Genomic DNA, 72,089 nt, shown 5'->3' with positions numbered 1-72,089 from the left:
TGCACACTCACTAGCATATGCACATTTTTGCAGATTTTAGAAGACCTAATCAATTTCCACTTAGAGATGATTGAGTCTTAGTTTCCCTATGAAATCCCACAAATAAGCATATAGTTAGTCCCCTACCTAATCAACAAATCATGTGCACTCACACGATTTTGCATACGCACATAATAGATTGCATCAATAATAGTATCACACAATTTCATTCCATACTCTCAAATCATGCATAATAGATTGCATCAAATAATAATATCACACAAGCAGGACAAGAAGCTATGCCAAAACTCAAGATGAATTGGCAAAAGAGTTTGTAGCCTCAGCAACGAGACCCCCACCAAACATCACAGCCGTCTCCTAAATGCACAAATATCAGATTTGCATACAAACTAATCTACAAGCTCAATGATACGGGTGCAATCGTATTACTCCCTGCATTTTTTAAGCACTTCTTCAAGGCATTTCAAGTGATTCTTTTTTCTTGAGTGTACGCACAAGTCGTTCGAGGAAGGCTTGTAGGAATTTGTTGAGAAATTCCTTGAAGGCGGTGTACATAACCCTTTGAAAAGTAGATGGGGCATTGCATAAGCCGAATGGCATGACTCTATATAAAAAAATGCCCCATTCTATGGCAAACACTATCTTTGCCTGATGTTGAGGTGCAATTTGTACTTGGTTGTACCCACTGAACCCATCCAAGAAGCTATACACTTCAGATATCACTACCCTTTCTAAAACTATTTCAGTCAATGGTAGGGAATAGTGATCTTTGATTGTTGCTGCATTGATGTTCTTGAGATTCACACATATCTGAGCTTCTTGTTTTTCTTAGGAACAATCACAATTGGTGACACCCAATCGGTTTGCTCAATCTCATATATAAAAACAACATCTAATAATTTTTCTAGTTGTTCATAGACATGGATGCCATACTTGGGATTTGTCCTGTAAGGTCTACATACCTTTGGTTTGGATCCTTCCCTTATTGGTATGGTATGGACTACAACTTCAGGGGAAATTCCTTTCATTTCTTTGTAGGACCAAGCCATGCAATCTCTATATTCCATCAGCAATGCTTTTAATTCTTTTTCTTCTTCTAGAGTGAGTTGTTTGCTGATGTATACAGGCTTCTCCGTCCAAGGCAAGATTCAGTTTCCTTGTCTTGGTTGGTCCTTCATACACTGGGGTATCCTCAATATTTTCTATTTCTGTGAGCTCTGATTCCTTGACTGGCCTAGGTAGCATTGCTATTGTTGCTTCTCCCCTGGTGTAGTTTTTGAAGTAATTGGGAACTTCCCTTAGGCCTTCATAGCACTGTGAGGTGCTTGCTTAGCTACTAGCTCAACTAGAAGATATTTGATCCAATTCACTTGTGTTCCCTTGTTCTTCTTTTTTGTTACCATTCACCATTTCACTCTTCATTCTCACATTGTGTTTGAACTTGCTAAGCTTTTTGCTTTGTGAGTCTAGTGATGGATTTTCAATAGGAGTCGCACTCCTAAGAAGTGGTTCTTCGGTCATACAAACACCTTCAAGCCCTTTAGGATCCCATTCAAAATTTGGGGACTCGGGTGCTTTTGTGGGCTTAGTCAAGTACAATTCCACCAATCTGGTATGCATTATTTCAAATTGGTTGAAGTGCTTGACCTTGGCCTTTTGGTGTTGTACACCCTCCTTCTTTTTCCTGGACTGATTGCTATTGGCTAGCTAGTGCTGGAGGTTGATCTTGGGGTATTCTATGGCCATGAGTGCTTGTAGGATTGCCAAGTCATTGTCAAATACTTGGCCTTCCAAGGTGGCATTATCAACTTTTGTTTCTATATCCCAATCAATGTCTGCACCGTAGCCTTCTATTATGGCCTCTTTGGGGTCACTGTCCCATTTGATGCCTGTCATGAAGATTGGCATTTCCACCACTTCTGATTCATCATCCCAGATTGTTGGTGCATCTAGTTGTATCATTTGGGCATCCACATTGGGTAACATTGGATGTGTTGTTTTATAGTTATCTATTGTAGCCAATGCCAGTATCCAATTATTGATGTCCATTTGTGTATCCCCTTCTATGGGTTTTAGTACATTGGTAGGTACAGGGGATGCATGACTTATGCCTGTGGTGGAGGAAGTGTCTTCAACATTCTAGGAATAGTGGGTTTGATTTCCCCTGTTCCCAAATTTATCTTGATAGCGGTTTCTCTATTTTGGATCGTGATTCTACTAGTGCCCCAATCATGGAGTACTGATGCTTCCCGAATCCATGGTCTTCCCAACAATATTTGGTATACTGTGGCTCTCTTGGGAAGCTCCAAAATAGAAAACTGGAGAGTGAACCTCACTCCAGCAATTTTGGTTGACACATTCCCAATGGCTTCATTTTCATGTGGTCAGCTGGACAGATGTTGAATATGGCCTTCCCCATTCTTCATATAGCTCTCTTGCTAGAATGTTCCCACCATCCACTATTGCTGGGTATTGGCAAAGGCTTTATGCTCCAGTGGGATGGTTACATTTTTTATGTTATCCCTAGCACTGAATTTTATTGAAATTACCTTTTCCTCTTCTTCAGGTGGGGGGAAGTATTGTGAAGATTCGACCCATCCCTTGAAACTCTCCCACATTGTAGGGCGATTTCTTAGTAGGGTCCCAATTGGCATCATGATGGGAGATCTAATCAAGCTTGCTAGTATGGTGCCATCCAATTGGGGATGTTTTGCATGTTGCTCTATTACCCATTAAAAGTTATTGGGATGAATCATTGTGTCAATGCTGGGTGATGATGGTGCTTTGATCTCTGCTGCCGCCATCTTGTCTATCTCAAAATTTTCTCTCTCCTGTTGTACTCATTGCTTCAAGGTTTGGTAATGAGCCTTCTTAGTTTCAGCATTGGGGTATGCTTCCTTGGCTCCTTAGGTTGCACTTTCCGTGGATGTGCTAGGCATGGTCTCACTGAGTTGTGGGATTGGCATGGCTTGTTTTGCCAGAGGACTCTTTGCTTTTTGAGTGCATAGGAGTTTTTGCTGTGTCACTTTTTTCTGCTATTTTATTATGATCAAGCTGGCTTCCTCTATTCTTAGTGGGCAGTCCATGCAAGCATGCCCAAATCCACATTCCCTACACACAAGTTGGAATGTAACGGGGTTACCCTTGTGTGGGCATTCTCCTATGCGGTGGTTTTCTCCATAACCAAAACACTTGATAGGTGTTCGATATGTGGTGGGCCTTACTTGATTAGCATACACTAGAATGAGTCCTTTGGCACCATCCATGTAGTACATAGGGTATTATGTTTCATACTCATAGTGAGGTTTGAGCTCTTCAGGTTGGATTTGTTGCATTGGAACTACTGGAGCAAGATTGGGAGCTTGAGGATATTACGGAGGATTCGGATTCCTCATTAGTTGAGGCACTTGTATTCTCACTGGGAGTGGGTTGAGATGTGGCACGTGTGCATTAGGTGCCAATGCCAGTTGCTTGTACATTGGGATTGGTGGTAGTTGGTATTGTTGGGGCCGGTGTTGTGCTACCCTCATATTATAGAAACAAGTATTTACATCATGCCCTGCAACCTTGCAAATGGGACACCATAACCATGGGGGTTGAGCCACTTTTGGTGGGTTTATTCTATTCCTCAAGATTGGGCATTCATTGGCTATATGGTTGGCCATACAGTGTGGGCACTAAACATTTTTGCTCCATGGGTACTGTGGTGGCTGAGAGACACGCAGCTTTTGCTCAATGGCCTGCATCATTTCATCTTTTACTCTTAGGGCCATGGCTTCCACTATGTCCTTTGTGGTGCGATCTTTGTTGGAAGTTCTTTCCTTCTTTGAAGATTTATTTTTGCGATGACTTGATTTATAGACATCACTGTCGCTATCAAAATCGGTCATGCCATCCTCAATGTCAATTGCAACTTCATGAGCGTTGCTGAAATGGGCATAGCTACTGACTTTTTTCATGTCATTGCAAATGGATTTTTTCAGGCCAAAGATAAACCATGCTATGAGGTACTTGTCGTTCGGATGGGGATCACACTTTGCTATTAATCTTTTCATTTTTCCTAAGTATGTTCTGACCTTTTCTTTCTTGTGCATTGCTATATTGCCTAGTTGTAATGCAAGGTCATCTTGCAGTCTTTTTGTTTGGAATCTTCTTCTGAACTACTCAAATAGCAGTGCCCATGTGGCTCTTTCCTCTATGAGAAGGTTAAGGTACCATTTCGAAGCCTCATTGGTTAGGGCCATCGGGAACCAGGCGGCTTTGGTTTCATTTGACGAATCATCTCCAGCACAACATGCTACATCGAAGAGTTGAAGGAACCTAGCGGGATCCCCTCATCCATTGTACTTTGGCATTTCCAATTTACCAAAGTGTCATTTGCCATTGTTGTTGTGGTTGCGGTTGTGTTGTTCACCAAGGTAATCTATAGGATGCAGATTATCGTTACCTATTTCTTCTTCAACTTTTAGGTCCTCGATGCTGCTTGTCGATGGTGAAAGGTTGAATTCTTACAGAGCATCGAGGGTCAAAGAAAGCTCGCGAAAGTATGCAGGTGCTAGTCTTCATCCAGATCTAAGGTTCATACATAATGCTTAAGTGTATCCTTCAAGTGAGTGCATTTGACTTTGAAATGCGCAATTGATTTCGACCTTCATAGCCCAATAATGGCAAAAAATAATGCAATCGATGGGTCAAAATCAATGCCTACGTAATGGTGACTACCGAGATTGAAAATGATGGTAAAAAGACTTAACAATTATTGTTTAAGATGGGACTTTGTGTGCATGAATCTTGGCATAAGACTGGGTGCGATTTGGTCTTCAAACGGCCAAGATACGAGCCCTCGAAGAAGGGGTAAAAATGTTAGGGTGGTTAGAGATTAGTGTATTAGGGATCGTCGTGTTAAGAATGTGCTTAGGATTGTTCCATGTGAGTGGGGGAATGTGTCGGTGTAGATGGATTGTAAATCGGAGGTCACGGTGGAAACTTATGAGCGAAATAGTACAAAAATGGGGCCCACATGAGGGTGCAAATTGATGAGTTTTTTGGATGGCTAAATAGTGTGGAAGTGTCTAGAAAAGTCCTTGTAGCTCGGTGGTTTTGTGTGTGAATTTGTGGTTCAATCCAGGTCCAATTGGGGTCCCAAATAAGCAAGTTATTGGCCTTTAAAGTACCATGTTTAGTTTGTCTAACCAAAGTAAATCTAATCGCTCAATTAACCTAACTAAAATATTTGACCTAACCTAGTTTGCTTATACTAATTACCCAGTTAGCCTAACTTTCTCTAACCTACTAGTGATTAATAATACCTAGCTATAGTTTATTGACCCCACCATGTTGTCTTAGTTTAGGTTAACCTAACCCTAATCAAACCCAGGTTAAAAAAATCAAAACTAACCTAAACTACACTAACCCTAATCTAACCTAGGTTTTAAAAAAATCAAATCTAACCTAAACTACACTAACCCTAATCTAACCTAGGTTTAAAAAAGTCAAATCTAACCTAAACTACACTAGCCCTAATCTAACCCCTTGTTTAAAAAAATAAAAATAAAGGGGAGGGGCGATGGTAGGCATCGCTCCTGTGCGAGTGCCATTGTGCTGGTGGGCGTCGCTCTTGTGTGAGCACCGTCGCTGGGTGTTTTTTGCCACTCGTTGGTAGCCTTAGAGGCCCCTAGGGCCTTTAGTTAGGAGAGAGGGGAGCGAGGGGGGGTGGAGGGGGGGGGTCGAGGAGGGGGTGGGTTGGGGGGGGAGGGGGTGGAGGTGGAGGTGGAGGGGGTGAAGGTGGAGGTGGAGGTGGACGGGGGAGGGAGGGGAGGGGGGGGGGGGGAGGAGGTGGAGGTGGAGGGGGGGTGGAGGAGAGCAGGGGGGGTGGAGTTGGAGGGGGGGAAGGGATGTGGAGGGGCAGGGGGAAAAGGGGAGATAGGGGTGTAGAGAGAGGTAGAGAGATGGTCGAGTGGAGGGTGATGGGGGTGTAGAGAGAGGTAGAGAGATGGTGGAGGGGGAAAGGATGGTTACCTTGAGTGGGGGAGATGGGAGTGGGTAGAAAAAGTGGAGGTGGTGGGGAGGAAGATGATGGGAGGTGGAGATGGAGATGGAAGGGGGGGTGACCGAAAAAGTGGTGGAGGGGGGTTTGACGAAAAAAGTGGTGGTGGTAGTGGTGGAAATGGTGGACGGAAGTTGGAGAACAAAAAATAGAGATAGATGGAAAATATGGAGGCTTAATGGAATTTGGAGAAGGAAGTGGCTTGCAAAAGTGTGGGGAAAGAAGTGAGGGTGGTTGGTATTACTTTTACAGGGTGTGGGGGTTTAACGATTAATTTTGAGTGTTTAGTGTATTAATGTGATTATGTAAGTCAACATTATCCTTTTGCACAATTTGGAAGCATTTTTTCACTCCTTTGCATTGAGGGATGTATCTTGAATGCTTTTTTGAAGTGGGTTCTTTTTCACACATGCAAACATGTGCTCCGCTTTTGCTTCAGGTGCTAACCACCTCGGCAGCGGTGCCAAAATGTTGTCACTATTTTTCCCAAGTGCAGGTTCTAAGGGTGTTGGTCACCTACAGTCATGTCGTTGCTCATTGTAGCATAGGTGTTCACAAGTGTAGCATAGGTCCTCAAGTCATGTTCCAGTGAGAGGCATAGGCTAAAGCGTGGAAAGTAGATCTCATGCGCACGTGGGTGAGAAAGAGGGCTCGATCAATTCGATTGATGGAGGCTCTCATCTCCACTGGAGTTCAAGGGTTGAGAAGGGGATTTCAAGGTTTGGAAAGGGGACAGGGTTGAGAGAGCTCTCAAGGAGTTCCAGGGTTCAGAGGAGTCCAAGGTTGAGGAGTGGAGAGCTAGTCTCCTTCATGGTTTCGAGGGGTGGTAACGGTTGAGGAGGAGGGACAAGGAAGGAGGAGGAAGAGGGAGGAGAGAGGAAGAAGGAGGAGGAGGGAGGTGGGAGGAGGAGGGAGGAGGGGAGGAGGGAGGAGGAAGGAGAAGGGAGGAGGAGAGGGAGAAGGAGGAGAAGGAGGAGGGAGGAGGAGGGAGGAGGAGGAGGGTGGAGGAGGAGGGAGCAGGGTGCAGGAGGGTGGAGGAAGAGGGAGGAGGAGGGAGGAGGGAGGAGGAGGAGGGAGAAGGAGGGTGGAGGAGGAGGGAGGAGGATGGAGGAAGAGGGTGGAGCAAGAGGGAGGAGGAGGGAGGAGGAGACGGAGAAGGAAGGAGGAGGAGGGGGAGTACAAGGGTAGGGAGTGCAAGGGTAAGGGCATGCTAGAACATGATAGTGTAAGAGAGCATGGACGCAATGGAGATCAATCACATGAACACAATAGTGATCTTGAACATTGAACCCCAAAGAGTGGGAGCTTCATTCCATTGAGAGATATTGGTCTCTACACAATCTGTAGGTACCTCCGTGATCGGACCTGTTTTGTAGGAAACCTTTTGGATAGGAGTCCCTCCACTTTTGGGGGGGACCTTTTGGGCCTCTACACAAAGTGGCGGGACCTTTTGGCAAATACACCTCTCCATAATGCCCTCCCTAACCTACTCGATAACTATACCTTCGCAAGTTAACCCAACTAGTCTCTCTAACCTACCCCCCCTTGTCGCTTCTCCTCGACTGCTCATCTTCTCTCATGACTATCTTTTCATTCCCCTTACCAGACCTTTCATTTTCCTCCTGCACCGACATCACCAAAACTGACTGCTCTCCAATTTATTCTCCCCTTCTTTGCTTCCTACCTAGCTCCCCTCCTTTGCCTAGCGCTATGCCCCTATGCTACCATTGCTACTGCTTGATAGCTACTATCTACTACTACTCATCGCTCTCAGGTTCGCTATCGCTACCCACTACTATTTATCTCTAACCCATCCACTATCTACTATTATCAATGTGTTCCTAAACATTTCTCTGCCCTACCTACCAACTACTCATTTCTCTCCATCACGCTACCCACAGCTCTCTACATGATTCCGATCAAAGTTCACTCTACCTCTCCTACCGACTCCTAACATATACCTCTCCTCAATTTCCCACTAGTCTTGTCTACTCTTCCTCCCTTTGCCACCTTCATCAGCTCTCTCCACCGTTGCCACCTCACCTCATGGTTTCTTAGGTATATAATTCTTCCTCTTCCTCCACGTATTCATGTCCATGCAAATTCCCTTCCTTTCCTTCCTCCACGTGGCTTTTTAATATTTCTCCCATTTTCCCCATTCACACCTCCCTAACTCTTTAAATCCTGAACCTCCCCTTTATTCTTTTATAACTCTCTTAATAGCTTATTCTACTTGTCCTCCCCCCCCCATACATGTTTTCCCCTGCGCCTCCTCCCCGTGTGCCTCCCTCTTAAAACCTTTTTTAAAGCTATTTTTTATGCAATTTCTCTCCCCCGTGACCCTTATTTCTACCTATTCTTCTTTCACTACATACTATTTGTTTTTATTAGCCTCTCCATTGTGACTTGTCATCCTTCTTACCTCTTTTTTACTACGTTTTACCAACCCATAAGTTTTTTTTTCCAAAATATTTTAAAGAATCTTTTTCACCTAAAAAACTTGTTGACCTTCTTACTTCTTTTTGACTTGTCGCCCTTCTTACCTCTCTTTGACTACATTTTAAGAATCGATATTTTTTTTCCATAATATTTTAAAAAATCCTTTTGCCCTAAAAGCCTTTTTCAGCACCTTCACCTAACTTTTTCTTACATTTCGTCTTTATAGTGCTCTTTAAAAATTCTATTAATAAGATCTATTTTATCCTCTCTAATCCCTTTTTCTATAAATTCTATTTGTCTAAAATTTTCATACCCTCCCCTATGAGCTTACGATTAAAAATGGAATTTCTCTTTCATGAAACTTCTTTTAATCTATTACTCCTTTACCCCCCCTTACCCTCGTTACCTTATATATATCTCAAAACCTCCCTCCATCAAATTCCCCCTTTCCCTCACTCTTTCTACTCACACCCTCTTCTTGCAATGGTCCAAATTTTCACTCTTTATAATCCTAAAACTCACTCGTGTTCACTCCATTCTACTTAACACTCATATGGTTACGGTAAGCTTGATGGCTTTGTGGCTAAGTATTAATTTTTATTATGACCTCGATAACAAGGGAGGGGTGTTTATGACACATGTATTTCCAGTTGAAGTTTAAGCTAGTTGTCACCTATCTTTCTTGTTGGATGGTGATAGGTATGTAGACTCCCCTCTTCAATAAAGTGATTCTTGCTATGACCTATCAAAGCAAAACTTTTTTGCACAATTATGCATTCTACAAACTTTTTGCAATTTGCCCACCGCTTGATTTTTTAGTAGGGTTTCACCTACATGTTGGAAAGTTTTTCATTAAATAACTTCATGGTGTGTTGACTTCTTTTGGAACATCTTGAAGATGATGACTCAAACATTGAGTTTTGCCATAGTGTACCTCTTGCTAAAGATATATTAATTTCATTTGATTTGTAATTACATTTGATATTTTGATATCAATAAACAAGTGGAGCTCTGCGTTGTAGTCCCACAATAAAAGGTTCTTGTTCTAACCTATCTTTTTTGTGGATGGATTATGCAGGTGAGTGGAGCTCCTTCAGTATTTTATGCATAATAGTAAAATCTTTTTAAATATGTTGGTCCTTAGCTTCTTGTGTGAAATGCATTATGTAGATGAGTGGAGCTCATTCAGTACCTTATGCATTATAGTAAAATATTTTCAAATATGTTGATCCTTAACTTCTTGTGTGAAATGCATTTTGCCATCTAAAATGTCATGTCTTTGATACTTTACATTTTTCTCGTCTGTGCAAGTGAAAGAAAGTCTATCAAATTAGTCTTGCAAAACACACACACACACACACACACACACACACACACACACACATGCATGCATGCATGCATGCATGCATACATATATATATATATATATATATATATAGAGAGAGAGAGAGAGAGAGAGAGAGAGAGAGAGAGAGAGAGAGAGAGAGAGAGAGAGAGAGAGAAATCAAACTTTGTGATTTGGCACATAAATATTAATCTCTTTCCAACTTATTGATTGAAAGACTCTTGAAAGAGACCTTTCTTGCATTCAAAATATTTGAAATAATTAATGGATCAATTGATAAATATTGAATAATTTATTTCCCTTCTCTCCTAAGCCAACGTTAGGGTGGCCCATTCCATAGGCAGGACTTACAGGGTGGCCCATTCCATAGGCAGTAAGACGAAGATGGAGAGGACATAGAGATACTCCGAGTTGTTAATAGAGTAGTGAGAGTGGAGGAAATTCAGACGACGGAGGGCAAGCGAGCCTCGGTCTCCGTCGACATGGTGGAGCAACAATTCTTGGAGCAAGATATCCGTATCGTCGTAGCGTCTGGAGGCATTCTGTGCGAGCTGGCCAGTCTTTTGAAGGACGCGAGAGATCCGGGGGATGGCGTAGGTCCGGAAGAGGGCGAACTCGAGGGCTTTTCGTGAGAGGAAGGGGAACTCAACGAAGATGGTGTGGAGGACGAGGGTGTGGTGATCGTGGGAGGGGTGCAAGCGGGCTAAGAGCTTGGAGCGTCGGTATCGGAGGAGGTAGCAGAGGCATTTCCAAACGAAGGCGAGAGCAATGAGGAGCAGGAGGAAGGGGCTCTGGCTCATCGCCATCGCCATCGCCATCGCCAAGGCCAAAAGTCTTGCAAGCTTGAAAAGAGACAGCAGGCGAGGCTTTAGGGACGGAAAGAGCAAGGATAGGGCCTGCTGTACTGGATCTTTTCCGTGTTTATTATAGACATCTTTTCTTTAACCTATTAACCATGGACAACATAAAAAAAGGCGAATGATACCCAAGATCAAAAAAGTAAACAAAAAGGAATCCACTAAGAATGATACCCAAGATAAAAAAGTAAAATAGAAAGGAATCCACCCAAAATGGTGTGGAGGAAGACTCGGATATATAGAGATGCCATCTTGGAAGTGATGAGTAATATCATTTTCTTTTTTGTGCACAAAAAAATATATTTTATTTAATATAAAGGAGATAAAGAGGAGAGAGAGAGAGAGAGAAAAGGGGGGGCTTGGGGAGAAAAGTTGGAGATCGTGTGTAAGAAGACTTGAGGAGATAAAGAAGGGAAGAACGAGAGAGAGAGAGAGAGAGAGAGAGAGAGAGAGAGAGAGAAGACAAAGAGAGAGAGGTGAGAGAGAGAGAGAGAGAGAGAAAGTCAACCACTTTAAAGTTTGCATTCAAGTCCAATGAAGAAGAGCCAATAGGAAAAATGCACTTTCAAAAATTCAAGAAATGCCTAATTTGTGCTTTGTCCAAATTACATAATTGCTAAGGCTACTTAGAGGGTAGGCAAAAAGAAGAGTACACATCGTAGCTTGGAGGAGAAGAGCTTGCCATGTGTCTCACAAACAAGGAGCTTTTAGATGGAGACTTGGAGGGAGGAGGAGGTGGAAAGACAAGAGGGAGTCTTTGGGGAGGCTTTGGGGAGGAGGTGGTAAGATAAGAGACAGCTTTAGGGGCAAGGACGAGATAGAAGGTTAATGGAATGAAGGAGATGGAAGGTCACCTTCGGGAGGAAGGAGGAGATGGAAGGTCTCATAGCCATGGGTTAAGACTTAGCCAAAATTTAAGAATCAAAGATCCACCTTCAGATGGGGAGTGGGTGAGGATGGTCATGCATCTTTGCTTGTGCAAAGCACGGGTTCAGTACAGACATGGAGGCTTGGAGGGGAGAGGAGGTGGAAAGACAAGAGGCAGGCTTTGGGGAGGAGGTGGAAAGACAAGAGCCAGCTTTAGGGGCAAGGAGGAGATAGATGGTCAATGGAATGGAGGAGATGGAAGGTCACCTTTAGGAGGAAGGAGGAGATGGAAGGTTAATGGAATGAAAGGAGGAGATGGAAGGTCTCAGAGCCATGGTTTAAGACTTAGCCAAAATTTAAGAATCAAAGATCCACCCTCAGATGGGGAGTGGTTGAGGATAGTCATGCATCTTTGCCCATGCAAAGCACGGGTTCACGTTTCTTTTTATTTTAAGTGATTGGTCCAAGGAGCATAAGTATGCTCCTTGTAAGGGGCTTTCAATGCATGCATTTAGTGACTTAGTCTTCTTTGGCCTACTTACTCTCTCTCTCTCTCTCTCTCCCCCCTTTGTCTTCTCTCTCTCTCTCTCTCTCTTCTTCTTCTTCTTTTCTCTCTCTCTCTCTCTCTCTCTCTCTCTCTTCTTCTTCTTTTCTCTCCACTCCCTCGCCGAGTTCTCTCTCTCTCTCTCTCTCTCTCTTCCCCTTCTTCTCCCTCTCCAAGTTCTCTCTCTCTCTCTCTCTCTCTCTCTTCTTCTTCTTCGCTCTAGGCAAGCCCTCCCCCCCCCCCTTGCTCTCTCTGTGTGTAGGCCACATGAATGAAATTCATCTTGTTTTTTAAATTGATGCAGAAATTGTCCTTAAATTTCTTTTCAATAGAGCTTCATAAGCCAAAGCCAGTGCTTTTGTGCATACATGCACTCTTGTTTTATTTCTTGTTTTTCGTGGCTAGTCTGAGGTGTCCATGTGCAATGGGGGAGCTTGCCACCATGGACTTGCCCCAGTTCTCCATGAGCTACTCCCTAATAGACACGTGTAGACCAAGGTCACGCTGTTGTGTCTAGTCCTGCACAACCACTTGTTGCACACACTCCCTCTCCCCGCCTCCAACCGATCTCCACTATTTCTTGCTTTGCATGGAGCTCCTTCTTCTCCCATGCTTTCCTTTCTTCGCATGTTGAAGTATTCACCTTCGTGTGGATGTGGTATGGGCATGGGTAGTCGCTTCTGGATTTGCTATTCTGGTCTTGGGCAACGCGTTTATGGTTAGATGCTATCTTTGTGTTTCGCTACAAAACATCCTGAGGTATACAAGTCGAGGCATTCTCTTTGTATGCTGGGACTATTGGGAAATTGCACCGTCGTTACCATGGGTAGCTTCGATGACACGCAACAGGTATCTGGTGACTTTATGGACACCAGTAGCGGCCAATTTGAGAAAGGTATACGTTATCTTGGAATTCTACTTCTGTCTCTATTTCGGTATTCGTTCTCTTCGAGTTTTGATTCCTTTTTCTTGTTCCAATTCTTGTTTCTTGCTTCTGTGTAGACATGATCAACATGGCAAAACCTTGCCCTAGATGTGCTGAAGAGGCGACGTTGCGTTACCACGGTGATTGTCATTATCATCCTCATCGTGTTGTTCGTCTTGTCTGAACTTAGCCATTGTAATGATTTGTTGTTCCATGTTTGTTATGGATTCTCTTGTAGAGGTTGCAAGAAATGCTACGAACGAGGGAGGGAGAGAAGCTATTGCAGAGGGAAAGAAGAAGGTTTTACATGGTTCAAAAGGGAATAGAACGAAGGTGATTTGTCTCTGTCGGATGCCTTTAATATGTCATAGAGATTGCAAGTCTCTGGTTCTTTGTTACATGCGCTTGTGCTCTTGTCTCCTATCTAATTCACGGTTGCTTTCCTTTTGCTCCCTTTTGATATCATTTTTCTCAACGTTCTTTTACAATATCTCCTTCGCCTATATAGATTCGGTGCTCCAAACACCAATTTTGTTGATGTTTTCTAATTCCTTGTCTCATGGGCTACTGTTCTTGTTTCAACTATGCTTAGTTGGGTCTTCTTTAGTTTCAACCATCGTGTTTTGCATGGTGGGCATATATGTTGAAGGTTGTTTGTGATGTCGCGTAGTGTTGAGCCCCCAAGTGGGCAAACATCATTATTTGTAGTACTCTATGTTGATTCACCCGATTGTCTATGGGATTTACAACCTTCTCTTCTTCCCCATCTGGACTTTTGAAGTCCATGTGTTGTCAATGCTACATGTGTGCTTTTAAAAATCGTGTTTGAGAATGTGTCATGTTGTCCTCTTTAGTTGTAGCCAGGTTGAAATTCCAATGCAAGGTGGAACATGCTATACGTCTTCTTGATATACTGTTTTCATTTCACGGCATATTGTAACTAGACATGGCTATGTTGGTTTGAAATTCTGCAATTGTGGTCAATGATATTGTACGCGCTCTTGCAAATAAAGGTTACATTTCCATGTTTGGAGGTTGTCTAAAAACAACAGCGCTTGGTCCATCCGCAACAATCTACATACATCTTGTGCTTATGGTAAACAAAGGAGTCAACAAGGATGGAAGCCTCCTCAAGCATTCCAACATTAAAAGACCACCCAAAAAACATTTAAAAGAGCTTTTCATGCAACATCCGAACATACTTATGCTGAAGGTGAATGTTTGTGCCTGCAATTGTTTTATCTTTAGACAGTTAGCATTGTGTTGATTGAGCTTGCGTAGTCTTTGTTGACCCAATCAAAAAAGAGGTACGCAAGAAAGGTTTTTCTGAAGATGTGTTACAAGATAGAGATGGACATTCGACCCCCTGTTGTGGAGGAGGATAGTGAATCCGAGATCACCGATGACTAGGATTTTCTCACGAGTAGATTGCTAAATGAATTCACTCTTTATGGTTGAGATTGATATTTGCAAACATAGCACCTAGCAAGGTTGTCAAGTTAACTTATTTTCTTTGAGTTTTGACACAAGTAGGCAAGTGCTTTCTTTGTAATCTCTTTGGCCAAAACTGTATGTTGTACCATGGAGCCCATGACGAATGTTCTTATCAATGTTTTTACTATGAATTAGTTGCTCTTACTAATTACTAAAGCAAGATAGCTGCAAGAGAACATAGTTTTAGGAGCAACGCATAAAGTAATGTTTACTCATGCCATTACTTATTCGATATTTTCAACAAGCTCAACCTTTTCACATAAGGTCAACAAAAGTAAGGCAAATAATCAGTTTGACAAGCCAAACGATGCAAACACTGAAGCACAAGAAGCTAGAGCAGTAGTCCCTGCAGAGTTGGGATTAGTTTATTCAAATAATCTTCCAATTTTACCCATAGATTCCTTGTTAGAGTATGTGCCATATCGTTTTGCTTTTGAAGGGAAAGACTTGGCAAAATATGGCACCTCCAAAGCTCAAGATGTGTCTTACCCTATGTTCATGCGAGTCAACTTGACGAATGCAGAATGTTGTGAGACAATCACCCTCCATGTTCCGCATGCATATGTGTTGCAATTAAGAGATTTATTACAAGTTAATAGCTTCTTCAGGACAGAGGGTCCAACCATTACCAAAAGAAGCTTAGGAGAGGGTGGTAATTCTTTCGTATCATTGTGAGTTGATGTAACAAAAACAATTATTAAGGGTGAACCGTTCAATGATGTTATACCATTTGTTCCCGAGAAACCAATAAGAATATATGCATCGTGGGAAGAGAACCAGGTAGAAACAACAAAAGGTTCATTTGTATCATGTTGATGGATACTATAGCATTTGTTATTGTAAAGGTAGACTTGGATGGGCCACCATTAGATTAGATCATCTGCAACGGGCCAAATGCCAAGGATCGTGCCACAGTAAGTGCAAAGCAAAGTAGTAACAACATTATCGACTGTTTATACACCTTAAACTTTCTAAGTGCAAGACATTGTGATACAGTTAACATTCATGGTGGAGAGGATGCACACACTCACTCGACTAGTGCAAGACATTGTGATACAGTTAACATTCATGGTGGAGAGGATGCACACACTCACTCGACTAGTGCAAGAGTTCATAGATGAGGGCATTGTCATGTACATTGCCAAGAATATATCTTTTATGTGTGCCTGGCATGCCTTGGAAGTTTTGGAATTTACCATCCTTGGGGCAATCCTGCAGGGCAACGTTCGAGCGACACTACATGAAACTTTCATAAGGCAGGTGTCTCAACTAGGCTATAGCAAGAAGGTAAAAGAGCTCATTTACATTGGATTCATGTGAAGAAGTAACTATTCTTACATAGGAGTGTTGCACTTTATCAACCTGAACAGTCTGCTTATTGAAATCAAATGTGGAAGCTGTAGTGGCCTACGAGTGAGCAGAGATTTAGGTTGTCCATTCTAGCACAAACCATTTTGCACGTGCCATCTTTGAAAGTTTGTGTCGTGAACTGTGAGTGACGGTCTGCAAGTGGCTATACAAATCTGTGGAGCCCATGTTAACGACGTGTTGAAACTTTATTGCCCTTTCATAGAGTTTCATAGTTGTAGTGTCGTTGCCATCAAGAACATGATCTTCGTCAGCTTTTCTCTCTATTCCAGCCTCCCAGTTTCAAGACCACCTCTTCCTTCTCTTCTCTCAGCCTACTTTCTTCATCAGATTCGATTCAATTATGGCTGATTTTGTAGACTCCAAGCTTGCGATGGGAGACCAGGATATGAACTACCATGCCGAGGATGACCAGGGTCTCTACGATGATCTGATTACAAAGACAGCCTTCAATGAATTGACCACTGCTCTTGATGAAAAGTTTGAGTAGGTTAACATGAATCAAATGAGGTTGACACAGCAACTCCAAGGGATTCAGACTACACTCACACTTTTGACTAGCACTGTTTAGGCACTCACGCATGTGGATGCCATGGCTTCAATGTTAGGTCGGAACATCACTCCAGATCCTTTTCCCGAAGATTAGAAGTCTCATACCAAGGAGGTTGTTGACACTTGGTTGCACAAGTGGCAAGTACACTTCCAGTTTCACCCTTACAGTATGATGTCATCCACATACAGTACCAACATATAGTATAGTATGATGTCATCCACATACAGTACCAACATATAGTATAGTATGATGTCATCCACATACAGTACCAACATGACCAATTCTGACTTTTGCTACAGAACATACAAATTTGGTTCTATATGAGTGTTTATGAAGCCCTGGGATAGTAAAAACTAATGTATCTTCTGATACCATGCACGAGGTGCTTGCTTCAGCCCATATAGAGCCTTCATGAGCTTGCATACCTTGTGCTCTTGTCCCTTCACCTCAAAACCTTGGGGTTAATGTACATAGACCTCTACTTTAAGATCTCCATTGAGGAAAGCGGTCTTGACATCCATCTGGTACACTGACCAACCATAAAACGCAGTAGGGAGATGACAGAACGAATGGTGGTCATCTTGGCCATTGGAGCAAAAGTCTCCTCATAATCTATCCCCTCCAAAAATCAAAAAATAAGTTTCGGTGGTGAGCAGCAAGATTGCGAACATTATTATTAAGGGTTTTTAGAATAATTATTTATTTATCTATTTGTTTGGGAGGGGTTTTCAAGTTCAATACATGTCCCTAAAAAAGAAACCCAAAAAAAAAAATCAACACAAAACCGTACAGCATGGATTTATTTCAGTGCTCTTGCAAAGAGCCTTTTTCACGTTTGAGTTTGCTCTTGACTTTCGACATGTAGATCTTTGTATAAATCGATGATCAAGTGTGGATATGTATGTGTGAGAGCATATGTTTATGCTCTACTGTACAGCCACCATTAGGTGTTGATGATGATGGGAATACCATAGTAGCAAGTCCTTGCTAGAAGCATGGAGTCTATAGTTTTCAACCTTAATGGCAATTATCATGAGGTTGGAATGTACTTTAAAATGAAAAAAGGAGGACGAGTTTGGGCATTTCCTAGATCATCTAGATATATGCTTTGTGGTGATAGCAAACATGCAAATTTGTTGTTAGTGCTGGGTTGCCCTATTAGCTATCTTTACTAAGCTTTTTTGCATGGAAATGCTTGTTGGGAAGAGATGATAAAGAAACACTACTTCTATGTTAAATGAAGAGAATGCATATTGTTTTAATTTAGCCTTCTCCTTTAGTGCTAACCTTTGTCACAATTGAGTCTGCCCCTTGAGAGTGTTGATAGAAACTCAATACATAGTCCTTTAGTGCTAGCAAATGGCACGATTGAGTCTTTCCTCCACAGTGTTAATAGAAACTTAATACAAAGATCTCTGTATCGGTGGACACATATGCATGAACCTACACACAAAGACCTTTGTACATGGATGCTTAAGTGTGTTTTTGGGTGCATGGATATCTTTCTGTGAGGGCATATGTTTATGTTATGGTCTACAACCATTGTTGGGTGGGGATGTCTTGATAGCTAGTCCTCTCCATGCATGCATGAGTAGATGGTTTTCAACCATGTGGGTGTTGTCATATGTTGATATATGTGATTTCATCTAAATTAGACTTTATAACAAGCACATACAACATTTTCCATGAACACTGCTTCCTAAAATTTTATTACTGGACATTGTTACATAACTTAATGGAATATGAATGCAAATGGAATTATCCTATTAACATGACGTTAGAGGGCTTGAATTTATCTTAGGTGTATCTTCAAGCAAGATGAATGGACACTCTTGTGTTTTCTTAGATCTTAGACTCTCTAAATTTATCATAGGATTAGAGGTTGAGTTATATGATAAATGTCAACAACCTGAATATAGTGGTCTAAACATGATAAAAATGCCTCACATTGAGTCAAACACTTCTAATTCGGGTAAAATATGGGAGTCATTTCTTTCCAATTCCATAGATTTCCTTACCATCTTTTATCACTCAATGTGGTACTTGAACACTTTGCTAATACACACGAGGTATAATCCAAGAAAAATAATGGAAAAAGTATGCACAATCGTAGATATGAAGTCATATCTATGGTGTATTGATACTAGGCATGTTTAAAATGATTGAACATAAGTTGAAAAAAAAGTGGGTAGTTGACAGCTTCTTTTCCTTTTAGTTTAGAAAAAAGAGTTAAATGGATCATGCATCATCATAGGAAGCGGCACAAACATGTAAGTGTTTCCTTTTGTTTTTATGTTTTAAATAATTCATTCATTTTATCATTCTTTCTTTCATTCATACATGAGAGATTTGATTGATGTTTTAAAAAAAAAAGTATTTCTTGATTTGTTTGTTTATTTTTGCTTAGTCACCTCCTTCCTTGCTTGTTTTATTTCATGTTTATTTTATTTTATTATTGATTCTTTTGGCATGTTTTAGTAAAAATCAGGTTTACCCAAGAGACTCTGCCGTGGTCTTTAGAAACCTAGTATAGTTACTTATGCTTGGGCATTGATGATGACATAAGCATTGCTTTGCTTGTCAAATATGTATACCTTAGTTTTTTTTGTTAAATTTGTTATTTCATTTTTCTTCTCTTTCGTTCTGTCTTTTGTAGAAATTTGATCAATAAAAATTTCAATTTGTATGATTGGATATATCTAGTCTTACAAAGGTGTATATATGATAACTATGTCTTTCTCACCAAAATTTTTGAAGGCATTAATTATTCGACTAATTTTAGTGGTTGGAAAATCTCACTTGCCTATTCAGGGGCATGGTAACTCTTGTGGGTTGCACCTCAAGCCTAAACACGGAAGGGATGCCTTCAAGCATGATTTGTGCGTCTTCCTTGTGTTGGGCGTGTCGTGTTGCTGGCTCTGGATCTCTACCTCATTGACTACTTGTGGAACCATGAACTGTGTGACCTGGCTTGAAGAACTCTTTGATCATGCTCTGTCCATGTCTTTGTAGTCTAGGTAGGCGCTCTCGATGCCTAACTGCCTCATGGATGAAGGCAGCTAAGTATCTCTCATATGGATAGGAGAGGAAGTGGGAGAGCAGTTTGAAGCTATCTCTAAAGAGACAATTGTAGTGGCCTCGGATCTCATAGTGCATTGGGCACTTGAAGATGAAATGCTTCTCTGACTCGATCTCCTTTAGATCACATCAAAGTACAAATTTGCCTCTCTTTGAGTACTCTCTCAAGCCGCCCACTCTCAATACGGAGTTGCCCAACGGAGATCCTCAATGAGTGGGAGATGATACCTTGGAGGATCAATGAAGTGCAAGTAGTGATCTCTATAGAAGTTGAGCTTCACTAGGAGCTCACTTGGTGCCAACGACATCCTGAATGTGTGTAGTTGTAGGAGGTCCTCGCATATGACGTGGTTGACCTCATCATACTCGAGGGTGAAAAATGGTGCATCAATGCTATACTAAAAAGGAGAGAGAGAGAGAGAGAGAGAGAGAGAGAGAGAGAGAGAGAGAGAGAGAGAGAGAGAGGAATGGGGGTGAGAAAGATGTTTTGCCAACCAGGTCCTAAATGTGTGTAGTTGTAGGAGGTTCCATGTGGCCATACTTTTTCAAAAAATTCACTCTAGATATGGCATATGCCATGGGTGGCATAGAGGATGAATGGTTCAAACCTATGTGGACTCACGTTCAACAAGCTCTGGGAGAATGCACACTTGTTGCTTACGTTAACTCATCCTGCCCGTGCATATATTTCTATGGGTTTTGTTTCAAAGCTTTCCAAGTAACCCTTTCGCCAAATAAAGCAAGGTTGCAAGTTTTGCATATTGTTTTGTCAATAGATTCTCAAAATTTGCATACTACAATAATATTCTTGAATTTAGATAGTATCTAGTGGAACACTAGAGATTGCAACACCTCAAAATGTGCAATATCTTCATGATACTTTGGGTATTGCACATATCTAAAGTAGATAAAAACATTCAAGGAATGAATAATGGAGAGCTTACAAATGATAGCAACACAAGCAATTATGCAATACATGCTGGGGCTCATGGCTAACATCATAACCATAATACCCAGTATCTTCTTAATGAGAATTTCCAAAGGAAATGTAGTGCAAAACCTTAGGGTGGCATTTTTTCAAAGTCATAAAAGGCCAAGGTCTGCAGCTCCTCCCAGTCAAGCTCCCCTCTCACTGTCCTTGCACATCCTTTCCATTAGCCTTGCTTCCCTCTAGCTTCCCCCTCTACCCTCTCTTCTACTCATTGACTCCTAGCCATGATTAGAGGCACTTTTGACTGGGCATAGAGATGCACCCTCCTAGTTTACCCTCTTTCGCAACATAGAGAGCTTACAGATGATAGCAGCACAAGCGATTATGCAATACATGCTTGGGCTCCTGGTTAACATTGTAACCTTAATACCCAATATCTTCTTAATGAGAATTTCCTAAGGATATGTAGTGCAAAACCTTAGGGTGGCATTTTTTCAAAGTCACAAAAGGCCAGGGTCTGCAACTCCTCCTTGTCAAGCTCCCCTCTCGCTGTCCTTGCACATCTTTTCCATTAGCCTTGCTTCCCTCTAGCTTTCCCCTCTACCTCTCTTCTACTCATTGACTCCTAGCCATGATTAGAGGCACTTTTGAACTCGGCATAGAGATGCACCCTCCTAGTTTACCCTCTTCTGCAACAAAGGCAATTAGAATCGATGGGGTTCCTAGAGTTAGGGTCATTGTTTTTTACGCTAATATTTCCAATGACCACATCATGCTCCAGCGTCTTGATGGCTCTTTATTCAGGTAGAGAGTTGAGATCACAGCCAAGTAGGACCATTGTCAGATACATAGGAGCTTTGGGCATTTTGCTAGAGATTTCCCAAGGAAGAAGAAAAGTTTCAAGAAATTTTTTGTGTGGTCCTTGATAGAGTGTCCATATGGCGCCTCCTACACATTTGGTACTACTAGCTACAAGTCCCCTTCCTATCTCTCTAGTTGCTTGTCTTGTACAAGCTGCCCTGCTAGGGCATTTATCTTGCCTTAGACTCCATGGAAATTGGGACTAGTAATATGCCGATTTTTGTCGTGACTAGTGATGGCCACGAGCCAGCTTAGTTCATGACCAACAATGCCCCATACATAGCCTTGGACAAGGTCATTGATGTAATTCCTTCATATCATCGCCCAGGTCCTAGTCTTCCATAAAAGAAGCCCCCCTCCTCCCCACATCTTTAGTCTCCCTTTGTTGATCGATGGAAGTGTGTGGCTCTTGCTTCTTCTTCTTCTTCTTTGTATGCAGGGATTTTAGGTACTCAGTTGTCATGGTTGGCTCAAAGGAGCTTTTTCTTTTCCCTAGTTGATCTTGGAGAGATAGAGTTTGTATCTTCTTCTTTTCGTGATGTGATTTTTAGTATCGTCTTCCATGAGTGTGGGGCTTATTTTCCCTTTACCATTTGTTGTTTTTACATTTTGGTTGGCCACTTTTCTTTCTCTTCTCTTGACATTTGATTTTATCTTTTGATCTAGTCATTTGTTCATGCGTATTTCTAGTTAATGGATGATTGTTTTGGTAATGAGAAGTCTTCAAGTGATTTTGAAGAAGAAGAGGACAACAAAGTGGAAGAAATAGAGGATTCTAGCACCTCTAGGAGTGAAGAGATCACACTCCACCTACTCTTGAGATAGTAACAAGTAGAGTCAAGAGACACAATAGAGCTTCAAGTAAGTCATATGAACTCAGTTTCCTAAGAGAAAACGAGGTTCCATTAGGTTAGGGGCTTGCTCCATTACCCAAGAGTAGGAACTCAAGTTCTTACAACAAATGGAAAGAAAAGGTTAATGAATATAACAAGGTAGATTACTTGCGAAGAGTAATCTACCTTGTCGGGTGCGACAGAAGCACTCGCGGACAATGGAGAGAAAGGTAGGATCCGTGACAGAAGTAGCCGTAGACAGCAGAGGAGAAGCACGATCAGTGAACGCCACAGAATCAGGCGCCGGAACCTTCGACGCCACGCATTTGCAGCGAATAGTGCATCCTGCACAATGTACTTTCCGGCCTGCAAACAAACTTCTCCTTCCTTCCCAACCCTGAATTCTTGAGGTTCTAAAACAAGGGATTTCTTGGAAATTTTTTGCCTTGAACGGTGAACGGGGTGTCCTAACGGGGTGACTCCCCCTGTGTGAATGTACCCTTAAAATCCTTAAACTGTGAGAAAAAGAGATCCCCCCGTTCTCCCAAATAGAAAGTCATATTGGAACAAGATTTTAAGGGGGTGATCCACTCACCAAGTACCCCCTATAACGGTATCTAGAGCTCCAATCCACTCAAAATAAGTAGCCCAAACAGAGTGTACCAGTTTACAGCAAAAATACAAGAAGAAGAGCGTAAAAGAGAGGGAAGAAGAGGTCATTTGAAGAGGTTTTTGGACACAAGCGAAGCGGGAGTCGGATAAGTACCACCAACTCTACAACACTTGACTTTTGCTGTAAAATAAACCCTTTTTAAAAAAATTACAACAAGTCATTTTCTCTCTAGTATTACTAAAAGGAAAGAATGGAAGGGGAAGGGAGATATAACAATGAACTTATTCCTTTTCCTCTATTACCCCAAGGAGAGAGAGAAAGAACACCTTCACCCCCTCCTGAAGAGAATGGATTAGGTGAGAGTTACACACATCTTGAGTATGATAACCCACAAATAGATTTACAGCAGTCTCTTCTTCAAGAACCTCTTGATAGGGAGTTCTCCTTTCGTAATAAAAGAAGAAATGAGACCAGCCAAGAACAAGGTGATGAGTTTACGCCTTCAACTCAAAACCCAGCACACATGGATTATAATCCAAGTGTAAGAGGAAGAGAGGAGACTCCTGTTGATAAGCTGATTTTCCAGCTTAGCAATATGATTGAGCAGTCCATTATGACAAGATTAGGGACTAAGAGGACTTTAAACTTTGGGAATGGATTAGGTGAGAGTTACACACATCTTGAGTATGATAACCCACAAATAGATTTACAGCAGTCTCTCCTTCAACAACCTCTTGATAGGGAGTTCTCCTTTCGCAATGAAAGAAGAAATGAGACCAGCCAAGAACAAGGTGATGAGTTTACGCCTTCAACTCAAAACCCAGCACACATGGATTATAATCCAAAATCCAAGTGTAAGAGGAAGAGAGAAGACTCCTGTTGATAAGCTGATTTTCCAGCTTAGCAATATGATTGAGCAGTCCATTATGACAAGATTAGGGACTAAGAGGACTTTAAACTTTGGGGATGAAGAGTTGAGTACCCCTTCTAAGAGGTCCTAATTCCAACCGCAAGAGAGAATTGAGTTCCCCAGATATGATGAGGCAAGGGAGGCTAACAAAATCCTCAATTGGATTCGCCATTTTTAGCTATGTAGACACCACCTAATATGACTTCCATGCCTAGGCCTACACATGTCGTCTGTTCACTACACAAAATGTACAAAGCGTGCCCTCCGCCGGCTCCACAACCGGAGAGCTCAAGATCACGAGGGACTACGGATTGAGCACTATGCACATGGGCAAGAGGTCCTACCTCCGATTCAAGTAGAGATGTTCAGCCACGCTGTATGCCATGGGTTCCCATCTACTTTGAGCACTACCACCATTGTGCCCATACACAAAGCCAAGATATCCCATGGACACTGGGAATTACCGCACTCTTATGACTAGCCATACTCTGGTCAAGATCTATGGGTCGGTACTAGAGAGGGAGATCACAGTATGGCCTAAATTGGTACTAGGGGTAGCTGAGCACTCACACAGAGCCACATGGGCAGCGGGCTCTTGGATAGGCAAGTTTTCGACAACAGCACTCCACCTTGATCACATCTTCACTTTGAGGGCCACATTGAGGAGGTGAAATCGAGACACCAGAGCTTTGTAGAATTCCAGAAGGCCTTCAACACTCTCCCACGCTCTCGCATGATCAGGGATTCAGGAGATGAAGATTCCAGAGGTTCTGATCTGGGGAGTGATGATCCTATACGAGTCCATTAGAGGGAGAGTTAGGGTCCTGGGGGACCTATCAAACTAGGTTGAGAGTACCATCAGAGTGAAGCAGGGATGCCCTCTTTCACCGACCCTTTTGGGCTCTACATTGACTAGATCACATCTTTCATTGACTGCCTAGGAGGTGCGGGGTCACTGCTGGCCGACTTGATGATACAAATATTGCTATACGCGGACGACATAGTCATCTTCGACAGAGGGGCTAGAGACATCTGGAGGCACTAGAGGTGTTTTCCAAGGAGAGGGACTTAACAAACAACCATGGGAAGACCAAGGTTATCATCTTCAATACCTCACATGGTGTACTACACCAACATAGAATCACTTATCGGGGTGAGCCAATAGAGATATACCTTTGTAAGCCTAGAATATATCCAACCATACAAATTTAGATGTTTTGTTGTTCTAAAGTCCAAAAATCTACACATAAAATAAAAGAGAAGACGAAAGAGAAGAAAAAAGAGGTAACAAAAACTTTTTGAAAAACAAAAGAAAGACATACTAAGCAAGCAAAGCAACACTTATGTCGTCATCGGTGCCCAAGCATAAGCAGCTATACTGGGTTTCTAAAGACCCGCAGAGTCTCTTGGGCAAACCCAGTGCTTATTAAAATACGTCAAATAAACAAAAGAGAAAGAAAACAAGAAATAAAGAGAAAGGAGGAAGATGACTAAGCAAAAATAAACAAGCAAATTAAGAAACAAAAACTTCCAAAAAACCGGGGTGAACCAATAGAGATAGTTCAGTCCTACACATACTTGGGGGCATTCTTCACAAGGCCAATTTACAAGATGGTACATGTGGCCAGAGCACGACTCACGCAAGGACAAGGAGCTTTGGCTTGACTAGAGAGGCACTACTTTCAAATGCACTTCTAGGACCCGCCATCAAAGGGCTGGCTTTTTGACACCCTATTGAGGCCGACTGCCATGTGCGTAGCACCTTTTTGGGGGAGTGATCTCTCGGCAACAAAGTGGAAGAGATTTGAGCGGCTACAGGTGACTATGGGTTTCAGGATGATTTGGAGCAAGCCCTCGGTCCCACATCACATATTACAGGCAGAGTTCACCATGACACCACTCCAGGTTGATGACCTTTTCCAGACAGTGGCTTTCCTCCATGAGTATGGGACTTGCCTCACTGGAGACCACTGAGGTTGGCACGAGAGTCCTCTATAGAACTAGCAGAGAGCGGGGCTGATACATGATATGCACATGTCTCCACATTGTTTGCCAGTCTTGGTATCCAAATGGATCAGCTGCCTCCCTTCCAATCCAGCATGGACGCACCATCCAAGTCCATCCTTCGTGATGAGATTAACCGTATCATACGGTTAGACCTCCTCCAACTCTATACATCCCGAACTTGGGGAGGGGACCAGGAGTACCCCACCAAGATCCAGTTCTATCGTGATCATTTCCGAATAGTGTCGCAGGATGGACTCATCATCAGACTCCAGTACCTTGAGGATAGAGAAGTCTCACATGCACTGAAGATAGCCATTGGATAGATGCGGGTCTCGTCACATCAGCTGAGGATCGAGGCAAGAGAGCTACAACATACCTAGAGAGCAGCAGATCTACAGATTATATACACTGGAGACAATTGAGATAGAGGAGCATTTTCTGTGTATCTGCCCAGCCTATTATGAGTTCCGAGGACAATATCGCTGCCTCTTTCAGGAGGGGCATGGCTTTGATCTACTCTACCGACTAATCCACTTCCATGACCAAGTCTGCATTGGGCTCTATCTAATCAAGATACGACATCACATAGAGACGGTACTATGACAGATCAGACAATAGCACACATTGACAGCACCACAGGTCGTTGGGGTAGATCAGTCACAACGACATGCCATGGACTTTTATGCATTTGAATCCACCCCGAGACGTAGAGGAATGGAGGAAGAGAAGTTAGTAGACATGCGAGCAGCATGTATTAGTGGTGAGACACGACACGATACCGCCAAGCGAGGGAAATGAGTCCACGCACGCCACGGAGAGCGACCAGAGCGCGCACGATCGAGGTCCGACCCATCTCAGTCCTCACAGGAGACTGCCCGAGCTAGGAGTCACTCTTGACATAGCTCTTCGGATGCAGAGGTCGAGAGACAACACCCTCCGCCACAGTGGGAGACAGCCCGCCATACACAAATCCAATATATTTTTATAGCCCACGAGAGAGCTACCACGGTGCTGGGTTTTGGCTCTTGAGTCTCAACCTCTCATTTTTTAGATACATAGCTTAGCTTAGCATACATTTTTCTGGATCAGGAACCTTCATTGTTTTAGAGCTGCCATGTGGATTTCTATCTTGTAGCAAGGGCACTTATAAACTGCACAAATCAGTTGGATTTTGGGCCAAGGATACAAACACTTCAGGATGGGGAGTTGAGCTTGGCTTCAAATGGATAGAGAGGAGTAATATTGTCAACAACCCGGGTTGTCAGGTAGGCATGGAAAACACTCCTACCAGTCCTAGAGAATGCTAGAAGGAAGCTACTTAATTGGAGCTCCATCACCATAGATCTAACCTCTAGAGCCCTTGAAGTGAATCATGTATTTTAGCCTCTACTCAGTACATCACTTCAAGTTGATTCTTCTAATGCTCTTGCATTGACGAGCTTAGAAGATTGGTACGGAACTTCCTTTGGTCTGGATCTAATGGCACACATGACATGAAGCCAAAGTGACCTGAAGCACTCTCATCTTGCCCTTGCATGAAAAAGTAGAGCCTTATTAGGCAAGCGCTCAACCATCGCTCATCAAGAGTCATCCATAGCGTCTCTTCGGTGGGACCAGGAGGCATGGGGGAAGGGGGAGAGTTCATTATTTAAAATGACAACAATTGTATGAACTTCAAGAACATAGCAAGTTACAAGCACAGTAAAAGGTTCGCACTGCAACATGATGAAAAAAAACTGCAATTTGGACTTTGATAAACAAAATAAGGATTCACAATATCCAAGTTAATATAGGAAATGCCAAAAGACATGCAAGGCTATAATAAACAATAAGCTCACCTCCATGGCCATCATACACACCAAAAAAAGACGTGTTCTCATCCAAGTCCAACACTGCAGCATGCTGCCAACATCATTTAAAAACCACGAGTAAGCGTAAAATGTATTGGTAAATGGTCACTTCCATTGCATCTTGTTAATCTTTCAAAATGCCACACTCGTCCTTTCCTAGAAATTAGATGAAAAATACATGCCTAATATCACCATAAACATGGTGTGTTTGGCCCCATCATCCCAAGAAATATGAACATAAAGCATACACAAATTTTCCCAAGCCATGGGATTTGAAGATCACTACAAACATGTAAATGCAATGCTGTAACAAATCCTCACTTCTTTGAATTTTTTGCGAAAATGCCAAGTATTTGTTTGTGGGTGTATACACTTAATGGCAAAAAAATATGGCTCGTTCAATATAACCATTGGAAGATGCTTGCACATGTCGCATAATGCGTTATGTGGTCTCTACAAGCTTAATGCCGCACTATATTGTGGCATGAGGGATATAGGAATGCCATTTCTTAATTGAAGAGAATGGTGGAACATCACAAAATATTCATGAGCTAGAGTTCAATAAGCGCTGAACTTGGCAAGTTTTGCACATCTTCTGTTCCTTAATACTGCTGTGGTAGGACTCATTAGCATTATGTTTAGTTCAGAGTGATGTGTGGTCTAATGAACATTATATCCTCCTCAATGAAAATGGTGAGGAGAGAGCACTGAATTGCACGCTTGAAATTGCAAAGAAGGTGATAGTTGCATAAGAAACCAATAAACTCTAACTAAGTTCACATCCTAGAGTAACATTGCCATGCCACATGTATGACCCTTGATACCTTAGCTTACTCATGTATTTATCAAATGCCTCAACATCGAGCCATGAGACCTTGAACACTATACACAAGCCTCAGTCCTAGTGACCAAATTAAGCTAGTGTGACAAACAAGTATAATGAGAAGTTTATGACTAATGAGGTCATTAACCAAACATTTCCCCCTCATAATGAAAAATGCTTGTGATGCAAAAATGCATGTAATGAGCATACAAAATCAAAGAGACTACAACCACTTGATTCAGAGCTATGAGACCCTCCACACTATGCACAAGTCCTTGTCCTAGTGAGTAAATTAAGCTAATTTGTCACACAAATGTAAAGAAATGTTTATAACAAATGACATCATTATCCCGGTATACAAACTCAAAAAGACTAAAATCACTTGATGCCTTATTAGGCAAGCGCTCAACCATCGCTCATCAAGAGTCATCCATAGCGTCTCTTCGGTGGGACCAGGAGGCATGGGGGAAGGGGGAGAGTTCATTATTTAAAATGACAACAATTGTATGAACTTCAAGAATATAGCAAGTTACAAGCACAGTAAAAGGTTCGCACTGCAACATGATGAAAAAAAACTGCAATTTGGACTTTGATAAACAAAATAAGGATTCACAATATCCAAGTTAATATAGGAAATGCCAAAAGACATGCAAGGCTATAATAAACAATAAGCTCACCTCCATGGCCATCATACACACCAAAAAAAGACGTGTTCTCATCCAAGTCCAACACTGCAGCATGCTGCCAACATCATTTAAAAACCACGAGTAAGCGTAAAATGTATTGGTAAATGGTCACTTCCATTGCATCTTGTTAATCTTTCAAAATGCCACACTCGTCCTTTCCTAGAAATTAGATGAAAAATACATGCCTAATATCACCATAAACATGGTGTGTTTGGCCCCATCATCCCAAGAAATATGAACATAAAGCATACACAAATTTTCCCAAGCCATGGGATTTGAAGATCACTACAAACATGTAAATGCAATGCTGTAACAAATCCTCACTTCTTTGAATTTTTTGCGAAAATGCCAAGTATTTGTTTGTGGGTGTATACACTTAATGGCAAAAAAATATGGCTCGTTCAATATAACCATTGGAAGATGCTTGCACATGTCGCATAATGCGTTATGTGGTCTCTACAAGCTTAATGCCGCACTATATTGTGGCATGAGGGATATAGGAATGCCATTTCTTAATTGAAGAGAATGGTGGAACATCACAAAATATTCATGAGCTAGAGTTCAATAAGCGCTGAACTTGGCAAGTTTTGCACATCTTCTGTTCCTTAATACTGCTGTGGTAGGACTCATTAGCATTATGTTTAGTTCAGAGTGATGTGTGGTCTAATGAACATTATATCCTCCTCAATGAAAATGGTGAGGAGAGAGCACTGAATTGCACGCTTGAAATTGCAAAGAAGGTGATAGTTGCATAAGAAACCAATAAACTCTAACTAAGTTCACATCCTAGAGTAACATTGCCATGCCACATGTATGACCCTTGATACCTTAGCTTACTCATGTATTTATCAAATGCCTCAACATCGAGCCATGAGACCTTGAACACTATACACAAGCCTCAGTCCTAGTGACCAAATTAAGCTAGTGTGACAAACAAGTATAATGAGAAGTTTATGACTAATGAGGTCATTAACCAAACATTTCCCCCTCATAATGAAAAATGCTTGTGATGCAAAAATGCATGTAATGAGCATACAAAATCAAAGAGACTACAACCACTTGATTCAGAGCTATGAGACCCTCCACACTATGCACAAGTCCTTGTCCTAGTGAGTAAATTAAGCTAATTTGTCACACAAATGTAAAGAAATGTTTATAACAAATGACATCATTATCCCAGTATACAAACTCAAAAAGACTAAAATCACTTGATGCCACCTCAAGCTGCATGGAGTCCTCTACATCAATTTGCTATTGTCTTCTCCAGGTTACCTCCAAGGATTCATAATTACACAAGCTTGTGTCGAAATACCCTTGAAGGATGGCTCTGATACCACTTCTGAAGTTGAGAGAATACACAAAATTGGAGACACCTTGATAAGTTCATTGCATACACTATGAAATACAAAGAAATTGTGGGTTTCTCGTGGATGCATGTTTTGAGCCTATCAGAATTGTGTGACATGTGGTGCAGAGTTTGGCTTCTAGCTAGTATCTAGACTTCCATCCAAAGGACATCCCTCTCGGCACCTGGAGGATTTGGCTTTATGGGGGTGTCCCCTAAAATCATTGCGGTGGGATCCCAGGGAGTGGGAGTGGGAGTGGGAGTGGGAGTGGGAGTGGATTGATGTACTATTCTGTTAGCAATGCCAAGACATTTCAGCTCACTGTTAGGGGTTGGAAGCTCACCAAAGCCTCTCACTGGAAGGAGTTTCAGAGTTCTGCAGATTTGCACTTGTAGTTTGAATGAAATGGGAGGTCCCCACAACTGTTGAGCTTCAGCCTAAACATACGGCAGTTGCAGGAATCACTACACCTGTCCATCTACTAAGTGAGAGATTGGGTTCTACAAGATGCTAAAGCCCTTGCCATCATCATTGACAATACTGCTGGTTCAGTCCTTTCGCACATTCAGCCTGCAGATCAGCATTTGGAGCTTAAAGCATGTTGAAAAACATGTCTGAGCTCAATAATGCATGACACGTCCCAGCACTCCTGAAACCCCTGATCTGCAAAACAAACACACACCACGTGAGAACTGAGCAAGCTGCTCACCACCCAACCATGACATCTACGGGATGTGATCCCGAATCAGGAGATGTCCCCTCCGAGCCACGAGCTGAGCTACTGGCACGAACTCCCAATCAGATCCAAACCAGCCTGGGGTCCCATACCACCAGGTGGCGCTGTGAAGCCTGGGATCTGCCACTGGGCCTTGGGCTACGCTAAGATGCAGGCGCGCGTCCGCGACTCAATCCAAGAACAGACCTAGCACCTAGGAGCAAAACCTGCTCCCATCGGCACACTGAGAACTGACCCCCCTGGGCCCCTTTTATAGACTTGGCCCCAGCGCCAAAAATAGCGAAGACCTATAAATAGTTCGTACCATTGCCACTCAACCCGAGAATCAAGCCTGCCTAGCTCTAAGCCTCCCCAGGCTACCTGAGCTAGTCTTGTGTACCTAGTACACGTCAGATACCAATCCGTGCACATGACATACTCCCCCTCCTCTAAGAACTCACTCCTGAGTAAAAACCCACAAATGTTCTTTGGAGGTTTTGTAATGTCTCCCATGTTGCATCCTCCTCAACACGATCCTTCCACTTGATCTTGTATTCCGTGATAGATCGATTACGAATCTGTCTGTCACGAAATTCAAGAATACACTCAAGTTCGTGTGGAATAAAAGTCAAATCTGTAACTTCTATTATATCGTGAGGAGAAATGAGTTGATCTTCCGCACCCAAAACTTCTTTCAGTTGACTGACATGAAAGACTGGATGTATTTTAACATCAGGAGGCAATTCTAGTCGATATGCAACTGGTCCAATTCTTTTAATGACCTTGAATGGGCCACAGTATCTGGGGGATAATTTCGGAACCAAACCAGTACTTAAACTCTTGGATTCCTTAGGAATTCGCAGATATACCATCGTTCCTTCAGAGAACTCTCTAGGTGAACGATGTCTATTAGCATAAAATCTATCCCGATCTTGGGCACTTCTAATAGACTCCTTGGCAAACTGCAACATTTCCTGCACGTCTAGCAAGAAGTTCTTAGCAGCATCATTTTGAATTCCTTTTAATCCAACCATAACTGGTGACTTAGGTTCAAACCCGTACATAAGCATAAAAGGACTGTAACCAGTACTAGAATGCTTTGCACTGTTGTAAGCAAATTCTATCATAGGTAGATAATCTTCCCATGAAGACTGTCTCTTAGATACATATGCCCGAAGCATGTCTTCAACCAACTAGTTAACCTTTTCTGTACTGCCATCGGATTGTGCATGATCCGAGGAACTCATACTTAGAGTAGTTTCTAACTTCTCAAAAACAAGTGTCCAAAAGTTACTTGTAAACTTTGAGTCCCTGTCACTGACTATGTCAGATGGCAAACCATACAGCTTAAACAAGTGGTCCACAAACTCGTGAGCCAGCTGAACAGCTGAAATAGTTGTTCTAGTAGGTAGGAATCTAGCCATTTTTGTCAAACGGTCGACTATGACCCAAATGGAGTCATGACCCTTGCGCGTTCGAGGCAAACCAGTAATAAAATCCATGGAAATACTTTCCCATTTATTACCTGGAATCTGTAATGGCTGTAATAAGCCCGCGCTTCTAAGGCGTTCGGCCTTAGTAACCTGACAAACCTGGCAACCTACTACATAGTTCTCAATAAATGCACGCATCTTAGGCCAATAAAAGGTATGCTTCACAAGAGACAGAGTCCGATGTATACCTGGATGTCCAGCACTAGGAGCATCATGACACTCCCAGAGAATCTTGGATTTAAGGTCCAAAACATCTGGCACACAAATCTTTTCATTCCGGAACAGCAAGCCGTTCCTGATCATCCACTGACCTCCCGCCGCCTGTACCGTAGGTGGCACAATCCCTGAGTCCTGGTCAACCATGGAGCCCCCATCCTGGACTCTCTGCCAATAAGAACTGAAATGACTATCAGTTGCGTATAGCCCTCTCAAGGATTGAAATAGGTCTGAGGATATTTCCGTAAATGATAAAGCATTTACAAACTTAACTCGACTTAAGGCATCCGCCACACTATTCAACGAACCCTTACGATAACGTATTTCAAAATCAAAATCCTGCATTAATTCTGCCCATCTAGCTTTCCGTCCCCTCAATTCTGATCCATCACACATAATTGACTGATGATCAGTCAATACAAGGAACTTTGAACCATACAAGTAGTGTCTCCAAACCTTAAGGGCATACACTATAGCATAAAGTTCCTTCTCGAGTGTGGGCCAACGATATTGAGTGTCGTCTAGCTTCTTACTCTCGAAAGCTACAGGTCTGCCCTCTTGGAATAGAGCTGCCCCAATCGCATAATCACTCGCATCGGCCTCTAAAACATAAGGCCGGGTAGGATCGGGTAATGCAAGAACGGGTGCTTCCTTGATGGAGAACTTCAAGGTTTCAAAAGCCTTGCTCATTGCATCATTCCAAAAGATTGGCTGAGTAGACCTGCGTCCACGACCTTTCAATATGTTTGTCAAGGGTGCCGTGATATGTGAATAATCACGCACAGACTTCTGAAGAAATACCGTAAATCCTAGGAAAGAACGAAGTTATTTCACAGTCTGAGGGATAGGCCATTCTAAAACCTTCTGGATACGATCCAGATCAATGCTAATACCTTCAGAAGAAATCTTGTGTCCTAAGTAAATGATCTCCTTCATAAAGAAGTCACATTTACTCATCTTGGCATAGAGCTTATGCTGTCTTAAAATAACTAAGACAATCCGGAGGTGTCCTATGTGATCCTCAAGCGTTCGACTATATACCAAGATGTCATCTAAGAACACTACAACAAATTTGCCCAGAAAATCCCTGAACAAATCGTTCATCATCTGCTGAAAAGTGGCAGGAGCATTGGTCAAACCAAAAGGTAATACGAGGAACTCGTAATGACCATACCTAGTTCGGAATGTGGTTCTATCTATGTGTTTAGCATAGATACGGATTTGGTGATAACCCGTACGCAAATCAATCTTAGTGAAATACTTCGCTCCGGCCAAACGGTCTATCAGATCATCGAAACGAGGTAGAGGATATCGATTCTTAATTGTAACTTTATTTAGTTGTTTATAATCTATACACATTCTTCATGTAGAATCTTTCTTCTTTCTTAAGAGAACAGGTGCACCCCAAGGTGATTTACTTGGGCGTATATAGCCCATATTCAGGTAATCCTGTAGCTGGATAGCTAACTCATCCTCCTCTACCTGGCTCATCCTATAAGGTGGTACACTCATAGGTTGAGCTCCTGGGACTAAGTCTATGCGATGATCTACTGCCCGTTCTGGAGGTAAACCTTCCGAGCAGGGAATACATCCTTAAAACTATCTAGCAACATTCTCAATTCACGGTGTTCAAACACACTTAAATCATTCTTGTTAATTACAGAGACAACAAATGAAGAAAGCGGAATCAAAACACACTGATAGACATCATAATGAAAAGTGTTTAATATATTCCGAAGCTGCATCGCAGATACAATAGGTCCCTGAGAAGAGGGAATTTTATCACACTGAATACAAAATTGGGTGTCCTTATCTACAAAAGAAAGTGTATGCTCCGTCCATCCAATCTGAATATTGTGGGTTTTAAACCACTCTATTCCGATTAACAAGTCTACATGCTCCAGGTGCATAACATAACATGTAAGAACCCCTGTGTAGGCTTGAATCCGGATAGGAAGCGCTTCGACCTTGCGATCCCAAAACTACTTCCCAGCTGAAAGCTGCACCTCATAGGTGTGATCGCTAGGTACTGTGGACAGCCCCATCTTCTGCACAAATTTGTAATTAACAAAGTTGTGAGTGCTGCCCGGATCAAAGAGAATGTGAACCTGTTGGTCCATAACTTCTCCATAAACTCGGAAAAGATCATGGGAACCAAACAACGAAGTATTGAAAGTGCAATTACAAGAAAGTGGGCAAGTAATGACATTTACAGAAATACCTGTCATCGAAACTTGGTTCGCTCCCTTGGCTTTGGTACCTGGACCCGCCTAGAGCTTCGGTCCAAGCACTAACTTTTGATTCTTGCGCTTTGGACACTCATTCTTGGTGTGGCCCCGCTCCTCGCAATAGAAGCAACGTCCTTCTTTCTTAAGCTTCAATGTGCGAAGGAAACGGGCTCGACCATTCTTTGCCTGAGTCAAGTTTTTCTTGGAGGCGTTGTCCGTAGACTTCGTCTCCCCGGTACCAGTCGTAGGCTGAAAGAACTTGCGTTTGTTCTTTCCACTCGTGTCGGAAATTGTAGTTGCTTTTGCACCGGCCATGGTATCATCATAAATACGCACGTAATTCATGGCCTCTTGCAACGTTGTGCATTTGTTGTTCTTTATTTGCAACTTGTACGAATCTGGTAAACCATCCACAAAGAAGCCTAACAAGGTCACTGGATCCATCTTTGTGGCCCTGGTCTGCAGATCCCGAAACCTTTGAAGATAAACTTTAAATGACAAGTTCAGCTTTGACATATCGAGGGCTTTAAGCTTGCCAACGATATCATAATCGTCCTCCTTCTTCAGGAACTCCTTCCTGAAGACCCCTTCAAAATCTATCCATGTATCCGGCTTAGGTTGGAGTTCCTTCCACCATAGCAGCGCTTTACCTGACATGAAACCGGCTGCAAGCTGGATTTTCTTCTCATCTGGGTACGAGTGGAACTGGAAGTGTACCTGCCACTTGTGTAACCAAGTGTCAACCACCTCCTTAGTTCGAGACTTTTGATCTCCCGGAAAAGGATCTGGAGTAATGTTCGGACCTAGCACTGAAGCCATGGCATCCACATGCGTGAGTGCCTGCACGGTGCTAGCCAGAAGAGTGAGAGTCGCCTGAATCCCTTGGAGTTGCTGTGTCAACCCCATTTGATTCGCATTAACCTGCTCGAATTTTCCATCCAGAGCAGTGGTGAATTCACTGAAGGCCTTCTTCGTAATCAAATCGTCATAAAGACCCTGGTCTTCCTCTCCCACAGGAGTGTAATCCAGATCCTGTTCTCCCATGGTGAACTCGGGATTTGCAGGATCAGACATATCTGAAATCTGATTTGAACGAATATAAACTGAGAGAAATAACTGAGGGAATCGAAACTGGAAGGAGAGTGGAGCAGAGAAATGTTGAGAGTTCACGCTCAACATCATGTGATCATGTGTGCATAGCACCATCACGTGATCATATGTGCATAGCACTAACCTTATAGAGTGCTATAAAGGAAAGGGTTAGATCCCCTAACCCTAACCCTAAAAGGGTTTGTATATATTCTATTTTTTCAACTAAATCTAGTGTACAGTTAGTCATTTGTGGTGTGCTCTCAAGCTGTGCCCTCTCTCCTCATCTCCACGCTTCTCCTCTCCCCTCTTCATATTTTGTCATGGTATCAGAGCTTCCTTGTCTTCCGCTGAGACATTGAGTTTCTTGAGAGTGTGAGAGAGATCGTGAGATTGAGAGTTCTCTTGAGTGATTGTGAGATTGGCAGATTGCAAGATTGCAGCCACTCCCATGGAACAGAGTTTGAAACTTACTAAAGATTCAGAAAAGCCTACAGTCAATGACAGATACTACAGGCAACTCATTGGATCTCTTATATATCTGACAATCACACGGCCAGATATTTGTTATGCAGTAAGCTCACTAGCACAGTTTATGGCAAATCCAAAACAGTCTCACTGGAATGCAGCCAAAAGAGTCTTGAGATACATCAGAGGTACAAGACAATTTGGGATAGAATACAGAGGAAGTCATCCACGGTTGCATGGATACTGTGACAGTGACTATGCTGGAGATCATGAGACCAGGAGATCGACACAGGGATATGCATTTTTCCTTGGTCAAGGTGCTATATCATGGTTGTCAAACAAACAGCCAACTGTTTCTTTGTCTTCGACTGAAGCAGAATATAGGGCACTCTCTACAGGTGCATGTGAGGCTATATGGCTCAGAGGACTATTGTCAGACACAGATTACTTTGATGAGTCAAAGCCAACAACAATATACTGTGATAATCAATCGGCTCAAGCATTGGCCAAAAATCCAGTATATCACTCCAGAATACAGAGGGTTTGTATATATTCTATTTTTTCAACTAAATCTAGTGTACAGTTAGTCATTTGTGGTGTGCTCTCAAGCTGTGCCCTCTCTCCTCATCTCCACGCTTCTCCTCTCCCCTCTTCATATTTTGTCATGGTATCAGAGCTTCCTTGTCTTCCGCTGAGACATTGAGTTTCTTGAGAGTGTGAGAGAGATCGTGAGATTGAGAGTTCTCTTGAGTGATTGTGAGATTGGCAGATTGCAAGATTGCAGCCACTCCCATGGAACAGAGTTTGAAACTTACTAAAGTTTCAGAAAAGCCTACAGTCAATGACAGATACTACAGACAACTCATTGGATCTCTTATATATCTGACAATCACACGACCAGATATTTGTTATGCAATAAGCTCACTAGCACAGTTTATGGCAAATTTAAAACCGTCTCACTGGAATGCAGCCAAAAGAGTCTTGAGATACATCAGCGGTACAAGACAATTTGGGATAGAATACAGAGGAAGTCATCCATGGTTGCATGGATACTGTGACAGTGACTATGCTGGAGATCATGAGACCAGGAGATCGACACAGGGATATGCATTTTTCCTTGGTCAAGGTGCTATATCATGGTTGTCAAACAAACAGCCAACTGTTTCTTTGTCTTCGACTGAAGCAGAATATAGGGCACTCTCTACAGGTGCATGTGAGGCTATATGGCTCAAAAGACTATTGTCAGAAACAGATTACTTTGATGAGTCAAAGCCAACAACAATATACTGTGATAATCAATCGGCTCAAGCATTGGCAAAAAATCCAGTATATCACTCCAGGACAAAGCACATTGATGTCAGAGAGCACTTCATCAGAGAAAGAGTGTTACTTGGTGACATCACACTGCAGCATTGTGATAGCAAAGAGAATGTTGCAGACATCTTTACCAAACCACTCGGTAAAGAGCTATTCGAGAAACACCGACTAGCTCTTGGTTTGATGCAAAAGAAGGACATTCCCATTAAAGGGGTGTGTGGAATGTAATGCTCAGTCCTTCTTCTATTCCCCAGAATTATCATCTTGAGGGAAGGCCTACTTCATGATGTTGATCTTGAGGGAAGGTGTTGAGAGTTCACGCTCAACATCATGTGATCATATGTGCATAGCACCATCACGTGATCATATGTGCATAGCACTAACCTTATAGAGTGCTATAAAGGAAAGGGTTAGATCCCCTAACCCTAACCCTAAAAGGGTTTGTATATATTCTATTTTTTCAACTAAATCTAGTGTACAGTTAGTCATTTGTGGTGTGCTCTCAAGCTGTGCCCTCTCTCCTCATCTCCACTCTTCTCCTCTCCCCTCTTCATATTTTGTCAAGAAAAACCGTCCCAAGAGATGCTGACGGAAGAAGATGCTGAAAACTGGCGAACCACGGGCGCAATCAACCCGGAATCTTGCTGAATTCGATGTAGGCTGCAGTGTACGGAATCCTGCAGCAAACCGTACCGTATGGTACCCTCCTGCTGATCGTACAGGTGACGCGGATTGTACGGCTGCTGACGCGATCCGTACGGTTACTGACGTAATCTACACGGACACTGACGCAGTCCGTACAGTTGCTGACGTGGGCATACGGTGGCTGACGCAAGCTGTACGGTGATGACGCAAACTGTACGACCGATGACGCAGGCTGTACGGCCGATGACACAGGCTGTACGGCTGATGACGCAGGCTGTACGGCCGATGACACAGGCTGTCCCGAATCCCGATGGCGCAGTCCTAGACGTTAGGCAAAGAGGCTTCTCGCAAGGCTATGGCTGAGGTTGGAACCTTGTCCAACTATATAGAATACAGGGCAGCCAAATTAGGAAGCCCTGCTTCCAAAAAAGGCTCACCCTCCCAGCTTTGGAGGGTGGTGCTTTTTCGAGAAAAGCAACACCTCTCTCAGGGTGGCCGCACCCTGTTCCTGCTCCTTGCGCCTCTCCCTGCCCTGGCCGAAAATCCTTCCAGCCATGGCGCACCAACACAGCCTCAATCTCTGCGTTCTCGACCCCCACGCAGCCCCGATCAGCCTCGAACTGCTCGCCTGCCACTCAGCTACCCTATCGCCTCTCCTTCCTTCACCTCTGCTCTCTCCCTGCTACGCGCATCCCTTTCTCACAGCAACCCTTCAGGAATTTCGAAATCTAGACTCTCTCTTTCTCCTACCTTTTCCCTACATCCTTGCCACCCCTGATAACCCAGAAGCCTACCAGAATTTGCAGCAGCAAATTTCAAAATTTAGGGCATACCTGGAGGAAGAAATCGTCCAAAGTACTCGCATCAGAAATTCCTACCTCAGGAGCTGGCTCTGATACCAACTGACACGTCCCAGCACTCTTGAAACGCGAAGACCTATAAATAGTTCGTACCATTGCCACTCAACCCGAGAATCAAGCCTGCCTAGCTCTAAGCCTCCCCAGGCTACCTGAGCTAGTCCTGTGTACCTAGTACACGTCAGATACCAATCCGTGCACATGACAATGCAGTTGGGATCCTTGACCTCAAAATAGAGATTATACAACATGAAGATGGAAGAGAGGGATTCAGTCCAAGAGCATGTCACAAAGATGAAGATAGTCTATGATCACTTGCGGCAATTGGTCAGAGAACGAAATCTTCACCAACTTACTCGCCTGCTTCTTGGTAAGCTTCATCACAACAATGATTGCAAAACAGCGTACAACACTGCCTTTGCTTCTACAAGAAGAGGCAAGAGAAAAGAGGTTTGAGACCGCCAGTAACAAAGCCTTGTGAAAGGGCAAGGCAAGGGCAAGCTAAAAAAGGTAAGCCTAGAGAAGACTCCAAGGACGACAAGATGCGAGATTCCAAGAATAAGAAAAAGTGCTTCCACTGCGAAAAGCTTGGGCATTTTGAAAAACGATTCCGGCAAGTCAAAGGAGGGTCCAAAATCAGAAACAAAGACAAAGAGTGCCAATCTCATCATAGAGGAGTTGTTTGTCATCACATAAGAACGTTCAATACTATTTGTGAATGATGGAGATGACACTTGGTATGCGGACAGCAGTGCTTCTAAGCACACGACCCAAAAAAAAAGGGAGTGTTTCAAAAACTTTAAGAAGTCCATCCAAAGTCAGTTGTGACAGTCGGAGACAACAGAACTTACCCAATCGAAGGGATTGGGAGTGTTGCCTTCTCAATCAGGGGCTGTGGAGGAGATGTTTCGTACTTATGCAAAAACTTGCTTTCGGTGTCTCAGCGTGCAAGAATAAGATTGAAGCAAAAATTTGCTTTCAATGTCTCAACTCGCAAGAACAAGATTCAAGGTGCTCGTTGATGAAGGATCAATCCTCATTTCATCCAAATCAACAGGTGAGGAGATAGTATAGGGAGTTGAAGAAGATGGACTTTAGATGATTAATGCTTGCTAGTCCAAGGAGTATCTGGCGCATCAAGACTTTGGCATGAGCGGTTTGGCATCAGTACTCTTGGCACGATGAAGAAGGCAAAAATGGTGGATAGACTTCCACAACTGTCTATCAATCAGAAGATCCATAGGGCTTGCATGGAAGGCAAGCAACACCGGAACCTATTCTCGACAGAGGCCACGCATAGGGCAGCTAAACCTTTAGAGTTGGTTGATTCATGCATTTGTGGGGCCATGCCTACAAAGCCATTATCAAGGTAGGCAATTCCTCACATTCATTGATGATTTCAGCAAGGTGATTAGGGCCTTTTGCATTTGAAGAAGTCTCAAGCCTTCAACAAGTTCAAGGAATGGCTTGTGAAGGTAGAGAACAAGACTGTCAAGAAATTGAAGATATTCTGCACAGACAGAGGGGAAGAGTTTACATCCAACAAGTTCATTACATTCTGCAAGAAACATAGGATAAAGAGTGTAACATACAGAGGATTTTGGCTGTAGTAAACAACCTCAGACTAACTATAACAAAGAACTAGAGAGCACTGAGAGATAGAGAGAGAAGAGAATGCAAATCTAACATAAGACACACAATATCATGCAATGCAATATGCTATTACTAATATGAATGCGGCAAACTGATTGCAATAATGCCCCACTGGATCAGGGCTGATGCCTCATGCGATGTTGAGGCTAATGGGATGTGAATGCACCAACTGATGGCTGATTACTGAGGCTACATGCTGCAGGACTAGGGCTGAAGGAGAGCCAGAACTAAGGGCCCTGCTGCCTAGACTGAAGGCTGGAACTGTGGCCCCAATGATGCTGGAACTCCCTGAACGGAGTGCCCGGAACTGGATGTTAACGTATGCATGCTGATCTGCTGCTAAATGCTGAGGCGAGTATTGGCTGCTGGAACTGAAGGCCAGAACTGCTGTGAATGGAGGCTAGAATGAATGCCTGAAAGCCTGGAATGGATGATGCTTGAATGAATGAAATAACCAACTTTTATAGACTTTTAGGGCAAACTGGCAAACCCGGGTCGGATGGTCAACGCAGATAGCTGAACAGGCCATTCAGAAGTCAACGTTGACCAAAAAGTAAATGCTTTGACTTTTTGGCTGGGAAAGTCAACTGTGTGTTTTTTTACCCAGATTGTCTTCTGTTGGTGATGCATCCTTTGGCACCTTTTTTTGGCTCTAAATCCTTGCCAAAAAGATCCTAGAATATGCTACAAAATGCTAACTGTGCAGCCAGGTGTCACTGCCACCTGTGCCCTGCACTGGTACATGTGACAACGAGACAACTTACCACAGCAGGACATCCCAACAGAATGGGGTGGCCGAAAGAAAGAACGGACCCATTGTCAAGATGAGTCTAAGCACGTTGAGAGCAAAAGATCTTCCACGGTCATTTTGGGCAGAAGCGGTCCACACAGCCTTGAAACGACCTAAACCAAATGAGTTTGAAGGGAAGACTGCTCTTGTGGCATATTCACGAATAAAACCCGCTATTGCTCATTTGAGAGTTTGTGCATATGATGTGTGGAGCCAATGTACAACAGGATACAAGAATGAACCTAGATCCTCACAGCAAGAAGAGTCTTCATCCGGTATAGCGAAGAGTAAAAGGCTTATTGATTGTGTCATTATGCCCAAAATACTTTTAAAAATCCTGATGACCCTCCCTATCTGCTCACCAAATTCACTTCCAGGTGTGTCTTTAGTGGACAGCTGCAACCTTCACCTACCGGCAAGATGCTTTTCAGATTTTAAGGCATCAACAGATTTGCCTAGGAAAAAGAACCCCATATATGTGCTCAAATTACAGAACATCGTTTTAAGAAGTTTGAGGAAACATCTACATTGAATCCACCAATTGGCTTTATTAAAGAACTGAAGTAATAGCATTTGCATCAAAACAAAATCCACTCCCCCATTCATTTTACTAAAGAATTGAAGTTATTATGTTAAGAGTGAACTACAAAAGCTACTCACTGCAGTAGACAACACTACACTAGATGTCTTCCCGACCAGCATATTATATTGAGACTAAACCTTGCATCATACCCGCAAGAGGTCCAAGTTATGACTTGACAAATAAACTCAAAACTGTCTCGAGGTGGTGCAACATTTCATGTTGAGATTATACAAATGTAGCAACAACCAACCTTTATGACAAAGGAATCTTTGGGAATCATGTCAAGCTCTACAGACCCTTATTCTTTTCCATAAATAAGGCTATAGGAGGTTTACTTTCCTTTCACAACAGAACACTCCAAATTATAAGCAGCTCAAATTTGAATCAAGTGCACACTAGTACACTAGTCTCAACATATCAAGCTGTGACGAAAAAGCTTCCTTATGGATAGGATTGTGGAAGGATGTTGCAGACTGTATCAAGCAATAAAGGCCCTGCCATCACAATGATTTGGCAAGGAGCAGGACCTTGCCTATAGTAGAAGAAAAATGGACCCATATAATGTTGGACTTTATAACAGGTTTATCTTTAAAAACTAAGAATTTGAAGAGTGTGTTGTTGTTATAAGCTCATTGTATGAGATGACTGCACGTACGGCTGCATTGTAAGCTCATTGTATGAGACGACTGCATGTACAGCTGCGGGTCAGTTTATTGAAAAGTACTAAGCTTTGTGGTTCCCTCAAAAATAGTAAGTGATGCTAATGCTAATTTCATGCAACGGTTTTCTCAAGAGATGTCGTTACAAGGTTAACACTATGTACTTCGACCACCCACAAACCAATGGGTTTGTTGGAGGAGCATTTCAGGAACATTAGTTTTGATGGTTGAAATTCTGGGGATAAATTGCTATGCTTGGGTGGACTTCTGCCATAAGAGGAAAAGTTTCAGGGTATTATGGAAATGCCTCCTGAGCAAAAGATAGATATGATTCCCCAAGGATTTCACCCAGCCTAAAGGAATATCAAAGGTAACCACATCTACGAGAGCTAGTGACAGCACTGTTTAATCCGATTCTGCCTACCTGCTAGTAGAAATTGTAACTCTGAGAAAAAATTTCTGCTAAGCATTAATGGTTTGTAGCAAAGGCAGATGTCGTGATTCCTGCCATATGCCAAATTTTCAAGATAGATCATAGAACCAAGACACGGAATAGCAGCCAGTGGCATTTACAACAAACATCATATCCTGCACCAATTGAAAATGTTTAAAGCCACCCTTTTCACTCACTCCCTAATTGTGACTCAAAAATTGCCTTCCATGACCTTTTTGAAATTTTTGAATATTCATCATATTTAAAAGTTAAAACAATTTAAACAATGCAAGAAAATAGTCCCTTTTCTAAAATGGTCAATTTAAAACCAAAATTATCCAATCCTGATTCCAATAACCTGCTCTAATGAAATAAAGAAGGAAATATACATAAAGAAAACGCCTCTCACAAGATGGTATTCTCATATGTTCTAGGGCAAGAGAAACCCATGATATACGAATTTTCTGGGCACTTCATGATGAGTAAATTGATTTTCATTCCATAGAAAGGAACAGATGATTATAACTCATATTCTGCAACCACGGAACATCCCGTGTTACTTTAGCCCTTCAATAGGCAAGTAGAAACAAAAACAAAAATCTTCCACTTTCATTTTAGAAGATCATAAGGTATAAAGTGTGCAAAGGAGTTTTTACAGCGTCTTCCATGCTGCTGCGCCATCCTTGCATTGCTGAGACTCCAAATTTGACTTTTCCGTTATCCCCATCTTCAGATAATTTATCTGTCTTAGGGCTGCTGAGATAGATTCCCATTTTCCCCAAATGCAGGGCCAACAACTGGTAAAGTCTTGCAAAAATGATTTAAAACCTATTCCAACCACATCAAAGAAATAAATTATTCAGTACAGGACCTATACAAATGAAACAGATGATGGGGGGAAACAAGTAAAAACTCTCTCTCTCTCTCTCTCTCTCTCTCTCTCTCTCTCAGATGATGGGGGGAAACAAGTAAAAACTCTCTCTCTCTCTCTCTCTCTCTCACACACACACACACACAATTGTTCTTTTGTTTCTTCCCTTTGTTTTCCAAAAAGTTATCGATTCATAACATTGGATTTAATCGATAATTATGAAGACGGGTGGTTTTGTCTGTGTGTTGGGGGTGGCGAGAGCTCACTCTCAAAATTGTTCAAAATTGTTCTTTTGTTTCTTCCCTTTGGTTTACAGTAGAAAGGAAACTACTTAGCAACAAAGCTACACCTAACTGCACGAAACTCCTCTCTAAGTCCAGAAACTCCGTTTCTAGTATTCCAAAATATTGGCATTCCGGAAACTTGGGCATACCTAGGAAACTCCCTTTTGCATATGGCTTTGTGTCCATCATCATCATTTAATGGCCATTCATAGTCCAGTAATAGATACTCATCTATTGATGAATTGTAGCACAACACTCCTACATTGCATAAAACTGGAAAACTCCTAAGTTGCATGAATCTCCTACCAAACTCCAGAAATTCCGCTTCCAGGGGTTTTCAAAAATTGCTGTTTCACAACTGAGAAACAACCATTAGTGTATGGCAAATGTATCCATCACATCTGCAGTCCAAATAGACATAAACAATCATCTATTGATGAGTTGAAGCACCATCGGTACCATCCGTGGGCTAGAGGTGCCTCGAGTCGCTATGCCTTTACACAGGTATGATGCTGAGGGGAGTGGGGTTCCACAAGTGCCTTGCTTGCCGTGAAGGCAGGCAACATAGCGACCAAATCCCAAAGGAGGCTACCTGGCTACCCATAACCTCAAAAAGCTGGTGGAGTCCAATGGAGGTGGAGGTTAATCCTAGGGTATGTGTTCACAAAAGCTGGTGGAGTAATGGAGGTGGAGGTGGAGTAATGGAGGTGGAGGTTAATCCTAGGGTATGTGTTCAGAAAATCTGGTGAGTCCAATGGAGGTCGAGGTTAATCCTAGGGTATGGAGGTGGAGATTAAACCTAGGGTATGTGTTATTTCCGCATTTTTTTGACGATTTCAGCAAATCACTTTGGATATGCTGTTTGTCTTCACGCACTCTGCCTAGGAGGGTGAAGTTCTTCCGGCCAGAAAGAGGGAAACATCCCCATTACAAAGACATTCTATACTCAATGCATGATGCTTGTAAGGTTTGTGTCAAGACCTTCGAGAAGGCTATGGTGCTGACAGAGGCAACTGTCATGGAGGCAACGTTGCAGTATATTGAATTGAAGAGAGTTGTGGTAGACTCAATCAAGGGCTTTGTGCCGCAGGCTGGAGGGCCAGCAGACATAATGCTTGGATAGTTTATGAGGACAGCTTGATATTCGTCTATCTGTTCAAGGGTGGTCCGATAATCAGTGGAGCACCACATCCCTACAAGACAATACAAGTTTGTGCCACCTACTATGGACCTTGTAGATACTCAAGAAACACACCTAAAGTTAAAAGTTGCATTTACCTTTTTTAAACCGACAGCACATGGCAAACAGATTATACTATGCAGGAGTACCCTACTCTTCTAGAACACTCTTTTGATCATCTCTTGTGATCTAATTTGCAGCCATTCATCTATTCCGAGCGGGTTTTGTCTTTATTCCTTTCCTACAACTCTACTTATAGATGAACACTACACTTGTGAAAGGGCATGGCTTTCAGCTGGAATTTCAATGGACACTACCAAGAGATGCACCCGTTCAGAGAGAGAGACAAGCCTTTTGTCCCTTTGAGAGACAGACTTCTCTTCATATGCTTACATTGTACCACCCTTTCAAAAGGATCAAACGCTTCAGTGGGCACCTCATGCAGACTTGGTTGCAGAGAGGCTTTGACATGGGATGGGCATTCAACCAATTCCCTTCATCCCTCTGCTATTGGTGTTATTAGTGCTATATGCGTCAATTACAGCTTGCCTACACTTCTTCTAGTTGAAATGTGTTCCTTGCTTAAAAGACATTAAGGTCCAAAGATGCAGAACACCGAGCATGTTTGATTGATTATAAGGGTCACAGGTAAGCTTTTGTATTGTCAGTAACCCAAGGATCATCCTTGTCTATAATCCAGTAAGTTTTTGTATTGTCCGTGATCCAAGGATCCTCTTTGTCACATACTTCAGGAGAAAGCATAGGTTTAGAAGTCGATGCTAAGTGATGTGATACTGCCTTGGAGTTTCGCATCAAATGGCATTGATTTGCAGATTATAAATCATCTTGGAAACCTTACGATGTCAAATGGCATGCACCTTGAAGACCTTATCCCAACCTAATTGCACCGCCAGTTCTCAGTTGGAGCAGTCGGCGCTCCCATTCTAGATGAGAACTCGTCCGTCCGCAGATGAGATTACCTCGCAGATTTTGAGGTCAGCGGAACATATTGCGGGTCAAGATAATTGCACCATCGGAATTGGATCACTCTGTTTAATTGAATTCAAACACGGTGCTTCTGCAGAAACAGTTGCGTTTATTTGAAATTTCATTAGATTCTATATAATATTTGTTTCGTTGGACCGAGGGGCTGGACTTTTAACACACTCTATCGCTTTAAGACCTCTAGATATAACATTCTGGTCCCAAAATTTCAATTCAGCCCTGAACGTAGCTGGTGCGTCTCAAATTACTTAAGAGGCCACGCCTTGTTCTAAGCTCATCGGGCAAGCTGCATTCGATTATAACACAAAGTGTACAAGTGGGTATGTTACATCACGTGATGTAAAGACAAAATCCTGAGGGCCACAATTGGCTCTAATATCTACACCCTATGAGCTTTAACAGAGCAATGTCGGGATTACCGAGGTGAGCTTGAGCGTTGTCAATCAACTGACGAAAAGGCAAGTAGAACAGGCGCAAGAGGAAGCAATCTCATTTCGAAGAAATGTGGCGCGTCTCTGCCGGCGGCTCTAGCTTCACAAAAAGGCAAAATATCTACACCCTATGAGCTTTAACAGAGCAATGTCGGGATTACCGAGGTGAGCTTGAGCGTTGTCAATCAACTGACGAAAAGGCAAGTAGAACAGGCGCAAGAGGAAGCAATCTCATTTCGAAGAAATGTGGCGCGTCTCTGCCGGCGGCTCTAGCTTCACAAAAAGGCAAAAAATCCTATTAAAATGAGAACCGACTCTTTCTTCCGGAAGCAGCGAAGATGAAAGACCACTCCATCTCAATGAAACTTTGGAATTGCGTCGAGAGGGAGCTTAAAAAGGCGAAATATTAGAAAAAATGGGAGGCCAGCAGGTCCGGTATGGCGGCAGAAGAAGGTGGCTGATGCGTTCGAGGACCGGCGAAGAGAGAGGAGAGAGAGAGAGAGAGAGAGAGAGGGAGAGGGAGAGAGAGAGAGAGAGAGGCGGGGGTTCTCAAGCATTCCCGTCCCCGCAAGGGATGAAAGGAAGGCAAAAATGGGAGGAGGGGAGACGAAGCGGCAAGAAGCAGAAAAGGGGAGAGAGAGAGAGAGAGAGAGAGAGAGAGAAGGGGGCGGGGGGGGAGAGGAGGCTGACCAGAAGAGGTGTGTAGCGAGCTTGAACGCCATAGCCGAGCTTGACGCCATAGCCGAGCTTGAGGAGAAGAATAAGAAGCAGCAGAAATGGAGAGCAGAAGAAATGAAGCAAATTCACAAAAGCATTAATAAAAAGAAAGAAAGAAAAAAGACGACGAAGGAACTTCGCCGGCTTCATATACAAAAAACTCTTCTATCTTTTTCCTCTTCTTGTTAAACCTCCCAACTAACCTCCTTAACTCTCCTCTAAACTTAGCGCCCCCCCCCAAATCTGGTCCCTCCCCACCTCCAGCCCCTACCCCCCCACTCCCCTTTTTTTTTTTTTTTGCCCACTCCATTTTGTCTCTTCCTCGAGCCTCGAACCCTCTGGATTTTTCAAACAATCAATTTTATCCCACCTCTCACACCTTTTTTTCCCGTTATTGTGGGCATCAGACTCTACAATGAGTAGTTACTGCTTCGTTCACCTCCGCCTACCCATGTAGTGCTCCTCCTCCTCTTTGCACAACCCCATGCCCACTCCTTCATTCCCCCCCATCTACCCAATCGCAACACCTCCTCCTTTTGTAATGCACAATGTGCTTCGCTCGAGGCACTAGCCAAATAGAACACCCAAAAAGCCTCACTCGCCCTACTCAAAATCTCTAAACAATGCTATCTTTTTGTTTTTTGGCTAATTAGGCCCCCGATACCTTTTCCTTTGCTTTTGGTCAAGACTCAAGTTGGCCATAGGGAGTCTCTCATCCTGACCCTGACCAAAAACAACCTAAGGGATATGAGTTGGATAACTCAACATCGGGACCCCCTAGTAAGTAGGTACCTCTTGGTAGTCTAGTCCCGCATGAGAAATGGGTTGTGACCAGGCTATTTGAAGCGCAGGCCGAGGTTAGGTTGCCCACTTATCAGCCAATTTTTGTAATCAGGTCTTTTTTTACTGGGCTGACCACCCTGCTTAATATAAACAACTTTTTGGGGGGGGGGAAAGGTTGGCCATGTCAAAAGGTAGGTTAGTGTTCACTTTTGTGTTAGTTCTTAATGGGCATTAAAGGCTGCCTTTCTTTAGTATTACCTCAACTACTCTTGCTTTCATTAAAGCCATAGTGGTTTTGCCACCTTCTTAACATTATGGGGGATAGGGGGAACTTAAGCAAGGCCAAATTGGAGTGCGGCTCTCCCTTGCTGGCTATTTATTAGAAGTTTTTATAAGCTCCTACTAAACTAAGAGTACTATCAAACTTATAACTATTCGTTTGATTAACAATGTAATCCAACCTTTGGACTGTGATATCCAAGCATCCTTGCTCAAATTAGCATTGTTTTCTCTCATCATGACATCACAAAACCATATACCCTAGAGAGACTTCAAAAGCAAATGTGTGCACTATACTATTTGACAACTCTCACACATCTACCTTACAAGCTTATGACATCAGACACTAGGGTCTTCCCATTCATTTGTTGAGGGTTTTGCAAGGGGTCATCCATGCATCGCATGTACAAACTCACAAAACACGTGTTCACCATCTTGGTTGAATGTGGAACGCATGGACAACGTATTGATGGCAAGGACAATGCTATTTGGGTGAACACCAACCTTATGGAGGGCATTCCATGTTTTCATGAAATGGAGCTAGTAGGATTATCATCCTTGATTGATTGATGAGCTCTACATTATGACACATTGTGATGGACCTTCCACAAGGGTGGTGCCTATACCACATATGGTTACAAGACGTGGTGACCCTTTTTTGCTACTTACTATGTCTTTTTTAATCACATTCTACACTAAATAAACCACCAAGAGAAGGAATCTTACTCCTCACCCCTTTATCAAATTTATGGAATCGTACTTTTCGTGTTATCGCCATCGATATGTTTTGTCAATCCTCCTTTGATTTTTGTATGTTAATATGCCATGCATTGTATACACATGAGAAAAGGTCACTTGCTAAATATTTACATCTCACCTTGAAATATAATGAACTCTCAACAAACACAAGTTAGAGCCCATGAAATTCTCAATACACCCTTCCCTATAAGACTTATACCCAGAAAGCCATTTTTTCCCACTCACTCGTAAGCAAATTGTATGTGAGCCCCCTTGTGAATAACATCCATACTAGCCACCAAGTTGTTAAATCTTAGTCAAGAGGGACAAATTAGAGTCATCATAGTTGTTTTCCATCCATATACACATCCACTCTCTTTACTTAGCACCTACTATACGGCTATACAACCCCACTTATGACTATAGGCCCCTCATAAAAGTCCTCTCCACAAAGCCCCCATGAAGTGTTTTAGGATTCCCCGCCGCCCTTTGCCATGGGTAGCCAAGCTTTGTGGACCCTTGATGGGGACATCATGATTGGATGCTACTTGATTCTATAAATTTTCAATTGGCTTAGATAAAGAAATTATTCATCTCCATCAAATGAGTATATAATAATGTTGGTACAACTTCTATCATTTCTAACGAATCCAATATGGATTGCTTTTATAGAGTTAATTGTCCATCCCTATCATGTAAGTATTCAATTTGTCAACAATACCATTGGCATTGTCATTGTTGACAAGGAGATGTATGGGTGATAGCATGTTAGCCAATGTTTGGAAGCAATATGCTATTTATACCCCAAGGGGTCTTGTTGGTGCATCAACCTCAAACAAGGTACATAGCAACTCCTCTTTATACAAAAGGGTAGACAAGTGAAAATTTATTGCTTATGTTGCTTTATAATCATTACTAGGTAGCATTTACCACCAAATAAAGATGCATGCATGCAATTTTTTATGTTCGTAGGACTTAAACTTCACATGCTTGCGACACTATGCTATTTATCACCCTCAAGGGGTCTTGTTTGTGCATCAACCTCAAACAAGGTATCTGGGAGCTCATCTTTATACAAAAGGGTAGAGAAACAAAATTTGTTGCTTGTGCTACTTTTTAATCATTATTAATTCTCATTCACCACCAAAATAAGATGCATGCATTCAAATTTTTATGTTTGAACGACTTGAATTTCAATAAAGGTCACAAGTAACACGCAAAGATAATATGATGCTTGAAAAACAACATTGAGGTGATAATGAAAATAGCTTTAAGAATTAGAATCTGATTTGTGGAGCCAATTGGTCTTATTTTGGATAAAATATGTCGATCTACAACTATCAATGCAGTAAGATATAATATTTGATTAAGACATGAGAGCTGTTGTATGTGTAATTAAGGAACACATTTAATAGAATGCTCTACATGATACAATAATTTGAACAAGATAGCCAAGAATGTGAGTGCAAGAATAAGGACATCTCATGGGAGGCAAAGCACAATTGTAGGGCAAAAGCATGTTTTTCCTATTATGCTATCTTATTATAGTCCTTTCCTTTCTTCTCTCTCTCTCTCTAGGACATTCAATTGAGCTCATACTTTATCCTTAATCAAGTCCAATACCTTTTAGTCACTCTCCTTGGTCTTGATATCTTCTAATCCACTTCTCCTTAAGATCTTCCAATCGAATCTCCTTGAGATCAGTAAGAGGAAAATTTTTATCATCTTTAAATAGTACATTTTAAAGTTAACTTCAACTAGGACATAGGAGGATCACTCCATTGTCACTTTGACAAAAAGTCTAGGCCAAACCAAAAAGTAATATTAATATTGTGGGTTACAGCTTTAGTGTGTTATAAATATCCAATTTGCATGCTATAAAAATAGTTTATAGCATGCAATTTGCCTGCTATAAGAATATTAATGTTATGGGTTACAACTTTAGTGTGTTATAAACATCCAATTTGCCTGCTATAAAAATTAATATTTTCATTACATTTCTTCAAGATTTGACATTTGTTGACAAAATCCATTTTCCTTGACTTTAAATCATGTGCCACAAAAAATGCAATATTTTTATTGCTTGTTGGGGCTAGCTCTCCAAACTTTGACATTAAACAACAAATACAACTTTTAATAATATTATTAAATGTTGTATAGTGAGAAGAACACTATAGACAATTACATTTTATAGTTTGACATTCTTGAACATCTTTCATTTAATGCATACCTTGTTTCTAGAGGGATCTTCATTGAGGTTCATTGCTTGCTTGAAGAATATCTCAATAGAGAAATGATATCCTTCTGAATGCTGGGTAATTTGCAATGAAAGGAATGTGATGCCTTAATTATGGTGCAACGTGAATTAATTTCATGTATCTTTGGTTCAGGTGACACACAAATAAAACATCACACCAAGCTTATGGTCACACTTCACCAAGGGTCAATTCTCAACTTGGTAAATGTCACAACTTAGATGTATTCCAAGCCCAAGCAAATATAAGCAATATCATGTACATCAATGCACATTGCAAAGACACTTCTCCTTATGCATCAATTTTTAAAATCAAAATATTGTCAAGATGAAAATCCAATTTGGGATTTACGCTCTTAAGTCTTGATTGACTAGTAACATGCACAACGTTCGAATTCACTTCCAACCTACATGATAACATTTTGATTGAAAGTAGAGAGCTACACATATAGCATTCTCAACCAATCCACATAGCTTGATTGAAATTCGAACTTGTTTTATAGCATGATAAAAGTTGCATAGCCCAATCAAGTTGTGAAATCCTTTAACACCATAGCTCATTCAAGGTATCATCTTGATTAACATATTCCGAAGTCTTGATTGAGGATTAGCCTTGCACAAGGTTTGAATTCACCTCTAGCCTACATGATACCATTTATTTGAGAGTACATAGTTACATATCTAGCATCTCAATCAATCCACATAGCTTGATTGAAAGTTAAACTTGTTTTATAGCATGATTGAAGTCACTAGCCTACTCAAGTTGTGAAATCATTTAAGGTACAATAGCCAATAAGGTACCATCTTGGTTAACATAGTTTGATTTGACATCACAGTTGAAAAAAGTAAAGAAATTGGATAGATGTCATACGTTTGGAAGCCTAGCAGCACAATATTTCATACCTATTTGAATTTTTATTGTAAGCACAAAAATATAGTCAAAGATCAATTTTCAATTGTGCATCAAACTTGCATAAAATGGGACACTTTATACATTAGGTACCAACTTGATTTCATCATATTTTTTCATGTTTTATTTGCTTATACCCTTTAGATGAATACATGTGCATACACACACACCCCCCCCATGCATCCATGCATGAATCACACATGGATTTATATATATATGCATGCATGCATGCATGCATACATACATACATACATACATGCATGTTGCATGCATGCATACCTACCTACCTATATACGTATGTACGTATGTATATACATACATATATATGTATGTATGCATACATGTGTGTGCATACACATGACACATGTGTGTGCATGTGTGTGTGCATGTGCGTGTGAGTGTGCGTGTGCGTGTGCATGTGCATCTTCATGTGCATGTGCATGTGCGTGTGTGTGTGTGCGTGCGTGCGTGCATGTGTATGTGTGTGTGTGTGTGTGTGAGAGAGAGAGAGAGAGAGAGAGAGAGAGAGAGAGAGAGAGAGAGAGAGAGAGAGAGAGAGAACACTGGATATAACCCTAGAGAGAGAGAGAGAACACTGGATATAACCCTATAAAAGAAGTTGCAAAGATGGACACAACTTTGAGCTTCCTAGCTTTAGATTTGAACTTGCACAACATCATGTATACAAAAGTTTCATAATAGCATCTCATATTTTAAAACAAAGGTTTATCTAGAATGAGATAAACAATTATGTGCATCTAAAATTGTTGATGTACGTTCTAAGAATCAACCATGAGCTTCATTCACAAGCAATTTTAAGTAAGGTTGAAGCAATGCCAATGTCACAGTTCACTAGAGTCCACTTAACAATTGGAGACTCAATTACATTACTGGTACACTCTTGAGAATGCATTTGTAGAAACCTCACAAGGGTTAAACTATTAACAACATTCAAATAGAAGGATGGCTTTGTTATTTCATTACTATTTAACTTTAATAAGTAGATGAAGTCATGAAAGATGATGGAGGGCAAAATGGGCAACATACATGCATCCATAGATACTGCAATAGCATTTATCATCAAAACACCTGATCATTGCCACGGGATAGAATGTATTTCTTATTTTGCAATGCTTGCAATGAGGACCATAAACATGTCAAAGGTGATTGCATTTCTTCATCCACAACATTAGACCTGCTAGCATGCCATTTTCCCTTTTAGTATTTTCAACCATTTTATGCCTCCTTGGACTTGTTTTGTGGGCACCAAGAAATCCAATTTGGTGACGTATATGCCAAAGGATTGCAAACCATAGTCACCACTTTTTGCTTAAAAATTTACATCTCTTGCACTAGATTGTGGAATTTCATGGCTCTTTCTCAAGTCTTGAATATGCTACACAATTATATCCCTGTCTGTGCACCTGTCCCTCTCCCAACTATATTGCTTCAATTATTTAAATTCTTTTCTCTAGTAAGTCTTGAATGTGTTACACAATTATATTTTGTTGTCATCCCATATGTGCACCTGACCTTTTCCCAAGCATACTACTTCTATATTTAAATCCTTTTCCCCCTCCATCCTCCTTCCCTCTCTCTGTACTTAGTTTTTCCTCTCCTTGCCTCTATTTCTTTATCCTTTGTGCATGCACTTTAATTTGTATTCTGTATAACCAGAGTGCCTAATTAGTCATCAGAGTGAGTCCTTGCCTATCTACTTCACAAGCTAGCTAGTCTAAGACCGTATATTCTTGGTTCATTTTCCTTAGAATAAGATATCATATGGTATGATGCAAATATGTCATGGCTTGAAAGAGAACCAAAGAGAGGCAGATAGGTAAGTCGGCAAACCTAGTCAAGGTACAAGGGGGAGGTTGAAGAGGGGAAAAAGCAATGGTACAATAACCAAATGGCAACAAAGGAAACAGTTTGAACATTTGAAAAGGGAGACACAAGTCCAACAAAACATATTCTTGTAGAGAAACATGCCTCAAACATAGCAATTGTATGCATTCAAGATTGCCATTAGAGCAAAAAAACTCAAACTATGGTGTCAAAACTACTAGTAGCAAGCAACAACAAAACCTTTGAATGACTACCAAGATCACATCTTCAAAACCTTTACCATGCATCCAAAGATTTATTGGGTTACACTTCTCAGGAGGTGCATGCCCAACAAAATATACTATGTAATTGAGAGATTGAAAGGGGTGCATATGCTAGCTACAAAGATGGTGACTTCAGCTATGGGTTTTTTCATGACACAAACACAAAGTGGTTTGGGTGCACAACATCAAATATGTCTTCCATGAAAAGTAAAAACATGACTCCAAACTTGATTTAAGAAGCCTATGAGTGTCAATTGAATCCAAGAAAAGGAAAGACCAGCTAAGTCACAAATTCATCACTACAATGAAAATTTTCTAGCGCAATAACACGAGAGTTTCTCCAAACAATAAAGACATATGCATGCTACAGATCTGGGAGCCAAGTAGTATGACAAGAACATCATACACATGATTTTAACACAAGATAAATGAGTACACAATTTGAGCTCTCTCCTTTTTAAAAAAAATATGATGTTGCTTTGTTTTCATTTTGGAATCATTGTGAATTGGGAATTGAGAAGTAATCTTAATCGAGTCAATATTCTTTTGTAACATAGCTAGGCTGGTGGTTCCAACAATAAGTGTATAGGTATCAACAACCTTATTGGCCCTTTCTAGCCAGCATGGTAACAACCCCTAGGCTAGTTCCCAAATGTGCCTAGCTCAATGCTTGTAAAGCTAAGTGTCCAAGCAATCTACCCAACTTATTGGCCATCCTAAGCTCAGTGGTTGGAACAACAAGCTAACTAGACAACAAATCTATGTAGCTTATTGGCTATTCAAGCAGCTTGATGGTTGAAACAACATGCTTGTTGGTCTCATCTAGCCAACTTGATGTTCTAGGAACCAACCCATTGGTCCCACCAATAAGCTTGATGATCAAGTAACATAGTCTAAAATCCTTATTTTTCTCCAAGGCAGCTAGCTTAAATTAAACCACTAGGCTAGTTCATATTACTAATTGAAATGATTCATATAATACAAACCTTTTAATTCTACGTAGATAAAATTTAATTAGTAGGAATGAGAAAGTTGTACTAACCCAAACCCTCTGGACTAGCTACAATAAACTATATTGCTTTAGAACTAGCCAAGAGCCTCATACTATTGTAAACTAGTTAGCTTGCAAAACTAACTACCAAATTTTATAATTTATATCCTAAAATGTACTAGTTCTATATACATTACAAAAATCTATAGACTTTGGCCAATACTATATCCTCATTGCATAATAACAAGATTTAGCAACATACTTTACAGTTCTGAAAACTGTCAATGGTATAATTGACCCAAAGTCCATGGCAAGGTGAATCATATTATTCCTAAATTTTGACTATCAAATCCAATTTACACTAGAAAAAAATGAATATTTGCACTTGAATCCGATTTTCATAGAAATGATCACAATATTTGTTGCAAGGCCAATTATGGGTAGCTTAGCTGGCTTACTGCCATGATCTAATTATCTTGTAGTATGTATGCAGGAGTCATGCATCATCTTTGATTTGAGGACCTTAATTGGGGAGCTACTTTTTGCCCTACTTTTTAGTAGAAGAGGACTCGAAATGTCATTTTTAATTGCCTTTGCTAACCATTTTCTCCCTCGGATAGAACTTGGAGAGCCACCTATTATTGCCTTTGCCATTGATTTTCTCTTGTTGTGGATAATTTTAGTAGGTAGGGACAACTTCTTTATCCATGCAGACAATAAAAATTGAGAGAATCTAGCATTTTATGTTGTACACACACCTAAGCAAAAAAAATGCTAATGGTGGCCACACTAGGGCCATTAGATCATGCACTCATCTATGATCTGGCCATTGAATTACATGTATGGAGTACCCTATCACATTTCAGGAGTATAATATTTGGATGGGCATCCTACAATGAGAAACAATTTCTCACCTTGCTCACTAGCAAGCTATTCAGTGAACTTGAGGATGTAGATATTCTCTTTTATGGTCTCTGCCATGTGCTGAATAAGTGTTCTATAGATTTTATATTGCTTAGCTTTCCCATTGATGAGAGAGGAACCACCCTAGTTCAGAATCTCTTGCTGGATGACCAATGTGCATTATGGGCTTGTAGTTGCAACAAATTCAAGATAGTGGCTGGCTCTAGCAGTTATATGTCCTATGGCAGGTAAGGTTAACTATTTTATGTCTTCTATTCCCATTCTTATGGTAGAATCTTGATGGTTTTCTGGGTCTTTGGTATAAGTGATAACAAGCTGGACATTCTCACTCCTCCTCTTCCTTTTTCTCTATACTTACTCTCTTTACACAAAACCCCCCCCCCCCCATTCCTTGCATTAATTCCTCCCCCAATCTCCCCCGTCTTTCCTTACATTAATCTCTTCCCCCCTTTTTTCCCTTCCTTTTTCCATTTTATCAACTAATCCTTTACTCTAACTATACCCCAATTACACCTCTCCATAATGCCCTCCCTAACCTACTCGATAACTATACCTTCGCAAGTTAACCCAACTAGTCTCTCTAACCTACCCCCCCTTGTCGCTTCTCCTCGACTGCTCATCTTTACTCATGACTATCTTTTCATTCCCCTTACCAGACCTTTCATTTTCCTCCTCCACCGACATCACCAAAACTGACTGCTCTCCAATTTATTCTCCCCTTCTTTGCTTCCTACCTAGCTCCCCTCCTTTGCCTAGCGCTATGCCCCTATGCTACCATTGCTACTGCTTGATAGCTACTATCTACTACTACTCATCGCTCTCAGGTGCGCTATCGCTACCCACTACTATTTATCTCTAACCCGTCCACTACCTACTATTATCAATGTGTTCCTAAACATTTCTCTGCCCTACCTACCAACTGCTCATTTCTCTCCATCACGCTACCCACAGCTCTCTACATGATCCCGATCAAAGTTCACTCTACCTCTCCTACCGGCTCCTAACATATACCTCTCCTCAATTTCCCACTAGTCTTGTCTACTCTTCCTCCCTTTGCCACCTTCATCAGCTCTCTCCACCGTTGCCACCTCACCTCATGGTTTCTTAGGTATATAATTCTTCCTCTTCCTCCACGTATTCATGTCCATGCAAATTCCCTTCCTTTCCTTCCTCCACGTGGCTTTTTAATATTTCTCCCATTTTCCCCATTCACACCTCCCTAACTCTTTAAATCCTAAACCTCCCCTTTATTCTTTTATAACTCTCTTAATAGCTTATTCTACTTGTCCTCCCCCCCCATACATGTTTTACCCTCACCTCCCCCCCCTGCGCCTCCCTCTCAAAACCTTTTTTAAAGCTATTTTTTATGCAATTTCTCTCCCCCATGACCCTTATTTCTACCTATTCTTCTTTCACTACATACTATTTGTTTTTATTAGCCTCTCCATTGTGACTTGTCATCCTTCTTACCTTTTTTTTACTACATTTTACCAACCCATAAGTTTTTTTTTCCAAAATATTTTAAAGAATCTTTTTCACCTAAAAAACTTGTTGCCCTTCTTACTTCTTTTTGACTTGTCGCCCTTCTTACCTCTCTTTGACTACATTTTAAGAATCCATATTTTTTTTCCATAATATTTTAAAGAATCCTTTTTACCTAAAAGCCTTTTTCAGCTACCTTCACCTAACTTTTTCTTACATTTCGTCTTTATAGTGCTCTTTAAAATTTCTATTAATAAGATCTATTTTATCCTCTCTAATCCCTTTTTCTATAAATTCTATTTGTCTAAAATTTTCATACCCTCCCCTATGAGCTTACAACTAAAAATGGAATTTCTCTTTCATGAAACTTCTTTTAATCCATTACTCCTTTACCCACCCTTATCCTCGTTACCTTATATATATATCTCAAAACCTCCCTCCATCAAATTCCCCCTTTCCCTCACTCTTTCTACTCACACCCTCTTCTTGCAATGGTCCAAATTTTCACTCTCTGTAATCCTAAAACTCACTCGTGTTCACTCCATTCTACTTAACACTCATATGGTTACAAGTATTAATCTTTCTTGTTGGATGGTGATAGGTATGCAGACTCCCCTCTTCAATAAAGTGATTCTTGCTATGACCTATCAAAGCAAAACTTTTTTGCACAATTATGCATTCTACAAACTTTTTGCAATTTGCCCACCGCTTGATTTTTTAGTAGGGTTTCACCTACATGTTGGAAAGTTTTTCATTAAATAACTTCATGGTGTGTTGACTTCTTTTGGAACATCTTGAAGATGATGACTCAAACATTGAGTTTTGCCATAGTGTACCTCTTGCTAAAGATATATTAATTTCATTTGATTTGTAATTAGATTTGATATTTTAATATCAATAAACAAGTGGAGCTCTGCGTTGTAGTCCCACAATAAAAGGTTCTTGTTCTAACCTATCTTTTTTGTGGATGGATTATGCAGGTGAGTGGAGCTCCTTCAATATTTTATGCATAATAGTAAAATCTTTTTAAATATGTTGGTCCTTAGCTTCTTGTGTGAAATGCATTATGCAAATGAGTGGAGCTCCTTCAGTACCTTATGCATTATAGTAAAATATTTTCAAATATGTTGATCCTTAGCTTCTTATGTGAAATGCATTTTGCCATCTAAAATGTCATGTCTTTGATACTTTACATTTTTCTCTTGTCTGTGCAAGTGAAAGAAAGTCTATCAAATTAGTCTTGCAAAACACACACACACACACACACACACACACACACACACACACACACACACACACACACACACACACACACACACACACACACACATGCATGCATGCATGCATACATACATACATACATACATATATATATATATATATATATATATATATAGAGAGAGAGAGAGAGAGAGAGAGAGAGAGAAATCAAACTTTGTGATTTGGCACATAAATATTAATCTCTTTCCAACTTATTGATTGAAAGAGGCCTTTCCTGCATTCAAAATATTTAAAATAATTAATGGATCAATTGATAAATATTGAATAATTTATTTCCCTTAACTCCTAAGCCAACGTTAGGGTTGACTTCCAAAGGTAATGTTAGGTTAACCTACAAAACACAACTTTAAGTTTGACTTGTAGTTGGCTTTGGTGTCAAAGGAGTTCCATCATACCTCTTACCCTATTATATCCCCTCCCTCCTAGCTCCTACCCTACCTACCTCTCTCTCCCCTTGCCCCCCGTTACCTCCCCCTCTCTCCTTCACCTCCTCCTCCCCCACCCCCACTTACCTCTCTCCTAAAACCCCCACCCTCCTCCCGAACCCCTACTTACCTCTCCCCTATCCCCCACCTCGTGTTACCTCTCTCCTAAAACTCCAACCCTCCTTATCTCTCTCCTAAGACCTCCCTCCCCTCCCCTCTTACCTAACTCCTTTCCCTCTCCCTTGGCATCTCGTTTCCTCTTAGCCCTCTCCTTTAAAAAAACCCACTAATAAATACCTCTCTCCTAAACCCTCTGCCCCCCTCCCCCTCTTACCTCTCTCTGGAACCTTCCCCACCCCTCCTCCTTACCTCTCTCTAAAGGGCCCCCATCCCCCTCCACTTATCTCTCTCCTAACCCCCCCCACCTTATGTCTCTCCTAAACCCTCCCCTGCTGCTCCCCCTCTTACCCTTTCCTCATGCAAGGCTAAATTAGGAATGGAACCATGATCTCTCCATGGGCAAAAGACTTCATTACAGCTAGGCTATCAAATCTTCTTGTAACTTCAAGGTGAAATATAAGGTTAAATATAAGGCTATTAAACATTCTTGTAACTATAAGGTGAAATATAGGAATTAAGTTTAAAAACTTGCTTTTTTTCAAAAGGGCATAACTTTTAAGGATTTATTGAAAGGTGTAAAAAGAAAACTTGTTTCATTTTTTGTGTTTTATCTCTTTATCAAGAAATATTCAAAAGAGAATCTCCCATCCAGTGGTCATAGTTCAAAATCGATCATGGTTGCTAGGAGGCTCAAGTTGCATTGCTATAACTTTTGACTATGACAAAAAATTAAGATGCCAAGGGGAAAAGCTCCATGATATTAGGATGGTGTGCTTACTATATATTGAATCATCCAAGACTCTTACATTCGAATGGGGCATCTGCATGCGTGTTTTTCAGCCCTCATGCATGACGGTGGTGAAAAATGAAGTCCCCTACCATGAAAATGAGATCTAACTTGGCATCATTAAGGATGACATTGTTTTCTTTGTAGGGTGGTGCTAAAATGAGTTTGTGAAGAGATTTCATTGTTGTTAACCAATGGTCAAGCAATCCACTTACATTATTGCAATGTTTGTATTGAAGTATTCGTTTAATACCTACTATCATAGATGCTTCATTAGCTAGGAACTTTGGCAATACTTGTGACTTTTGTACATCTTCCATGACATTGATCATGCTACCACATAACCCATATTGACACTCATAATCAGCTCTCAAATTTGTGTGAATGGTATTTTTATAAAAACCAAGCATTTCTCAATTGGATTGAGTCTCTGAACGTATTAGATAGAGCTATTCATTTGCAATATGGAATTTGCAAAGAGTTGTGGCATTCTACCAGATTTTAAGGATTGAGCACAAGTTCTTTGTAGATGAAAGCTTTGGTTGGTGCAATCATGTGCACTATTTCATTTACCTTTTGGAGTTCTCTCTTGAAGACTAAACTCTTGTAGGACGAGAGTGAGTTGGAAGGTGTATCAACTATAGCATTGAAGTATTTTAGGTTCCTATTTGAGGTCTTTTGAGTAATTATTTCATGTTGGTCAATGTGTTGCTGAAGCAAACTCTAATTCTCTTTGTTGCTTGTGCAATCTATATACATTTTCTTAAATTTTTATGTTGTTCATTGCTGCTCTCGGGCAAAGTCACTTGAAGTTTAGTGAAGGTTTTAATAATTTTTTGAGGAGCTATTGTTCTTCCTTGGTCTCTAACTCTTCTGCAAGCCATATGGCATGATTTTTGTGAGCTTAAGTATTGTTTCTAGCTAGGAAAATAAGAAGATGTTAATCATATCGAGCATTATAATGACTTTTGCATCACTTCCACTAGGATTTGTGTTATATGTGGTACGTTATGTCGTTTGAAGGTCTTTGTGGATTACTATTGACATAGTCCAATTCAAGAGCTTTGCAACAACATTAGAGATGTGATGAACTCAACATTCTAGCAAATTTGGTAGCTATTTACAGTAGCATATAAATTTTCTATATGTTTGCTAATTCTTGGAAACTTGGCTCTTTCTCTTTGAAAGAAAGAATTTCAAAGAGTCATGGTATCATGTTGTCTAAGCTTCAGTCTTGCTTCAGTCCTTCAAGTTCTTTGAGATGACCATCCATTCTAAGTTCTTTGTGGAATATCGATCTAGGAAGTGTGAGAGAACTAAGAATAATGTATGAAGAAAAGAAATCTATCAACAAGATTCACCAAGATTGCCAAGACAAAAAGACTAGTATAGAAGACGCCCAAATTATTATATGGAGAGAATAAAACTGTCAAAAATATTTATAGATACCACAAACAAAAAGATTGATATGATGAATAAAATGAAGATGTCAAGGAGATTTGGTGATATTACAAGAACAAGGGATTATTACTCAAGATATCCAAAATCTTACTCAAGGTAACCAAAATGTTACTGATAAAGTTATCCAAAAGTTACTCAAGATATCCAATACTTATATTACTAGAAGAAAGGGATTATTACTCAAGGTATCCAAAATGTTACTGACAAAGATATCTAAAATTCTAATATCTTTCTCGAAAGGAATTCTTCCTACTAGTCTAACTCATTGATTCACACAAAGATTGACATTCTGGCTATTTCACACAAACAGTGACATTTTGACTATTACAGTAATTCCATTTGTTCACCAACTCTAGCTCCAAATACTCATAATTCAACAAGCCTCAAAGTAAATGCTTTTGACTACTCAAACTCATTGATGTATAAATAATACCTTACACTAAAAATTGACCAAATAGGAGTTCTCTTTGTTGGACTTAAGTAGACATCATAAGATGAGAATAGAAATACCATACTCTCTTCTTTTCTATTCATAGATAATATATATTTTTGGTTGTGCTGCCTCAATTGCGATTCTTATCTATTGAATATGTAATGATGTCAATTTCCTTTTTGGATAGACATTAGATCTCTCATTAACGCATGCACACATCAAAACTAACTGATGGAGGGAGACATGAGAACTTTTAGTTTGAAGACACTTCTAACTTTCATGCAGTTCTATTCGTCGACCAACCCCATTACCAATCAAATTGTTGCATAGAGACTACTTCACATTGAAAATCAAATAGGCAACTTCTTTTTAAATGTCTTTACTTAAAGATTTGTTCAAAGGACAAAAATAATTTCCCTTCTTGGAGTTAACCAACACAATGAGATCACAACAGAAATGGAGAAAGGCTATAATATAATGTTACCAAAGAAAGAAACACTTTATCGACAAAGAATAGAAAAGATGGCACCAACCAATATAACTTCTCTCAAAATTATCCTACATAAAATCCATGAAGCAATAAACACACCATTGATAGCCATCCATGCAACAAATATTCTTGTTAGTTAGACAAAAGAAATTACAAGTTAAGCACGAGGTGCGAAGACGACAATAGAAAATCCATAAGACGGTAAAATGATATGAAGAGCCATAAAAAATACTAGAGAGACCAAACCACAAGCTGATCATAGTTTGTCAAATCTAAGTCTTTGCTCTTTGAAAACAAAGAAGAATACCAAAAAACCACTGATGACCCTAAATATACAACGCCCCACGAAGAGCTAAGCACATGAAAGGGCCTTAGCTATATACAATAAAGACACCTTTAACTAGCGCAGAAACAACACGGTGAGATAGCCAAGAAACACAAAAGAAAACATTTGAAGAGCACACATATCCACACTCTTGCAAAAATTCATCAAACAGAAAGACCATGCACAACATTGAGCATAGTCATAGTTACATCCGAACATCTCTTTGAGCTAGAGGCACAAACCTATCTACCTAAGACATGTTGTGGGATACCTATTTCTTACAAGCAAGATCTTTCAACCAACAAAGCAAGATAGTCGAGGAAGCAATGATCCAACAAAAACTACAAGCATCCAGGACTACAAACAATGTCTTAATCCATGGTAGAGATCACAATTCAAATGGTGCGACTCCCTAGAGAACCATGATGTAGAGCATCGCAAAAAAAGTTTTCACAAACGGAACAAATAGATTTGATGCAACATACAACACCCCGGTAGATTCAATAGAGAAAGTCCACATTTGACTATAGAAGGCAAAAGGAACACTTAATGAAGGCATTAAACAAGCATGTAGACCCTAGAAAAGTAATCTTTCATTCAATCCAACCCAAGCATCAAAGAAACAAGTCATCACAATAGCCCAAGCATCGAACAATAGGCAATATAGTAGAATAAGCATGCACCATGAAAAAGCAATCCTTTAGGCCAACTCTTGAAGAACCAATGCAGCACAATAGCCCAAGCATTGAAGAATAATATAATGAAATAAGCATGTAGAGAGCCCAATAGCAACCGTTGCTTCAAATGCATAGAGTCGAACAACAATCTTTGTTTTAAAAAATTGAGCTACAATTGACTCCTTTACCATTGAACAAGTGAGTTGCAATCGGCATATAGTCGAAGGTTACCCCCAAGTGCCTTGCCTTCGATTCCAATGGACCACCTTGAATAAACATTAGTTAGGATCGAAGCAGGTAACAAAGGTTCAACTCAATAGAACATCAAAGTAGAAAATGAACCAGTGATGAAGAAGAACATCAATCAGATGCGAGCCACCTCAAAGCAAGTAACTCAGGCTAGGGCACCAAAAGCAAAGAGATGAGGAGCAAGGAGACAACGGCGAAGCAAGAATATAAATAGCTAGAGAAAGAAGCATGAAGAAGGATGAGCCATCAAGGAGCCTTACCCTAAATCTCACCAAACTTGACCTAAAGCCATCGTACATCCTACCCAACAATAAACACCCATAATAATTAATTTGACAGCCATCACCAACCCAATCCGTATAGAAAGTTTAAAAACTTATTAACTGAAAGTTTAAAAACCACTTACGCTTAGACCTTGCCATGGGTATGCCAAAAGGATCATGCTAGTACATTGAAAGTGCCCACTTTACCACTATGCTTGCTAGTGTGCACTCTTGTTCATAATTATACGAAGAACATGAAAAGATCTTGAGGGGATCACTCAATAATTATATCTGTGACTAATCAAGTGAGTTCATAGAAGCACATATTTAATTCCATTTTTCTTAGATTTTTCACTTATAAAAAGATATCGAAAATTTATGTACAATTGAGTAAGAAAAGAGTGATCGAAATTTCACATTTTACAGAAAATTTCTTGAAAAGATTGCATTCTATTAATGAAAATTTAGCATTAGACAAATAAGCCTTGAGCAAAGTGGATATATAGGGGTTTATAAGTAGTGACCCATGAGTCATTCTGAGACATAAGCTGGATATATAGGGGTTTATACATAGTGACACATGAGTCATTCTGCGACATAAGCGATACTCGGGCGAGCATGAGTATATAGATAATCTACCAGTAGTTGTCAATGTTACTTTTGGTTGATTGTGGCCATGGAGCGTTGCTGCATTCATTCAAAGCACAGAATCTTATTTGTAAAATGATCTTATTTGCAAATGATCTCATTTGTAAAATGTCCCCTATAGTAAAATCCAAGGTGGTGCACTTTGTATTCTTGATAATGTCTGTTGCATAAGTCTCATCTTTGTCCCATGCTATAAATGATTTGTTGGATGTATTGTAGGGCATAACATCTCCAAGTGTTTCCATATCTCCACATTTATACTTTAGCTCAACATGTGCGCTAAGAATCTTTGATACAGTAACTGCTACCTTATCTTCGCCAAGTCTTCGAAAGTGGCAAAGTGAATTGGGATCACTATCATGGATTGTAGCAAATGCAACTACTTCTCTTTTGCTACATAAAATCACATCCATCCCTGGAACAAAATCTATAGCCATCTCCTTTGTGAGAGTCCTTCGCAAGCAAGCTGCAGTGGCAACAATTACATAAATATTAGTCTCTTTTTAATAATGTACTTATTTATTATAATTTTTAATTAGTACTTAATTTATTAGTGGGAGAAGTTATCCGATCAAGTACTCATCAGATGGACATGCCAAGTTATCCTTTGCATGGTCAATCAAGCATTGAATACTATTTTTGCTCTAGTGTCATGCACATCCGTAAAAAAACATGAGCCTACTAGGTACGTTATCCAATCAAGCACTAATGGGATGCGGGTGCCACTTTGCATGTAAGTCAATTCCACCTAGTTGAGGTGTACAAAAAGTTTTGTGCCCATCGGATATGCTTTGCATGGTCCATCGAGCATTAAATACTATTTTTGCTCCTGTCATGCACATCCATAAAAAAAACACGCTGCTAGGTGTGTTATCCGATCAAGTACTTATGCGATGGGAATGCCACTTTGCATGTAAGTGAATTCCACCTAGTTGAAGGTGTGTGCAAAGTATTGTGCCCATCCAATATGCTTTGCATTGTCGATCAAGCATAACACACTATTTCTGCCTTACAAAAATTGCACAACCATATAAAAACACGACCATAGGTGTGTTATTCAAATAAGTACTTATAAGATGGGGGCTCCACTTTGCACGCAAGTCCGTTTTAACTACGTAACTTGAGGTGCGTGCAAAGTATTATCACCATCGGATATGATTTGCATGGTCGATCACGCATTATACACCATTTTTTCCCTAATGATATGCACATTCGTACAAAAACACGCCATTAGGTGTGTTATCTGACCAAGTACTTATCGGATGGGTGTGCCTCATTGAGAACATTTCAATACCACCTAGGTTGAGGCATAAAAAAAGTTTTGTGCCCATTCGATATCCTTTGCATGGTCAATCGAGCATCAAATACTATTTTTACTCTAGTGTCATGCACATCCGTCAAAAAACACGCTGCTAGGTATGTTATATGATCAAGCACTTATGGGATGGGCATGCCACTTTGCATGTAAATTGATTCTACCTAGTTGAAGGTGTGTGCAAAGTATTGTGCCCATCGGATATGCTTTGCATTGTCGATCAAGCATAAAACACCGTTTTTGTCTTAGTGTCATGCACATTTGTCAAAAAACGCAGTCCTAGATGTGTTATTCAGACTAGTACTTATCGGATGGGGGCTCCAGTTTGCACGCAAGTTTGTTTCAACTAGGTTGAGGTGTGTGCAAAGTATTGTCACCATCGGATATGATTTGCATGGTCGATCACGCATTATACACCGTTTTTTCCCTAGTGGTATGCACATCCGCAAAAAAACACGCCCTTAGGTATGTTATCTGACCAAGTACTTATCGGATGGGTGTACCTCTTTGACAACATTTTAATACCACCTAGGTTGAGGTATAAGAAAAGTATTATGCCCATCGGATATGCTTTGCATGGTCGATCGAGCATTAAATACCATTTTTGCCTTAGTGCCATGCACATCCGTAAAAAAACACGCTGCTAGGTGTGTTATCCGATCAAGAACTTATGCGATGGGAATGCCACTTTGCATGTGAGTCAATTACACCTAGTTGAAGATGTGTGCAGAGTATCGTGCCCATCCGATATGCTTTGCATGGTTGATCGAGCATTAAATTCCATTTTTGCCTTAGTGCCATGCACATCCGTAAAAAAACACGCTGCTAGGTGTGTTATTGATCAAGCACTTATGCGATGGGCGTGCCACTTTGCATGTAAGTCAATTACACCTAGTTGAAGGTGTGTGCAAAGTATTGTGTTCATCGGATATGCTTTGTATTGTCGATCAAGCATAACACACTATTTCTGCCTTAGTGTCATGCACAACCATATAAAAATACGGCCATAGGTGTGATATTCAAATAAGCACTTATCAGATGGGGGATCCACTTTGCACGCAAGTTTGTTTCAACTACATTGAGGTGCATGCAACATATTGTCACCATCGGATATGATTTGCATGGTCGATCACGCATTATACACCATTTTTTTCCTAATGATATGCACATCCGTAAAAAAACACGCCATTAGGTGTGTTATTTGACCAAGTACTTATCGGATGGGTGTGCCTCATTGAGAACATTTCAATACCACCTAGGTTGAGGCATACAAAAAGTTTTGTGCCCATCGGATATCATTTGCATGGTCGATCGAGCATTAAATACTTTTTTTACTCTAGTGTCATGCACATCCGTCAAAAAACACGCTGCTAGGTATGTTATCCGATCAAGCACTTATGGGATGGGCGTGCCACTTTGCATGTAAGTCTATTCCATAAGTTTGAAGGTGTGTGCAAAGTATCATGCCCATCGGATATGCTTTGCATGGTCGATCGAGCATTAAATACCATTTTTGCCTTAGTGCCATCCACATCCGTAAAAAAACACGCTGCTAGGTGTGTTATCTGATCAAGCACTTATGCGATGGGCGTGCCACTTTGCATGTAAGTCAATTACATCTAGTTGAAGGTGTGTGCAAAGTATTGTGTTCATCGGGTATGCTTTGCATTGTCGATCAAGCATAACACACCGTTTTTGCCTTAGTGTCATGCACAACCATATAAAAACACGGCCATAGGTGTGTTATTCAAATAAGTACTTATCAGATGGGGGCTCCACTTTGCACGCAAGTCCGTTTTAACTACATTGAGGTGCGTGCAAAGTATTGTCACCATCGGATATGATTTGCATGGTCGATCATGCATTATACACCATTTTTTTCCTAATGATATGCACATCCGCAAAAAAACACGCCATTAGGTGTGTTATCTGACCAAGTACTTATCGAATGGGTGTGCCTCATTGAGAACATTTCAATACCACCTAGGTTAAGGCGTAAGAAAAGTTTTGTGCCCATCGGATATGCTTTGCATGGTCGATCGAGCATTAAATACTATTTTTGCTCTAGTGTCATGCACATCCGTCAAAAAACACGTTGCTAGGTATGTAATCCAATCAAGCACTTATGGGATGCGCGTGCCTCTTTGCATATAAGTCTATTCCACCTAGTTGAAGGTGTGTGCAAAGTATCGTGCCCATCGGATATGCTTTGCATGGTGGATCGAGCATTAAATACCATTTTTGCCTTAGTGCCATGCACATCCGTAAAAAAACACGCTGCTAGGTGTGTTATCTGACCAATTACTTATCGGATGGGTGTACCTCATTGCGAACATTTCAATACCACCTAGGTTGAGGCGTACGAAAAGTTTTGTGCCCATCGGATATGCTTTGCATGGTCGATCGAGCATTAAATACTATTTTTGCTCTAGTGTCATGCACATCCGTCAAAAAACACGCTTCTAGGTATGTTATCCGATCAAGAACTTATGGGATGGGCGTGCCACTTTGCATGTAAGTCGATTCCACCTAGTTGAAGGTGTGTGCAAAGTATTGTGCCCATCGGATATGCTTTGCATTGTCGATCAAGCATAAAACACCGTTTTTGCCTTGGTGTCATGCACAACCATGAAAAAACACGGTCCTAGGTGTATTATTCAAACTAGTACTTATCGGATAAGGGCTCCAATTTGCACGCAAGTCCGTTTCCACTAGGTTGAGGTGTGTGCAAAGTATTGTCACCATCGGCGGATATGATTTGCATGGTTGATCACGCATTATACACCGTTTTTTTCCTAGTGGTATGCACATCCGCAAAAAAACACGCCCTTAGGTATGTTATCTGACCAAGTACTTATCGGATGGGTGTGCCTCTTTGACAACATTTTAATACCATCTAGGTTGAGGTATGAGAAAAGTATTATGCCCATCGAATATGCTTTGCATGGTCGATCGAGTAGTAAATACCATTTTTGCCTTAGTGCCATGCACATCCGTAAAAAACCACGCTCGTAGGTGTGTTATCCGATCAAGCACTTATGCGATGGGAATGCCACTTTGCATGTAAGTCAATTCCACCTATTTGAAAGTGTGTGCAAAGTATTGTGCCCATCAGATATCCTTTGCATGGTCAATCGAGTATTAAATACTATTTTTACTCTAGTGTCATGCACTTCCGTCAAAAAACACGCTGCTAGGTATGTTATCCAATCAAGCACTTATGGGATGGGCGTGCCACTTTGCATGTAAGTTGATTCTACCTAGCTGAAGGTGTGTACAAAGTATTGTGCCCATCGGATATGCTTTGCATTGTCGATCAAGCATAAAATACCGTTTTTGCCTTGGTGTCATGCACAACCATGAAAAAACACGGTCCTAGGTGTATTATTCAAACTAGTACTTATCATATGGGGGCTCCAGTTTGCACGCAAGTCCGTTTCCACTAGGTTGAGGTGTGTGCAAAGTATTGTCACCATCGGATATCATTTGCATGGTTGATCACGCATTATACACCGTTTTTTCCCTAGTGGTATGCACATCCGCAAAAAAACACGCCCTTAGGTATGTTATCTGACCAAGTACTTATCGGATGGGTGTGCCTCTTTGACAACATTTTGATACGACCTAAGTTGAGGTATAGGAAAAGTATTATACCCATTGGATATGCTTTGCATGGTCGATCGAGCATTAAATACCATTTTTGCCTTAGTGCCATGCACATCCGTAAAAAAACACGCTGCTAGGTGTGTTATCCAATCAAGCACTTATGCGATGGGAATGCCACTTTGCATGTAAGTCAATTCCACCTAGTTGAAGGTGTGTGCAAAGTATCGTGCCAATCGGATATGCTTTGCATGGTTGATCGAGCATTAAATACCATTTTTGCCTTAGTGCCATGCACATCCGTAAAAAAACACACTTCTACGTGTGTTATCTGATCAAGCACTTATGCGATGAGCGTGCCACTTTTCATGTAAGTCAATTCCACCTAGTTGAAGGTGTGTGCAAAGTATTGTGCCCATCGGATATGCTTTGCATGGTCGATCGACCATTAAATACTATTTTTGCTCTAGTTTCATGCACATCCGTAAAAAAACACGCTGATAGGTATGTTATCCAATCAAGCACTTATGGGATGGGCGTGCCACTTTGCATGTAATTCAATTCCACCTAGTTAAAGGTGTGTGCAAAGTATTGTGCCCATCGGATATGCTTTGCATGGTTGATCGAGCATTAAATACCATTTTTGCCTTAGAGCCATGCACATCCGTAAAAAAACACGCTGCTAGGTGTGTTATCTGATCAAGCACTTATGCGATGGGCGTGCCACTTTGCATGTAAGTTAATTCCACCTAGTTGAAGGTGTGTGCAAAGTATTGTGCCCATCGGATATGCTTTGCATTGTCGATCAAGCATAACACACTGTTTTTGCCTTAGTGTCATGTACAACCATATAAAAACACGGCCATAGGTGTGTTATTCAAATAAATACTTATTAGATGGGGCCTCCACTTTGCACGCAAGTCAGTTTTAACTACGTTGAGGTGCGTGCAAAGTATTGTCACCATCGGATATGATTTACATGGTCGATCACGCATTATACACCGTTTTTTCCCTAGTGGTATGCACATTCGCAAAAAAACACGCCCTTAGGTATGTTATCTGATCAAGTACTTATCGGATGGGTGTGCCTCTTTGAAAACATTTTAATACAACCTAAGTTGAGGTATAGGTAAAGTATTATGCCCATCGGATATGCTTTGCATGGTCGATCGAGCATTAAATACAATTTTTGCCTTAGTGCCATGCACATCCGTAAAAAAACACGCTGCTAGGTGTGTTATCCGATCAAGCACTTATGCGATGGGAATGCCACTTTGCATGTAAGTCAATTCCACTTAGTTGAAGGTGTGTGCAAAGTATCGTGCCCATCGGATATGCTTTGCATGGTCGATCGAGCATTAAATTTCATTTTTGCCTTAGTGCCATGCACATCCGTAAAAAAACACGCTGCTAGGTGTGTTATCTGATCAAGCACTTATGCGATGGGCGTGCCACTTTGCATGTAAGTCAATTCCACCTAGTTGAAGGTGTGTGCAAAGTATCATGCCCATCGGATATGCTTTGCATTGTCGA

The 72,089-nt window shown here is 41.1% G+C and overlaps 1 long non-coding RNA gene across 1 annotated transcript; it reads right to left on the bottom strand.

Moving 5' to 3' along the window:
* Positions 1-29,016: 29,016 nt before the first annotated feature.
* On the bottom strand, positions 29,017-47,394 carry LOC147881143 (uncharacterized). The gene is made up of 3 exons (XR_015543994.1): positions 47,282-47,394; positions 44,179-44,350; positions 29,017-29,085 (listed from the first exon to the last, which is right to left on the bottom strand). It is a non-coding gene; the product is annotated as an uncharacterized LOC147881143 (long non-coding RNA).
* Between the last annotated feature and the right edge of the window lie 24,695 nt (positions 47,395-72,089).

Source organism: Dipteris shenzhenensis, chromosome 31, assembly GCF_047967505.1.
Source record: "Dipteris shenzhenensis isolate YYH24624 ecotype China chromosome 31, Dip_SZ_1.0, whole genome shotgun sequence".
NCBI lineage: Eukaryota > Viridiplantae > Streptophyta > Polypodiopsida > Gleicheniales > Dipteridaceae > Dipteris > Dipteris shenzhenensis.
The sequence above is the reverse complement of the archived record's forward strand: the minus strand, read 5'-3'. Positions and strand labels throughout refer to the sequence as shown.